The sequence below is a fragment of the Lissotriton helveticus genome, chromosome 5_1 (genome assembly GCF_964261635.1).
Source record: "Lissotriton helveticus chromosome 5_1, aLisHel1.1, whole genome shotgun sequence".
Lineage (NCBI taxonomy): Eukaryota > Metazoa > Chordata > Amphibia > Caudata > Salamandridae > Lissotriton > Lissotriton helveticus.
The window spans coordinates 1,572,575,804-1,572,647,892 of record NC_136065.1 but is presented as its reverse complement, the minus strand read 5'-3'; the positions used below and the strand labels follow the sequence as shown (position 1 = coordinate 1,572,647,892).

The 72,089-nt window shown below is 44.2% G+C and overlaps 1 protein-coding gene across 1 annotated transcript; it reads right to left on the bottom strand.

The window, feature by feature from the left end:
- Positions 1–17,969: 17,969 nt before the first annotated feature.
- LOC144755598 (acidic mammalian chitinase-like) lies at positions 17,970–29,686 on the bottom strand. The gene is made up of 11 exons (XM_078644707.1): positions 29,568–29,686; positions 28,398–28,427; positions 27,150–27,351; positions 25,815–25,871; positions 25,554–25,719; positions 23,813–23,937; positions 21,844–21,967; positions 21,513–21,698; positions 20,568–20,687; positions 19,058–19,199; positions 17,970–18,323 (listed from the first exon to the last, which is right to left on the bottom strand). The coding sequence occupies exons 1-11, from the start codon at positions 29,590–29,592 to the stop codon at positions 18,070–18,072; spliced, it is 1,431 nt and encodes a 476-aa protein (XP_078500833.1). The 5' UTR covers positions 29,593–29,686; the 3' UTR covers positions 17,970–18,069.
- Positions 29,687–72,089: the final 42,403 nt, after the last annotated feature.

The following is a 72,089-nucleotide window of genomic DNA, read 5'->3' as shown; positions in this document are numbered from 1 at the left end:
TTAAATTGGGTATTACGATGGTTACAGGCAGAAAAACATTGCACTGTAACTGATTTTATATCCAAAGCAGTGCAGAGTAGCTACTTTTTGTACTTTCATTTCATCTTTATTTCACATTTAAATAAATGCATGAATTGTACGTAAAAACTTGGATAAAACAGATCCAATAAAATCATCATATCAACCATGCAAGGTTAATAAATATTGTAAAGTCCAATAGGAAGTTGATAAAAACAGCAATGCAGGTACAGTTAGATTCATCAGTGGGGACTATAGAATGCACACAAAGATACAACCTCAAACAATAAACATTACAGGCCCTTTTATATATAACTCCCTTATGGTGTAATGTTGAACTTTCTAATCTTTAAAATGGGTAATAATAAAGTTGTGGTCACAAAGCACACATATGGAGCTTCCAGTGATTGAAGAGTTTCACAGGCCTGCTTGTGCGAGTGTAGGCACCTTCCCCCTTCTTATAGATGGGATGGCAAGGGGACAGTTTTACCTATAACATTAAAGGCTGTGGTCAGGAAGGGGACCCACAGGAGTTTGTTGGGTATAAAAACGTCCAGTGGTACCCCATCGGGTCCAGGTACCTTCAACTCAGGTGTTGTGACAGCACCCTGTCTACTTAATCAATAGAGAACTCCAATACTGAGTATGCATAAGAGTATGGCACCGCTGTCTCCACAGGTATATCGGGCTGAGCCTGGAATATATTTAGAAAATGAGTTAGGCAGGTGTCCTCGCCTATGTGGAGGCCCAGCGAATGCTCGCTGTCCTCCTGGAAGAAAGGGCTGTTGACCACTTTCCAGAAAGATTAACTGTCTTTGGATAGTGAATGTAATCTCAGGTTCTCCCAGCCTTCCATGGAGATCACCCTTTTTCTCTCCAGCCTGGTGGTTTTATGAGCGGCCCTAAGGTTTCTAATATGTTTTTGATCTCTGGGTCGTAGTTTGAGGGTGTTACATAGGCTCACTGAGGGTTGTGAGCATTCTGTTTCAAACCACTGGGGGGGGGGGGGGGTGAGGGGGGGAGGGTGCGGGGAGGAGAAGTAGTTTTAGAGGATTGGCAAGTTAGCAAATCTATTATGAAAATTAAGATACTACTGAAGGCTTCCATAATTTGACTAACATTAGACAATAGATCTAAGCATACACAGATCACCTGGTATGAGCAGGACACAATTTTGGACATCAATAAAGTGGGCTCTGTGTTCTCCCATTTTAGAGTATAGCCGTTATTTCTAGATGAAATTGGTTTGGGTACGCATTTCACTCCCACTTTTTAGGGAGGCACCATTTAAGCATACAATATAGCAAGGCATAATCGCTAAATTCAGTCAGCGCCACCTCAGAAATCTTAAGACTTCTACTCGAGACCGTAGAAAACAATGTGAAATCAATACATGAATTGGACCCTGACCGGTAAATGGTTGCTGCCATTTGGCCTGTACTGGTGTATCCTAGGTTAGCGATTTCCAGGTCACATGCCATCATCAGATTGTTTAGGGCATTACCATAGGAGTGTTGGTTGAAATGGTCGGTCAGGTAGCCCTTTACATCAGTTACCCCAAATATGCTTGGGTCGGTATTCTTACAGATATGGGTATTGAAATTGCCAACCCAAACAATGAATACCGATATAGCATGGTGAAAAAGCAATTCCTCCATAGTGAGCCCCAGTTCTTCGACCGCTGCTGCTGAATTTGTAAAGTTATTGTTATAGAAGTTTATTAGCAGTAAGTCTGGGGACTTCCGTCCTCTGGCTACTACTATATGGAAATAAACTGAGCTGTTCACAAAGTCTACCTTGTCAATTTGGATAGTATTAGCAATAAATGTTATTAAGCTCCCTTTTGCACTGCCTGGATTAGAAAGAACTGCAGAGGTAAAGAAGGAGCAGTAGCCATTTAGGAAACAAGGGTTCTGTCCCATGTTTCCTGTAAGCAGATAATACGGATATTCCTCAACTCAGATTCCCAAGCCATTTTGCCTTTTTTTTTTAATACTGAGGGCGGCTATATTCATTGAAAGTAGTGTAAGCCCATCTAAGTCGGGCTGGGGCTAGGGCTCCCCCCTTTGGGCTATGGATAACATGCTGGAGGGATTGTGTGCGTTAAAATTTATAGTAACCGGGTCTTCTGTCCCATCAGCCCCCCTCGCCCTAGGTTGTGCTCTATGATCTCCGGACTCTAGTGACCACGAGCTGCTGCTCCACCGATTTTTTCCCCTCTTGGACAACGCTCGGCTCTCAGGGTATAATGCAGCTACAATGTACTGTAGAGGCCAGGTGGCACTCAACATCCCTTTCAACTTTAATTCATTGAAAACCAATCCTCTCATTTACATCATTCACACATAGTCTCAAAGCATTTAACTCAGTGCGGGAATAGGGCAGAGACCATACCTCTGGCCTCCATCATCTCCCGCACCAGTCAATGGGGTGACCGAGTTGGTTGACCCAGTGCTGGTGCCAGGGTACTGAGAATGCTGTCTGGGAGCAGGCCCACCAGCCACTGGCATGCCCCAGGATAGAAGGGGCAGCCTCGGCAACCACCATCTTGGGGACTCGGTGTCAGTTTCTCCAGACAACCCCTCGTCCAGCTCCTCCTGGTCATCACCCTGCCCTTCTTGAAGTAGTTGCCCATTTGAACCAGGATACATTTCGGGCTTGTGTGGCCTGGCCTGTCTGGACGGTGACCATAGTGTCCTGAATGTCCACAACATTCCAAATTTCCTTTTCAAAAGACATATGGAACTACCACCCAGGGTGGCGGTCATGCATGACTACCTGATCACCCACAGATCGCGCGGCAGTACCGGCTTGCAGGACCTGTCTGGCATTGTCGTTCATGTGCCTCCTTTTCTCCTGAGCTGCTTGTATGTCAAGGGTCTCGTACTGCCAGGTACACCCTGCTTGGATGCTGTCTCTGGTAGGCCTCCGAAGCAGCAGATCCATGGGTGTACAGGTCATTGTGCTATGTGGAGTTTGCCAATATCCCAGCGGGATTGGTGGAGGCAACACTCAGAATCTTCACCCTACTTAACCCCTATGCGAAGCACTAGGTTCAACGTGCGCATAAAGCTCTCTACCTCCCCATTGGCTTGACGCCAATGTGGCGTCACTTTTCTGTCTGTGATGTTGATCAGCGATAGGTACTCCTGGAAGTCCTGCCCTTTGAATGGGGGCCTATTGTCAGTTTTTACCTCTTCCAGGGAGCTCTAGGAGTGCAGAAAAAAATTCTTGAATTGACTTCACTTTAGAAAAAGCATTGGACTTTACCAGCTAAACTACCGGATACTATGTGTGCCTGTCCACAATCACCACTGTAATCCGGACATTCTGAAAAGCTCCCAAAGTCCATGCTGGCTCGGGTACAAGGTCTTAAGGTCTACATACATACTACAAATTAATATACATGTAAATCCTGTATTTACATAGTATAGATTTTTTCATAACATAATACTTTGAACTTTGTTTGACATTAACAGTGTATAAAAATCCAACTCTTTGAAAAAAATCTGTCGAAGTATGCGATGGCTTCTTGACTGGCCCGATGCATTTCGGGACATAAGGACCCTTCTTCGGGGGCCTCTGTTAATAAAGAACATAATCAGAACCACCTGAATTCTAATTCAGTGCGTTCATTCCACTCCGATGTAGTGTCGGTCCTTGTCAAGGCTCTCAGGGGTTCAGACAGGGTGTCCAAGTTTGGATGAACTGGCCACAGTAAGTTGCCACCCCAAGGAAGCTCCTCACCTCTTAGGCAGTTTAGAGAATCGATATTTTCCGTATGGCTTCCAACTTACTTGGGTCCACCCTCAGCCCCTCTCACAAGAACACATACCCAAAGAATTCAATCAAGTCTACATAGAAAGAGCATTTTTCCTTGTGCAGTTTCAGTCCACAGTCCGCAAAACGCTTAAGCTTTGCCCTGAGCCATACATGATGTTCATCGATAGTGTCTGAGAAGATCAGGAAATCGTCACAGATATTTAAAACTCCTACAAGGCGAGAGAGGGTTTCACGGATGGTGTTTTGAAAAACACCTCTGTCACAGAGGATTTGCCAAAGTTTAACCTCCGGTACCTCCTAAGGCCCACAGAATAAGTTATATATAGGGCTCCCCGGTTTTATGGTAAAAAATTATTTTACTTTTCCGCATATCTACTGGTGTTTAAGCCTCTTTACTTTGTATCCCCTTACCTATCAATCCGCAGAGCTATTAGCAAGCTTTTAAGGTAGAGAGTATTTAGTATCACTCAAAAAGCAATTTCCATTTTTATCCACATTTAAAAATAAATACAGACAAGGAAACAAAAGGATTCCTGACTGTATGTATTTGTAAAAATCAGTAAAAATGGAAAACAGGGAGTCCGAGTTATATAGCAGCTAGCTGGTTCCAACTCTAGCAGGTGGTAACCGACATTGAGGTCAAGTTTAGAAAACCACTGTGGGCCTTTCTTATCTGCCACAATGTCATCCATAGTTGGGGTAATATGCCGTTCATGTCAAATGCCCTTATTTGGAAGTCACATGTTCACAAAGAGCCGAATGGCCTGCAGGTTGCTTTCGTTTGGGTGTGATTACCAGGTCTGAGACTCAGGGTGTGGGGCCAGTGACAATCCCTTGTTGTTCTAGATTCCACAGCTCCTCTTCCAACAGTGGCCGGAGGTGGAAGGGTACCCTCCGGTGGTGGAGCACTGTGGGCCTCACTGTCATCAATGTGCAGCCGCACCTTGGTGTTCTTAAGCTGATTGCAGCAACTTGCGACTCCTGGATTTGCCTTGTGAAAAAGACGAGCCCCATGGGGCAGCCCAAGAGGGTGCCAGTGTCACCTTTTGTGACGTGGAAACAAGCCTGTGTTGACCTTCCTTCACTCAACACTACCATTTTCACTACTCCTACCAGTGGCAGTGGTTCTGTGCCTCGGTAAGTGGATAATCTCCCTCTGGTGGGAGCCAGGTTAGGCATGGAGATATCCTGCTGAGCTGGGGGAGTGTCCATGATGCTGACCAAGGCTCCAATGTCGATTAGGGCCCTCACAAATGCGCCTCCAAACTCCACAGTGCACATGGACGGCGGATGCTTTCGGTTGCCTTCTTTGCTCGCAAAGGAGACACTATCATTGTCGTCACCAGGATTGAATCTCTGTTTGCCCCCTGATGAATAGTTCTCTGGCTTCTTCTCTACAATTGACAACTTTCACAGGGCCACTTCCAGCTTGCCTTTGTCTGCCGTTTTTGGCCCCATCCCTTTGCTCCGGCACACTTTGGCAAAGTACCCCTTGAATGGGCCAGACATCTAGCGTTTGATGCTCAAGGCACAGTTGCCACATCTGTTCTCCAGTTGTTGTGGACTGTTCGTGGTACGTTGCACGTGGGATATCTCTGGATAGCATGCGCTTGCTCTTCCTTTACCTTCAAAATACGAGCTGCACCAGGTGGGGTTGTGCCTCTCGCCAGAGCCACCTCCATGTCATTGGATTGGCTGTTCACCAGCTCATGTGACTGGTCCAGGACCAGAATGGCATCCAGGGTGATTCCCAGCAGACATAGAATTAGCCGTCTCAGGACTGCAGCCCTGCAACCCAGTATCAGCTGCACCCTAATCTGTTTGGTTTGGTCAGGGTTGACACATGTACTCGCTATTTCCTGAGGTCTTGAGCCCAAAATGTCCACGGACTCGGTAATTCTCGCTTCGGTGCCTACTCAAATCACAGGTTCACATTCTGCAACTCTGGGCAATAGCTTGCTTAATCTCCACTACGGCCCCCCGCGGCGGGATGCCTGGCTTTCACCTTGAGGAACCCAGTAGGGGCTATCTCACAGGGAAAAACCAGGACGGGTTCCCAATGCAAAGCGCTTTGAGACCTGGCGGTGATATTGCGCTATATAAAAACCCATCCATACTTAGAACACGTCCACTGACTCATCCTCCATTTGTCAAGCTTGTTGCAGCTTAAACCGCTCATAGTCTGGGTTAAGCTGAGAGTCAAAATTCCAGTTCAAAGCCGCAATGGCATCATCAAAGTCTGTGTCATTACCCATGTTGGACAGTTTTTAGGTCGAGCATTCGAAACCTCTTGTATATACTTTAGTATATACTTATTATATACTTATATGTGTATGTAGTTTGTGGGCTCTGGAGATCAGCCCTAGGAATTGTCTGCTTCCGCTTAGGGACTTTTTTTCTGTTCAACTGCCTCTATTTAACTTACTTGATAGAAAACAATCAGTAGAGGTCAGTAAAATACCAGAATCACTTTAGCACTCTCTAGATTCCAGTCCAAAGAAATTGTCTTTCACGAGCACCCGTAAACACAAATATTTTTATCAAATCTTGTATTTTTAGTAATATGACCACCGAAGGCTCTGGAGATCAGCCCTAGGATTTGTCTGCTTCTGCTTAGGGACTTTTTTTCTGTTCAACTGCCTCTATTTAACTTTCTTGATAGAAAACGACCAGCAGAGGTCAGTAAAATACCAGAATTGCTTTCTGCTGAAAGATTTTCTTTTTTTTCCTGGCAACTGCCTCTATTTACCTTAATTGATAGAAAAAGACCAGCAGTTTTCAGTAAAATACCAGAATCACTTTAAGATTTTCTAGATTACAGTCGATAGAAATTGTATTTAAGTGATATGACCACCGTAGGCCCTGATTTTATATTAAAAACAGAGCTTTGGACTATACTGTTTCTCGCTGAAAGGCAATATTTCTCTCCATGTGTTCCCATACCTGGCTTGTCATGCAGTTTGGTGCTTACTTTCCCTCCATGTTAAGGAACAGTAGATGTTTCAGCACCCAGGCTAATGTGCTGCATAGTTAAATACATATAAGGTCCCAAAGGCGCGACCGATTGCATTGCAAATGCTTGTTCAAACTGGTCGTATATATTTCCGCTCCTCTAAAGTGAAGGAACAGGGACCTCTTTACTGCCCTTTCTGTTTCATGAGTGAGGCAGAAGTAAAGTTGCAGCTTTCCAACCCAGAAGCACCACCATGGTGCGGTTGTCTCCAGTACCCTGAACTGCGGTAATGCCAGGCTGCCCCGGGCCACCGAAGGGGGCCACCTACGAGGGCGGCCACCCTTAGTGCCACACGATGGCACAGACTCAACTGCAGTCTAGTGTTGGGGACCTGTAGGGTCCCTGGGTGACAACACTTCCGTGGGGGAAGGCGGGGTGTGGGGGAAGGGTATAATTACCTTTGCCGCCATTGGAGCGCCCTCTTTGTTCCCGGACGTACCTTGGAACAGTCGCCCTCCTCCTGCCTCCTGCCTGGCCGTGTAATCAGACAAGCTTACTCAAATTCCGAAACACTCGGGGGACACCAGCTCAAAGCTCCCCGAGCAACTCCAACCATGCACAGCCTCCGACCATCAAAAAACCCCACATACGCTTGGTCAGCAATGCAAAACCAACACAGCTGCATGCACCATACTCAACTTATGCCCTCCAAACAGCAGCAGCACGCGGGGGGTCGAGCCCCCCCCTCGCCACTATTCATCCTATGGCCCGGTGCTTCTCCTGGGTATAAACCGGATCACCATGCCTGACACGACCGGAGCTGAGCCAAAGTGGCCGCCACTCTCCCCGCCGACTTCAGGTCCACACATCCGACATCGCGCCTGCAGTGGAAAACAAAAGAAAACATATTACTGGCTGCTGGTGGCCCGGTTTTCAGAATAGGTGTGTTAATGAAGGTGCGGGCATGGGGTTGGGCGTCTGCGACTCCTTCTCTTCGGGCGCCCCAGGCAACTTTCTGTGGGTGTGTGCCTCAGTGTGGTGAAGCGAGTCTCGGGCTCCCACCGCGGGATTTCTTGGTAGGCTAAGGCCTTTGCGTTCCGTAACTTAGCTGTTGTCATAGGGGATTTATATTTTGTGTACACGTTTGCGAATATGGCGCCCGCGTGCCCGAGCACCCTCCCCTCGGGGCCACAAGCTTTGGACAAAATAGCGCCCACGTGTATGAGGAGCGCCCCCCCCCTTTCCCCCAAGTGCCATGAGCGGTTTATTTGGCGCCCAATTTATTGGGAGTGCCCGTATTAGACACCGTGCATGTGGAGGCAGCATGTTAGAAGAGATTTTGTAGATATTAACCGCTAGATTGTAGTATTGACCGCGCCGCCAGGGTTTTAATGGCGGATTTTCTCCAATGCTGTGGGTGCAGAATAATAGGTTTGCGTTTGTTCTCGCATGACGATTCTGGAAGGAGAATGCAACTTTTGCGATGACATAGATTAAATCATTTAACCCATTCAAGGTCCGCAAGTAGCGCGCTCACCGCGACCGCCCGCTGGGTCCCTGGGTTGGCACGTTATCCTATACCTAGGTTTTGGCCCGCTTGTAGTTCTCTGATGTGCACAAATTTCTGTTCAGATAGAGTGTTCATCGTGCCCCCGCTATGGTTTCTCGTTTGGGTTTGGAACTCGCAGGGTGGGCGATTCCCTCCTCTGCTCCCGGGGGCTGGGATCGGAGCGTCACGGCAGGCTGGTGGGTCGGACCGCGTGGTTGCTGCCAGGTATGGGGATGAGGCAGTCACGGAGGCCCGGATTTTGAATTGTGCAGCGGGAGTGGGGCCGGTCCGGTGCCAGCGGCTACAGTAGTGCTTAGTTGAAAGGGTGGCTAGTCATTAAATGTATTTCTAGCCCGCATGCTAGTGTTCAGGAGGTTACCTGGACAAGGCAGGGCAGCATTTTAGGTACACGTATGATAATGAGTACGATGGCTCCCCGTGGCTCCCTTTTCTGATACTGGGGCAGGCTCTTTAGCGAGGGGGGATTACACGCCCTGGGTACACCGCCTTAGGTTCACAGCAACTGCAGCGCTGCTTGTGGGGGGGATGCCCTTTTAGTAAAGTTGGTTTGAGGAGTTGTGAACAACTTCAGTAAGGGCAGTGCATGTGTTGGGATGGTCACCGGGCCAATTTCATTCTAATTTCAGAGGAGCTCCAGGGACCTCTGAGGCACAATGTTTAGTCACTTGCCGCCGTTTAAAAAAAAAAAAAAAAAAAAGGGGGTTTGTTTTGATTAGGTCTCGGTGTGCATAGAGCGGAGAGGATGTGGCCTTACTGCGAAAGCGGTCCAATTCGACGCGGGGGATCCGGTTTGAGTCTTTTATTGACGCTCCGCATGCCGCTGCAGTAGGACAATCTGGTGCTCACTCTTATTAATCCGTTTTAATATAGCGCGGACGTTACCCGAAGGGGTCAGAGCGCTTCACAATAGGACCAGAACTGATACATGAGAACACTAAAGTGAACACATTACAAAGCAAACGCTAAGTAACATGAGCCAAAGGGGACAAAAGTGAGCAAACAAATGCAAGAGGTGGCAAACGGTGCATTACAGGAGGAAAAAGTGACATGCGTGCAAGTTACAAAAGTGTATAAAGTACAAGTAGAGGAAAAATTTTGCAATACTTGGCAGACACTCAAACACAAGAACATACGTTACGTAGGCAAGGGTGGCAATTGTGCAAGTATTGAAAGCAAACTCTATGTAAGAGGTAGCTAACAGTGCGTAACAAAAGAATAGTGACGTGTGCATGTTACAAACGAGTACCACACACAGGTAATAGGGTAATACTGCAATAAATGGCAGACTCGCAACCACAAGAACACAATGGGAAGGCACTTCCATAGTCAAGGGGAATAGAATTTTCTATAATAAACGGTCTTCCTTCAGTTAATAGAGAGGGCGTGAATTAAAGTTGGAAGTGTCTTTGAAGGAGGAGAACTTTGGGGTCAGTTTTGAGGGCCTGGAAGGAGGAGTTTGTTCTGGGTGGAAGAGTAAGGAAAAGAGTTAAGAAGTGATTCTAAATCACACACATAAAGTGCAATGGTCACTACTAGACTTAGCATTTGAATAATTGACTTTGTTTCAACACACTACACTACTGCTTCAAGCGCTGGAGGTATTCAAGTATTTGCCCCACCGAACCCCTTACGAGAAGGTAATGTGGACAGCCTAGTTCTCGTAACTGACAAACAGGCTTGGCCTTGGGAGCGTGGGGGCATTGATGGCCCCTGTCCCATTGCAGAGAATTCATATTGGTATATGAGGGGTGCAGGGCTTCTAATGGATGTGTTATGTCTCAATTGCAGGAGCCACGCTGGAGAACCGCCCTACTCACATGGGGTCACATGCTAGTGTCTGGGACAACCAGGTTCTTCCTAGGTGTCATTACTGTCTCTGTCGGAGACCGCGCTATTGCTCTCCTCCCTGCCGGCCGGTGCAGGGGGGGGGGGCGCGCGAATGTTTCGTTCTTCGTGCGCCTCGCGCGGGAGAGCACAGGTTCCAACCCATTAGCAAATGTAACTGTAACAAGTAGCGATAACTCAAGGGTACGTCTCGTGCCTATGGGTGTGAAGGCTCTCACAAGACAGGGGTTCGAATCCTGCTATTGCCGTCATGGTAACCTAATGTGGTAAATTTTGAAGCTGCTTTTACGCAACGGGGGGCGCAAACTTTCCGTTCTCCTTGCCCTTCGACGGGGGATCAGGCGCAGGGCATGGATGGATGTTTTCTCTCATAAAACAACTGATTAATCTGGGCAATTTGTTGATTTACTGGGCAATAATTGGTGTGTTCCCTCGGTAAGCAATGGCAGAGTGGGCAAAGCATGCATCCCCTGTGACAAAATTGATATGCGTTTCCTTTTAAACATCTGGTGAGTCTTGGAATACCATGCATCCCATGGGCAATGATTGAATGTGTTCTTTTATCCAGCAACTGGTGCTCCAGTAAGGGGTTCTGATCCTGGCGATCGAGTTAGCAATAGGCTTACCTGTCAATGCTGGTTAAGGGCTGTTTTCATGGATTTGTTCTCACTTCCAGAAATGCACGGGTTTCGTTCTATAATGGTCAAACCACGCCTAGCAGGCTGGCCTGCCAGGGCTCGGAGCAGATACAGGGGAAGAACACACTGGGGCCAGTGTGTGGGGTTCTGGGTCAGCACGCCCGGGAATGGAGTGTAACCTTTTTTCTAATTTTAAGACAATCGGATCAAGAACACAGGCAACACTCTGAGAAGGACAGGTGGGATCGGAAGCAGGAATAGCCAGGACGTCTCCGGGCTCGGAGCCTGAATGCTGTTCCTGGTTAAGTGCTCTTGGGGGACAAGGTGACCACCCGGTTCTTACTTCTTGTAGGGAAGAGTAGAAGCAGTGTTAAGTGTGGCAGTTGTGCAAGTGCCATGACATCCTTACACCTCAGCCACAGTTGTGCGCAATTACCTCATGCAACTACTGGCCTTAGCTAATAGGTGACAGAAGGGGTAACCACAAGGGTAGATGGGCAAAAGATTTGTATGGTACTCATTGTGGGGGTGCACAGGGGTCTTTTCCTGAAGTTATCTGAAGATCAGTACTTGTGACACACTATAGGGTTTGCACACAGCAGGGGAGAGGGCCTGTCCAGGTGGTCAGGGGCAACGGTATGTCAAGTCTGGACTTCCGTAATCGCGGCTAGGGCCCGCCAAGATCATGATGGACAATTTCCTTCGGCCCAGGGCATCCTTTTAGCCGTAAGGAGGCCTGGTTTGCTTCTTTTTGACACACTGCGAGTGGGATATAAATGGGTCAGTTCTGTTGGGTCGAATGCTCCGTTGGGTAGAGCTCCTTAGGGTAAGGCGTGAGCAGCATGGACCTGGGGTAGCCAGCTCAGGCTTGCTCCTGGGTTTGTAAAGTTGATGTGATGGGCCAATGGGTGCTGCACCATGAGTAAATGATATAGTACAGCATCTAGTTTACCAGTTCTGTATGGGACCATCATTAGCAACAACAGCTGCGCACATGGATAGCAGTATAGCCTCTTTTAGTTCGCCCAGGGTTGGGGCGGGCAAGGTCATCAGCTTGGCAGCCGGAAACGGAGTACAGAAAAATAATATCCGGGACGGAGCAATGCGCACTCGGCAGTCAGGCAAGCTATGTTTCAACAGAACCCTGATATACTGTCGGGAATAAATGCAAGGGTATGGGCTACACATAAATAGGCCTTTCTGTGTGCAGGGGGCGCGAGTGAGCCATTCCCAGGAGGGTGCGATTGGCCTTGACAGTGCTGAAATGGAGGGGATGGAGCTCTGATAGGGACATCCCTTGAGCACAGTTTGCAGTCATAGTTGAGAGATTCAGGGACATTACTGATACAGTTCACAGGCCTGTAGAGCGGCAGAACTGATAGGGGCTTTTGGTTGCTGGGCAGCACAGCTGTCCAGAGGAGGAAAGGACATGTCCTTGCTTGATCTGAGGGAGGCCTTTGAATGAACAGGCTGTAGGTAACTAGGTCTATGGCGGTGGGGGGCCCTGGGGTGACGGTGGCCACACCCAGTGCTGTGGCGGAATTACAGGGCGATCCAGAGGCTGTAAGGTACAGTAAGGGTACCCTCTGCAGGAGCACAGTAAGGGTACGAAAGCAAAAAATCCACAGGGAGGTCATCACTTTGGACTCTGGAGGAGCAACGGGGCTTTGAGGTTGATGGGATTCACCTGCCCAAAGTAGGAATAGACCTATTTCTGCTAGAATAAGATGAAGCATTGGCAGCAGCTGGTTGTAAGTGAAGGGTCAGTATAAGGTTGGGGGGCCCTGGGGCAGCGGGGGCCACACCCAGAGGCATGGCAGAGTTACAGGGTGATCCAAAGGCTGTAAGGTACAGAAGAGTACCCTCTACAGGAGCACAGTAAGGGTGCTAAAGCCAATTATCCCCAGGGAGGTCCTCGCGGGGGATCCTGGAAGAGCGACGGCACCCCGTTAATCCTACGGGCAGTTGTGGACCTGAGCAACCGGGGGTTTCCTGCAACTCTCCGCCCCCCGTAGCGGTGAGGGGCGTGAGTAAAGGGTGGACTGGAGGTCTGCCGGTGGAAGGGGCTATCCCTTCCCCCAAATTGACAACACCCCGCGGTTAATACCACTGGGGTGTAATGGCTCATCAGGTGGGCAGGTAGCGAGCGGCTGCCTGCCCCTGGAATCGCCCGTAAGATAACCCAACTTGTTGGCATATTGTTATGCAAATAAACCTGCAACAACTTTCTCCACCAAACAATTGTGTTGTGTCTGTTATTCGGTTATTGTTGTGGGGGGGCTGGGGTATGTGCCGATGTTGGCACTATGCCTTGACCAATGAGTGGGCATAGGGAGCCGGTGGCGGTGGAGCAAGGTTCCTCCTGCTGCTGCTTTCACATAGTGCGAACTTTGCCCTGCAGGCATAATGCCTTCCCAAGGGTTGAGCTACTGCGCAGAAGGACACTACGCTGGGGTCGCAGTGGTGTCTCGTTTTACAGCACCTCCCCTCTGAATGTCTCTTAGACGGTGACAGCGGTGCCCACTGATGGGCAATTTTTGTCCAGCAATTCGGAAATCCAGGATGCTGCTTCCCAGACCGCTGAGCCGGCCCCTGTTACGTGATCGCCAACAATGCTCTCCCCGGCAGGCAAGGCATGGTGGACAACCCTATTACTATCTCGGGACACAAGCTAACCTGGATTTCAGAGGTGGTAGTGCGGTGTACGCACGCACCAACAGGGGGCGCTACTCCGTATTCTTCGGCAGTGCAGAAGCCCACACGCAGCGAAATGGAGGAGGGCCCCTTAGGTATCGCATTGACTGAAGACAGCAGGGGAGCCCTCCATGTGAGCCCAGCAGAAGCAGCAGATGGGGGCCGAGGCACAGGCCCAACTGCAGGCCTGATGAAGCCACTCAGTGTGCCGCGCTTCACTGGCAGCCCTCAACACCGCAGGTGGGGCTGCAGCAATTGCAGCTGCAGGTTGCGGCAGTCCTCCCCGCCAATGTTGTGACTACCCCCAGCCCTGGGGACAAAAGCAGGCTGCCGGCAGGTAACGTGCTAAATAATGCACGGATATCCATTGTACTGGTGTATTGCGAGTGACTTAGCGCAGCCACTTCATCCTTTATTTACCTCATCGGACCGTGCCCAGCCCTCGGGATGTAATGCCACTACAATGTATTGTAGAGGTCGGGTGCCACCCTACATCTTAGACCTCTCTCATTGTATTTTGGAGGATTTTTACTGGCCATTAAGTCCTTTGTTCATAGTACGCATTTTAGTACTTCGGTTTTGTTTTTAATACTGATATGGCTTTTGAAAACTACCACACACCCCTTTCACCGCTTTCCATTCATTCACTTCCGGAAGTGTTTGTTTTTTATCTTTTTGTTCCTTGCCTTCAGTTGGCTGGCCGCTCTGTCACTTCAGCTGCGTCCTGTGCAGTCTCCCACAGTCTTCTCCATGGCCCACTTCTATGGTTTCCGAGGCAGGCAGTGCAGTCACATTCACCGCACTGTGTGGCAGTGGTGACATCACACGTTGTATTACTGACAACACAGGAGCTCATTGGGTCTTGCTTGCACTGTCAGTTACACTGTAAGTGTGACATGGTCTCTGCAGGTGTTAAATGAAAAGAGGAAGCATCTACTGTCTCTAGTCGGAAGTTGGAGAGAGGATGAGTGCAGCCCCTAGCAGAAAAAAAACAACGGCCTCCAAGGGCATTAGCCCACGGGGGATTGCAAGGTACAAATGCATGGCCTGCATGGGGGTGCTCATAATTCCCAGTTTTCATTATTGTCCTTTACTGTCCCAGCTATGCTTCATTATTTGCCAACTAGACATTTATAAGAACTTCATTACTATCCTGTGCATGGGAGCTACGAACAATGTAAATGGACTAAGTGCTACTGATGCTATTTTGCAAGTAATGCTGGGCTCCCCCCTCACTGACTCTTCCCAACCCCCTGCTGGCCCCACCTATACCGACCTTGCCCTCTTGAGGCTCAATAGACATCTTTCTGGTTGTTTGAATTCTTTGTCTACAACTAAGCAAAGTAGAGGCTGTTTAGCTAAGTTGCTTTAGATGGGAATTCTGTACCTAAAACTCGTTCCTATTTCGTCACACACGCTGGTGTATATTTCAAGGGCCACTTGTTATAAATGGAGGTACTCTTTCTTCACTGCTCTGCTCTGCACAGGGAAGTAGCTCTGCCTATTCTTGTGTTTTGGTCACTCAGGGAGCAAGGATTACCTAGGGCTGTTTGGTCTTTAAGATACTTTAGCTGACATTGCCATGTGCGTGGGGAGGCAGGTAGATATGAATTTGCTTCTATCCTTTTCCATATGAATAAGTTCCACTGTATTTGAGGTTATCAGTGTAATCAGTCTTAGTTGTGATAAAACCTAGAATAGATGACCCGTTGGTAAATTCTTTTAGAGTAATTCCCACTATACACTGGACTTATGAAATGAAGTCCTAGATGAAGCCAGCAGTCGCTTGCATGGTCTTGTATGTAAGAACCCTTTCTGTGAGGAATGAGAGTATGTTTAGAGGGTGCACTGAAACCTTGTGCAAGGTTTCTTTGCAGTGGAATGCTATGCACCTGCAGGCACATTCCAGGCCAGCCACAGTATAGTGTGTCCAGGAAACTGAAAGGTACATTGTATCTTTTTTATCAGGAGCAATGAAGGCGGCCACTGATTACAACTGGCCTGAGTTTGTATAAGTGATTATGCCAGTATGGGTAAGTCAGAGTCTGGAGAGGAAGTGCACGGTATGTGCTCTGTGAGTATGATCTTGCATGAAAAGGTTTTCTATGGGAGGGCCCCCTTTTGTACCACTTTGTTTGCCATAGGTTGGCAGGGTATGCTCAGATGTGAGTCCCTTGCTCACTTTGCCACTGGATTCAAGCAAGCCAGGCTGAAGACGGCTGAAATGCCAGAAACCGGTCCTCGGAAGCTTGTTTCCGGTCCAGGGAAGGCATGGCTTGGCAGTTCGGGCTGGACTGTTCCCATGAGGCACAGGGTCAGACCGAGTTGCACATGGCCATGCCTGAACTGGGGTGGGAGAGTGGGCTAAAGAACGGTGAAGGATTAAACCCAGATCTGTTGACTGGGTGTGAGTGTTTGATTGGTTCAGATGCTCCGTCCATCACCACCCCCTTTTGTACCACTTTGTTCGCCATAAGTTGGCAGGGTATGCTCAGACGTGAGTCCTTGCTCACTTTGCCACTGGATTCAAGCAAGCCGGGCTGAAGACGGCTGAAATGCCAGAAACTGGTCCTCGGAAGCGTGTTTCCGGTCCAGGGAAGGCACGGCTTGGCAGTTCGGGCTGGACTGTTTCTATGAGGCACAGGGTCAGACTGAGTTGCATATAGCCATGTCTGAACTGGGGTGGGAGAGTGGGCTAAAGAACGGTGATGGATTAAACCCAGATCTGTTGACTGGGTGTGAGTGTTTGATTGGTTCAGATGCTCCGTCCATCACCACCCCCTTTTGTACCACTTTGTTTGCCATAAGTTGGCAGGGTATGCTCAGACGTGAGTCCCTTGCTCACTTTGCCACTGGATTCAAGCAAGCCGGGCTGAAGACGGCTGAAATGCCAGAAACCGGTCCTCGGAAGCTTGTTTCCGGTCCAGGGAAGGCATGGCTTGGCAGTTCGGGCTTGACTGTTCCCATGAGCCACAGGGTCACACTGATTTGCATATGGCCATGTCTGAACTGGGGTGGGAGAGTGGGCTAAAGAACGGTGATGGATTAAACCCGGATCTGTTGACTGGGTGTGAGTGTTTGATGGGTTCAGATGCTCCGTCCATCACCACCCCCTCTTAAGATCTGGATACGTGTACTTGTGATAACCACTCAGCACAGTCCACAATACACGTTGTGCTTTTTTGTAAATTTTATCTTGGTGCTCGGAAAGTTTGTCTGCTACCAATCTTGAAATCACTGAGGCTTCGGCAATGCCGAACGGCATTCCTTGTACTACAAATGCTGGACAATGTGCACAATGTTTGCAGGATTTTACCTTTTTTAAAGTGAGCCTTGAGCCAAAGGAAATGTATGTCTATTTAATCTTTCTTTGTCTGTATTTTGAAATATGATTAATTACATTATGTATAAACTTTGCTGTCATTTATGCTGACACTTTTTACTTGTGTGATATTTCAATTAATGAAATAATTGTTCTCTTTTTATGTGCTTTTATGATTTTTTTATATAGAAATCGAATAAAGATTTCTTTGATTGATTTGTGTTCAGATAATCAAATCCAAGTAGATTTTGACCACTGCCCTCCTCTGCAAAGGTCTCTCTACTGTTTTTACTATTAGTTTTCATCCAGCCATTACGCTTGTCAAATCCTTCAATTTCCCCAATGGTTTACCCACCGATGTTTAGAGCCCATAGCTCCTCTGAACTCAAGTAAAACCTGTGACTGACTTCATATCGCTGACCCCATGCACTTTGCACACTTGCACTCTCTTTTCTCACAAATTGCTGTCAGAAACCTTTTCTCATCTCTTTGGGCTCAGGAAATGAAACTTCGGTAGGCTGCTAATATTATAGGCTCCAGCAGAGCATCCTATTAAAGTGCATGGCCTCGTATGTAAATTCGGTTCATTCAAGTCCCCATCTCCTTAGTTATGTGCAAGATGTTCTGTAATGGAATGCCCTATTGTTCATTCTTTCTTGCCACTATTTAACTACAGCATAAACCCCATATTTAGGGACATTAGTGGAACAGTAGAGGGTGCAGCTTTACATAATTCTGATGCAAAGAGGAACTATTTATGAATTCCAGTACTGGACTGGCAGATGATCCTGCAGGTGAGGACTGAGGTGCATTGATTGTGAATTAGCCACACTTTCTATAATGCCAACAAAAATGCATTAGTGCTTCTTTATTTGTGATAACCAAGAATAGCAGAGATTTGACTTGTACAAGTGCATGAACGACCAGTGTTGGGGCACCAGAGCAGAAAGATGGGCTGCAGGCCAAGAACGTGAGCTAAAGGCAGATTTTCTGCTTTGAAGGCATTGATATTTTAAATAAATTATTTTTTTGATGAAATGAGTGAGTTAAATCAAAAGATCAGTTTTTAGAAAACATAGTGGTACTTAAACACCCAAAAGAAAATGTTACACTCATACACTGGCCAAAGTATTTGAGACACCTGTGTTTATGCTGCATTGTTTTTATTTTAGAATTAAATTGTTGGAACAAGCAATTTGAATTAACTAATTTGTTAATTAACATATTTGTTCCGATGCTGGATGTTTTATGGCCAGTTGCAGCAGGAGCAGCTAGGGTCAAAGACCAGGGTAGCTTGGCAGTGTTGCTGATAGGTGATTCCATTGAGGCAGTGCCAGAAGGCGTTTTTGTTTCCGGCGACTGGGTAGAGACCGCTGGCTTTGCCAGCACAGAATCCGCTTCCACCAGAACTTCCACCTCCACTGCTGCCACCGCCAGATGGAGCTGCTGTGGCAGGAGCTGGTGTGACTGGTGCCACAGGAACCGCGGGAGCTGTGCAGCCTGCAATTCAGAGGAAAACATGTTGGTTCTTACATGATTACCTTCCTTTTTCAGTGTGACTATCCATGACTAGAGTACATGGATTCTTTAAAGAAGACACCTCTTGTTAATTTGATTACAAGTTGCATATCTCCAACCAATAATCCAACATGTGCAAAGAAGGCAGTATCTGGGCAGCCATTTAGGACACATTTGAAATTCAGTGTATGTATCATTAGAAAAGTGTCTGTTTTGATTGGGTGGCCCATGCCCCACATTGACTCCCATCCTGGCTAACCCATCTAAATCCTCTGACCAATTGCATTGCTTAATGAAGAGCATTATGAGTATAAGGGGACTCTTGAGACATTCCAAAGATGAGGGATCTTGAGACATTCTGAAGCTGAAAAGCAGTCTCCGCTGTCTATAAAAAAAATTGAGTCTGCAGCCCAAACTGGAGAGATTGTGCTTGCAGCAAGTTCTTTTATAGAACAGTTTACTATCAAATGTAGATTTGTTCAGATTGAATGCATGGTCTGCATAGGATCTGGTCATAGATGGTGTATTGTATGTCAAAATTGATAGGTTTAAGGCTTGGCCATTACAAACTTGAAGGAATGGTTTACTGTAAGACTGGATCTGTGGGCACATTTGATCAGCGTGTTTACTAGTTTACGCCTAAGATAATGGTAAGAAAGATACAAGCACTAGCCACTGATGTCATATTAAAACAATTCTGCAATCATGTCTCTCACCTGAAGCCTGCACTCCGAGAGTAGTCTTCAGCGCAGTGATCAGGGGGAACTTTCCTTGGTTACAGAATGTGCCTGTGAAGTCGTCCAGATCAATGGCCCACACCATGGCACCGGCCAGGTTGTTCTTCATCAGCCACTGAGCCTATAAATAGTGGATGGAATATAGTCTTATCTTATTACTGCTATAGATAAATAACAAATGTTGAGACTAAACTGAGAAGGCAGGATAGGTGGTGGCATAGCCATCCTCTTTAAAGATACCATCAAAGCCTCCCTTATAGACAATGTTCAAGCAGACTTGGTAGAGATTTGTGTTTTTAAAATTGAAATCTCTCCAAAGGACTGCTGGATGGGTGTCCTAATATACTGCCTTCCAGAACCCCAAAAAAATAATTTAGTCTGCTGCTCACACCATTCATTACTCTCCATGTTGTTGCATCCCAACATTTTCTTTTACTGGATGATTTTAATTTCAATAGAGATGATTCCATTTATCTTGAGGTAGTTCAACTTCCCTCCGACTTAACTTCATTAGGCCTCCAACAGAAAGTGATAGGTTCCACCCATTAAGCGGGCCACAACAGATTTGATCTTTGCCAATTCTCCCGCTTTGTCTTTTGATGCCTCTCTTCCTATTCTCTGGACAATCACTCTTTAACTTGTTTTCAGATGACTAAAACCAAGGTGCCTGAACGTACATAGAAGGCTTCGAAGACAGAGTACTTGTGCCTTTTCTAATGTATTTAAAGTGACCTAATTCAGCTGACTCCGATGTCGACAAAGTTCTGACAGGTTACCTCTAAGCTGCTAATGAAGCTTTTAACAAGATAGCCCTTATAAAACCTTGCTCTAATTCCAACCATGTAATGCACGCACCCTGGTGCACCCTGGATTTGAATATTGAAAAGGCTGTTTAAAAAGCTTGCGAGACAATGGTGCCATTTCAATAACCTCATTGATAAAGAGGCATATAAACTAGCCTTAATGAAATATCACCGCAACATAAAAAAGCCTAAAAAGCACACATTTCTCTCCAAATTAATCAGACTGGGAACTCCTCTAAGGAGCTCTTTAAAGTGCTTAACCCTTTCCTTAACTGTCAAGCCTGCTCTCTAGAGATTGTACCATCACAAGCTCTTTGTGTTTACCTTGCGAATCACTACAAAGAAAAAAATTCGATATAATTTATCAGAATTTTCGCAAAATAACTCAGCAAGACAGCGAGCAGTTTATTCCTTATCACTCTCAACCAATGGTTTTACCTTAGGCAAATTTAAACCACTCTTGCCTGACTCTCTTTAGAAGGTACTGGCAATGGCTAAATCAGGATCTGTCTTAGACATCTCTCCACCTTGTATCACAGTGTCCTTGTCCTTTTCCTTTCAGCTTGCACTGGCCATCTGCTCACTATTTATTCTATCCATTGCCACTGGGAAATTCCCCCTCTGTCTGGAAAGCAGCATTGGTTTTAGCAAGGTAATTGTATAAATGGTCAATCTTCAAATCGTACCTTGAGAGTAACACTCTTGACGTTATCGTATCCAAGCCACTCGTTACCCTGGTATGCATAGGGAACCTCCTCAGCAGACGACCAGTTCTCAGTAGCTCCATTCTTCAGGAAGGTACAGATCTGTAGGGGTTAAAGTTTGAATAAAGTTTGCTTTAAAGTAAATATCACCAGTAGATGAAGAATTGCTGCTCAATTTGAAACAAAAGTGCACTTTAATGGAACACAGCGTCCTGCACCCACATCGCTCTCTGTCATGTATCCACACTCCAAGACGGCTGTATCAAGTCTCATAATTCAAATCCCAGGCAGCGGACTGATAGAACTGTACACTTTTATAACATCCCCATTCACCCCACCACGCTGTGCTCAATATTCTATTATTCTATGTCAGTGTCTAAATAAAGTGTTTTTTTTACTGGGGGATATTTATATGTCGCATACCTAAACCTGGTGGGTAGCGGAGTGCTATTACATAGATCAGATCAATTAAGTGTCACCATATGCAGCTTAAAGAAGCAAGAGTGGGGGTTTACAGAAGGATTTGATTAGGTTACCGAGGTTTAGAATCTCAATGAGTAAAGTGAAGTAAAGTTTTACTGTTGACATATGACTATCATATGAGTGTTAACAAAAGCTGGACTGCATGTACTGTTTTTATTTTAGAATTAATTGTTTGAACAAGACCTTTGAATCAGAGAATTTGTGAGGTTACATGTTTCTATCGACCTGTTGATTTATGTTGGTAAGGGAATGAACTATTTACATATTGGTTAAATTAGCAATGTTAGACATTTGAATCGTGATAGGAGCGTGGTGTGTAAATATGTCAGTTTGCATTAAAATCATATTTGTTGAACACGATGTTGTAGTTGCTCAGCATATTTTCACCCACTAAAAATCTGTCAAAATGGGTGATTCTTTATTAGGATACTCTGGCTCACATACCTCATAGTAGGCCCAGAACCCAGCCTGTCTTGTGTAAGGCCCGGCAGGTCCAGCTCCAGAGGTTGGGGCTCCAATTCCATTGCTGGATGGGTTGCTCAGAACGAAGGTGTGTCCATAGGTCGGGACTCCAACAATAAGTTTTGACGCTGGGGCACCATTGCTCAACCAGTAATTCATGACGTAATCCTACAAAGAGAATGCTTGTGTTCAGGTCAGAAAATCTGTGATGTGATATGTCAGTCAGTTCATGCATTCCGTTGGATGTATGTTACTGGGAATTCTTGAACTTGTGCTGGACTGAAGCTTCTCCAGCATGTGTAGCTATACTTACAATATTCAAGTAGGCATTTGCTCCAGTGGCTGCAGGGTTGGTGTACAGGGGGCTGTTTTCTCCAGTGTATCCCTCCCAGGATCCATGCAAATCATAGGTCATCACATGGATATAGTCAAGAGCCCTGCCAGAAAAATGCATGTTACCATTTTAAGCAATTGAAATCTTTCGAATTATTAAAATAAGTGTTTTTGCAGACACAGGGTGTTTAAATGCCAGGTATTTTGCTCAAACAAACTCTATTTTTCGTTGTCTATTTTGTGGGCATTTTAGCAAATTTGCTTTAAATAAAATATCCCTGTGAACCAAGTACACATCAAGAGGTTTAAATATGGTGTATCTTTGCCATTAGTGTGGCATTGTAAGAAATAAACTTGCCATCGAAAAACAAGAGGTGAAATGTATTTTCCAGGGATACTCCCTATATGATACAAAAGTACAATTTTTTTGAAGTAATAATCCCTTTTTACATTTAACTTTTCAATCTACATTTTTCTCCACAGCTAAGGTTTGCAGAGTATGTTATTATTGTTAATGGATTCCTTTGTACATATATGGAACTTTAACATGTTTGTATATAATTCTGCCAATGATGCCACTGGTGGTGCTAATATCAATCCACAAGGGGAGGTGGAAATGTGTCTTAAGTCATGTATATGGACATCTATGGCTTGTAATTGTAAACATACTGTCATTCTAAATATGTTTTTAATGAATGTCTTTGTTATAGATTTTGTTACAACTTTTTTTGTTGTTTTGTTATAGTTTCCCTATTTGGTTTGTTATAGCATTCATTATTATCTTGACAAATTTTGCATAGTAAGTAAAACATGTTTCACATGTCGTTCTTCAAGCTATACAAGTGAATGATAGGGTAGCTAAAGGCAGAGTTTTAGACCGCACCCATATTACCTCAGATATTACTTTCCTTATGGAATCGTATTATAGCCTTATAGCCTGAGGCAGTTAGGGCTATATGTTTATTAAACATTTCACCCACTAACGGTAGAATGCTCTAAATTTAAACGGGAGAAACATGAAGTCCAACATTGGAATGTTGGAGCGCCGAGCTTATACCAGCCACTGTAAGCCCGCAGCTACTTCCTTGTCTTCAATGGAGCTCTCAACATACCAATGAATAGAATTTGCATATATAAGTAATGGTGTTTGTTATAGCTTCTATAGCAAATTAGAACATTGTAATGTTGAGTCCTCCATTCAAGACAATGAAGCAGCAGCAGCCTATATGAACAGGTATAGGCCCGCTGCTCTCAACATTTCAATGTCCTAATATACAGCATCTGCCTTTATTTGTCCCCCGCTTCTCGGAACTATAATATTTAGGCGGAGGAACGTGAAAGGCAGAGGCTGTGCATGAGGACACATGCAGCCTGCACTCTTCCCTCCTCCTGTAGCTCAGTGTTACCTGGGCTTCAGAAGGAGAGAGGGGTGAATGCTGCTCAGCCCCTGGCTCTCCCTGGCTTGGCTGAACTACAAAAAGCAGTTTAGCCAAGCCAGGGGGAACCAGGGGCTGTCTTCAGCCCCCTTTCACAGCTCTTGCTGTGTATGTTCAATAGCTGACAGCTGTTGCCCAGCATGTGCTTTTAGATGTAGAACATTCACTGCAAGAGCTGTGAAACGAAAGTTTCTTAACCCAAGGGGCAGAATGTTTTTCAACTAGAACATTCTGCCCTCATTGAGCGGAATGTTCTAATAGCTTCATAGCCCGCTGTAGTTGGGCTGCACTGGCCTTTAAACGCCCACTCCCTTGTGAAAGGCCCGAGCCGAAGCTGGAGCAGGCCTTTAATAACCGGCTTAGCCTGCTACTGCAGGCTGTAAAGCTGTAATAGAAGCTATCGCAAGCTACATTACTTATATATGCAAAATCTATTCTCTGGCAAACCACTGCCATATGTCAGTGCCTGCAGCAGTTTTGGAACCAAGCTTTGACTAGTTTACTTGTACTTACGCCGAGAGCTGAGGGATCTGGTACCCAGCCTGGATGTTGGAGATACCTCCAGCCACTGCTGCAGTCACCATGAGGCGGGGCCTGTTGGTCTGAGTGGCCTCTTGCTGGAAGGCTGCAAGCATTTCCTGTAAAAAATTAACAGAAGAAACCATATGTTAACAAGTAAAGCAAGGCCAAATTGAAAAAGGGTGGCCTATAATTATTTATTATTTTAAAATGTCTGTCGAATCCAGTTAGTGTTAGTGTAGTTCTTACATTAATCCATCCTTTGAAACCATTATGCCTCATAGAATATTTTCTTGTCTTCAAGGAGTGGGAAGCCAGTGGTAGTTACATGTAGGATCAAGAAATCCAAATTCCAGTCTCAATTTGCCACCATTAATGCATCGTTTTATGCTGGCATATCACTTCCCTTTCCGTCTCACTTGCCTCATCTACAGAAATGTAGACCACTAGCCAGGATTTTTAAACCCTGTATGAAACACACACAAGATAACTGCAATGTCTTTTGGCACCTTATACCTCTAATTTCTAGTTTTCACACTCTTGCATTTTTTTGTCTGGAAATGTAGTTGAATCTGTTGATATTGCCCTTGAGTTATTAGTAATTGTATAGCCAATTTCTATCATAGACATGATGATTTGGTACTCTGGGTTTTTGAGCAGGTTGAAGATTAGTTTGCTGATGTTTTTATCCGGGTACCTGTGATCATTTTATTTGTATCTGGTGCGTTGTGTAGTGTAAGTGAATAAGAAAGTAACATTCGGTACTTTCAACCAGTGGTAGCAAGCTGCTGTAAGTCAGCTGCATTATTTTTAGAATCCTAGGTTGCCATTGAGAACTTTTATAGTGATGTCCCAAGAGTTACTGTAGGGCATCTAACATGATAAATGGATATTGAATAGCTTCTAGTCAATGTTGCCTCTTTGTTCCCAGTCCAATCAGAGATCTGCTTTGCCACACATCCACTGCCACACCTGCCTTTTCCAACACCATCCACTGTAAAATGACAAATTATTGTCTATTGAGAGGATCTCAGTGGCTAAGCTGAATTTTATTAGGTGTGCACCAGTGAATGCTCTCTTGGCAATGTCTTTTCAAATATTTTCTAATCCTTTAATGCTACATAGACTAATTCTCATCGAATTTGATTCCTTTCAGTCCTTTTAAAAAAAAAAAGTTTTGTGCTTTTACTACTAACAGTCATCTTTGATTATGAGTCTTCTGCTTGTGATGCCCTTTGACTTCCAAGTTAAAGTGCCATTTGTGTAATAGTTGCAAGTAAAAAATGTAATTTCCATGTATTTTATTGCAATAACTTGCTAGTATCCCCAAACACTTACAAATGTTTTAATGTATTTATTTTTTTATTGTCTGGCATCTAGGTGCTCAATATTGTGTGCTTGTCTCTACATTGTATCACTGGTAACCCACTTCTCTGTTGCCATGCAACAATAATTTAGCCAGATTGTTTGAATGCCATGGTGTTTTTCCTTTAATTTGTTGACAAGACTTAGTTCATCAATCAATCTCTACAATTGCCTGATATGTCAACCAGTACGGGTAATTTTTAAAGCAGGCATGCAGTTACTTTTTGTTAGACTCTAACTGCACGAATAATGGAGTGCTAAGGTATTAAATTACCTAGAAAACAACCTGGCCACTGTACCTTTGATGTACATATTATATGCTCCTCTTGTCACATAGTACATCCCCTCCACCATTTACACTCCATGTTACCTGGACCAGTGTGGTAAAGAGTTGCTTGTCCTGAGGGGGACTTCCTCTAGACCCAGGGTACTCCCAGTCAAAGTCCAGCCCATCAAACTCATACTGTCGCAGAAACTTGATGACCGAAGTAATGAAGGTCTGACGGTTCTGTGGGGTGGAGACCATGGCAGTGAATCTGAAGAAGAAGAAGACCATAGGGATAGAAGCGTCAACAGCTGAGGGATAGTTGTGCACAAAGCCTTAGAGTTCAACTCCATTTAAAATACTCACGGGGCTGTGCCAAAGTTCCAGCCACCGATTGCCAGCAGAGTTTTCAGATTGCCGTTCCTAGAAAAGAGAGCAGGCCATCAAGACTATGTTTCCTTGCAAAGTGTTCAATCCATCCAGCACGTGGTGATACTGGAAGTCATTAAATCCATTTCTTCCCATATTTCGTAAACATTTGTCATCTGGCAATATTTACCACTTGTATTAAAGTGTGATCTCAGATCCCACCCACTTCATTAGCTGTGATATAGTGGTTTTTCTTGGATATTCGATGCACACACCTTGATCATAGATTCAGGTTTTTATTACACTTTGTACATGTTTTATACTGTGTGTGGCACTGAATGTCAGTGTTGAGTGTTTTTTTGTCACTAGGACCTTTCCAAGCCAGTGCATGACTTTTAAGAGGGTTTAATATTGTAACTTATATTTTGTGAATTTTCTTGCACTGATATTATTTACAGAGGTTCCAGTTAATGATACGTTACAGCTTTCACTGAAAAGTAAGAATAAAAGCCAGTGCTTTTGCGAGAGAGCAGTAAGACATTAATAGATGTTTACCACACTTTAAACACTACTCCTAAAAGAATAGGATTTGAAATTATATAAGTAGTTCAGTAGAGTTTAAGCTATGTTAGGGTGGTTATTGTGCATATTGCAGTGGTAGTTGGTGGGAGAGGTGATAGTTGATATAGGAGTAAACAGTTTGCAATTTAGTCAACCCTTTACTTCTAGGTTGACTAGAGTTGAGCATAGAATGATCATGGTTTGTGTTGAACAGGATCCGGGGAGGAGGGTGAGTTGTTGGGGAATGTATTACACTGAGCTCTATCTTTACTAGGTTTCATGTATCTGCACTGGCTTTCATCCTAGCCCCTTCCCTGAACCTGCTAACAAGGGGGTTTCTATTAGGGGTTAGACAGTGTGGATCATGTAATTGCTGCTATATGATGTGTGAATAAAAACCCAATAAAAACTTGTTTAAAAAAATGGTTTGTGTTGAACATGTGCAGGTTTAGCAAGAAAAGTTGAAGAGGATCTCTGACACTGGTCTTCAGCTCTGGACAGTGGTGACGAATTCTCAAGAAAGTAAGTTCTCCACTTTATTTTAAGAAGGGGCTCTGCAAGTACCACCCAACATACCAATGCATTCCCTTAGTAGCATCTGATAGGTATTGGGAGGCATATTATTTTCAAGCCAGCACAAGAAATTGTTTGGTTATTGTGCTGCTGTCATTTGAATTTGGCTCTGCTTGATTTATTTGTTGTGAGGCATGCCTCCATGTGCTCTGTACGAATTACTGAAAGGTAATTCTATGCACTAAAAACAGGACTCACTGGTTCTTGAGGTTCTGGAAGGAGTTGTAGAGAGTCACGTCATTCCACTCAATGGTTGTGATCTGGTTGTTGGACATTCCAGCGAAGGCGTAGATCAGGTGAGTACACAGGCATGGGTCAATGTTGTCTGGCTTAAACTTCCCCAGGCCAGGCCTGTACTGTGCCCAGTTGGTGAAGTAGCATGTCAGCTCATAGGCAGAGCCTGCAGCGGGAATAAAACAGTATATAACTTTAAAACCATGAGTTATGAAGGCAGGCATTTGAAGCGTATCCATTTTTTATAATTTTGCTTAATGGGGTGGTGATTGTGAAAATGTCACCATTTTTCTTTTTTAGTGAGTTTTATGTAGTTTTTGGCTTGTTGCTGCAGTATAGAACCGACCACCACTTGTAGCACTGGTAAATAATTCTTGCTATTAGATGCTCTATCAAGATAAATCCCATCACAAAAGTGGTTTCTTTGAGAAATAAAAAAGCCTAATCGAGCCAGCTTTCTGTGCTTTGCACTCGCTGTCAGTCGCTTTATGTGGCCCTGATAACATTCTTAATACAAAATGTGATCTTTTAAGAGAAGTGTTAATTCTTGCATGCTTTTGAAACTACAAAGCAATGGAAAACTGCATAGCAAAATGCCTCTAGGCACTTCCAAAGCCAGTTCAAGTTCAGACCTCATCTCAACAAAATAGTTTGAGTAAAGTGTAAACCTTCTCAGTAATCTTGTGGCAATAGTTCATATGAGTGATTGTTCTGGGCAATAAATTGGCCTTGGTGTATATTTTAAATAAAATGTCAAACATATGCTACTTTTCATTTTCTGAAAAGCAGTTTGTTGATCATAGGGAGCCTATACTCTGTTGGCCCCTCAAACATATATTTGTGACCTAACCTTTTATTTCTGAGACATATGTTAGCTTCCCAAAACCTTTCTAGATTGAGATTTGATTCTCATGAAGAAGGACGAACTGTTTTCTTAGACTGCATTAAATAAGCTAAATTGACCAGTCTCACTTTTTTTTTCTTTAGTCACCATACAAAGTGATAGGGAAATTGTATATTCTGTAATCACAGATTGCAGTGGAACTTTTTACAAAAGTATCTGACATGCCAGGGTCGTATTATCTGAAAGTTATGTCAATGCTTATACAGCTTATACATTTTGTTTTATTTGGGTGAATACATTCTACCGTAATCTTAATGTAGGTCAGGCCTTTCCAAGAGAAATGGGCACAATTTTTAAATAAAACTTACCGAGCTGAGCATTAAGCAGTAGCGCAAAACCTACAAAAAGAAACACAGATTTTAAAGTCAATACATTTAAACAAGTAGACTTTTTAAGAAAGGTGTAGTCGTAGATGCTCCTTGGTATCAAACCTCTTTCAGATAAAATGATGCCAAAAGATGCTCTTAGACAGTATTACAGCAGTGCTAAGCTGGTTTTCAAATTATTGAAATTCTAACTGTGGACCGGAATGCTTCAGAGCGGAGAAGATATGTAATGAAATAAGACAAAGCATTGCGTTCAGAGATGCCATCACACATTCCATTACACTACTTTTGTCTTGATATTGCTCGTTTTCGGAAATCATATCGCAATGACGACTACACATGTGAAAATATCTTGATTTTCTCATCTTTAGCAATGATATACTGGATGAGTTAGTGTGGACAATTTAAGTAATTAACAAAGTATTGTTGAGGAGAAAACATTATGCTCAGACCTTGGAGAGTGCAACTTTTGCTGACAAGCCTTGCTCTTGTGAACAATAAAAAGTAAGTCTACAATGTTGTGGCTTGTTTCTGTTGCTACCAGGTGTTAGTAGACTAAATTGCTGATCTTGTTCTTTACCCTATGCATTTCACGACATAGTAATCAGATATTATTGTTTTGCTGAGACCAAAGGTACTGCAAACAACTCAACCAGATGAACAGTTGGTCTCTACTAAACCACAGGAACAGCAGGAGACTGTCAGTGCACCCAGGCTCCATCGATTAGAATATCTGTAGATCACATGTGAGCTCTGTTGTTCACAACAGTTGGGGTTAACCCATATCGAATAAAAGCTAGAGAACACTCAGTGAGAAAACCGTGACCGACCACACTGCCACCATAACTAGATCATACTGCCACCAAAAGCAAAATTTTTCAGCACGCAGATGTCCCGTTCCCAGGCCCTCAATTACCAATAAAAAAGATACTGCTAACCCACAAGCACACAATCATGAGGTCAGTTGGAGACCTAAAGGGTGCTTTAATCTAAATAGAGGAAATGCTGCAAACCACTCACCTATCCACAAGGTGTGGTGAAGGACATGAAATCTCCATTCCAAAGAAATGAGCAGCAAGCTGGAAACCACTGTCTAGTGTTCTAGAAATTATATTAAATTCTGAGAATGAGTTTGAGGAAGCCTGGACTTACCCGTAAGGAAGAGTAGCTTTGCCATCTTTGCCTCTGTACTGATCCTAAGCTGGTTGTTTCCTGCTTATATACTTCCTGCCTCCTCTGTTATCCTCTAATTTTGTGATTACTTGTTGGATTAATAGGCTGCTATCTTACTTTTAGTGTAATTAGTACCTTTAAATAACTCCTGAAATAATGGTATCAGTTTCCTGTCATATGGCCAATTTGGCAAGCAATTTTAGTCCTTTTTGGCAGTTGTTGGATCACGCTAAGGGCGTCCTTCAATCCCAGAGGTGTGCAATGTCTTTACTTTACAAACCAAGGACTGGATGCTGATTATTTTGTGGTGCCTACTGATCAAAGCATTGTTTATTCTGCCTCATATGCTGTATCATGTGATGGCATTGATAACCTCAACAGAAGGTTCCATTTCTGGTTCCATAGGTAAACATCTCCTTGACGTATCTCTAACTGATAACAGAAATAATTTGTACAATTAAACAAGTTTAACAGACACAAGGACCTAGCGAAGGTCATTAACCTGTTGTGCTTTTTAGGAGAATGTTCTATATCTTCTGCATTTTTTACTTTGAATAGAAAGAGGTTTTCTCTGAATTATTCATAACTATTCAATCTAAATGGGAAACATGCAACTAAGGTACCAGACTGACAAAGCACAGTGAAGGGCAAACTACATTGAGGCTCAAAGTATGTCCACATCTTTGTAATTCTCACTCCTCTGAAAACTTAACAAATTCCATGATATACAAGAAAGCTTAGAACATAGCTGCCATGTAATGGTGCCACCAACCAACCTGTCTAGACTGGCTGACCTGGCAATGTATCAATGTTCATTCTACCTATTTCTCCGAACCACAACAATAAGTGAAATAGGTCTTGCTTTTAAGGCTCTCCTTTAAATTTCTGATCCTCATGCTAAAGCAAACTTCATGCAGGTGATCTACATCCTAAATATACAACAATGATAGCTTACTCTCTGTCTAACTCATCACCTTGTTTAATTTTAGAAGACAAGATTAGAATATCATCTTTGATCAGCCTGTCTACATAAGCCATCACTGGTTGGTTTAATTCTTTATCTGTGTTAAACCATATGCTCAAACATAATGCTCGTTTATAAGTTTACTGAAGTTGTAATTGATGGATTAAAAATAAAATGTCTTGTATAGTAAAGTTTTAACTAGCTTATTTCTTGTAAAATGTCTTCCAAATAGTAGCTGGCTTTTCACAAGACTGTAACTCTACCAAAATGGGCCCTGAACAACGGTTGGTGCTAACCTCCATCTTCATGCCCATCTAAAGGACACTACTTTTCATGTCCAGTAATCTGCTCCACACAACTTTTATGATGACCCTGGCCAAAATGGGGTGAAGATAGAATACATTGTTTTTGTGTGACTGGTGACTTGAAATTCTTCTGCTACCTGGTTATATGATCTGTTCAAATGTTTCCACATCTGGTACACTTCTGAACATCATGCACAGTGGGCTATGATCTACTTTTGAACGAAGTCCTTGTTTCTTGATCAGACCAAGAAAAAACGTAGTGTGTTATTGCCATTGCACAAAAGGGTGAATAACAGACGAAGTAGCTCCTGCTGAGAACAGCTAGAGAAAATCATATTCTTCGTATTGATGAAGCAAGACATTTGCTGATTAGTGCTGCATATGTTCTGGTGAGATCCAGATATCCCACAGTCCACTCGTGATTATAAGTTTATTTCATGAAGACTAAAATTACAAGACTCTCACAAGTGGTTTTGAGCATTCTGTGGATGATATTGAAAACTTCACTTACCCTTGGGAATTATAACAACTTGTATTCAGTCTGATCTCATGGCAAATATATTATAGTAGGAGATTCTGAGTTCTTGGTGCAGTTGGGAAACATAGTTTGCTTGCTCTGTAAGTCATTATCAATACCACAGGCATGCATAGCCATCTGATACAATTTGACATATGGAAGTAAATGAAGAAAAAGCACAGTGCATAAAACAACAGTGTTTAAAACCAACAGGAAAGCATCTTCAACTAGTTGACTTCCAACTAGAGAAAACTAGTAATTGTGTATTTTTACACTAGGCAAAGTAATTTTGTAGTAATGAGGTCCACGCAGGAAGGATGTAGTTTATGAAGTTTTATTGAAGACAGTTACAAGTAGATATGTTCTTGTGAAGCAGCCCCACCTGGAGCAGCCTACCTGCTGCTCAGCCCATTCTCAACTGTCGGACTTCACCTCACAGGCACCCAGCATTTCAATCCACATCATCACTCCAACATTCCATGCTGCACCCAGCACATTCACACTGGCTGAGCAGATGGTGAAAATGGCAGAACATTAACATGAGCAGGATACTACATATCCCCCTTTCTTGTACAACAGACGCATAAGTCTTATACTTTAAATAAGATATAACAATAAGAACCCAGGAAAGGGTAAAATGAGAGGAACACTAATGCAACAGAATAAATGTAATAGAAATAAACAAATAAGAAAGAGCGAAGAGATAGGTGGAAGAAAACAAAGAGGAAGCAATGGGTAAATATACACAAATAGAAATGACCCACCCTGTCCAACAAAGAATCACGAAAGAGAAGAAAATAGTAATAAGGCTTGAGAAAAAACAAGTAGAAGATAGACATAGATGCACCAATGACCACCCACAAACACACCCACTGGCCACACAGGCATGCAAGGAAGGAAGAAGTAGCACAACACAAACTGAACAAGCTATACACCCAGACACACAAAGTAAAGGTGGGAGGATCTCCTCCTAAACATAGAAGAAAAAGAAAGACCCTACAGTGGGGAAAGACTATAGACAAGGAAGAACGACAACCAAAAGTGGTCCGGAATCCAAGGATGAAAAGAAGATAGGATATTACAAGGAGAACTGAACAAGGAAAACATAGAGAAGATGAGAAGAAAATACAGGAAGTATTACTCATCCTTCACCATTTTCAAATTGTGAATGTAATAAAATGTAAGATTATGTTGCGAGTACATAACAGCAAAGTCCATAAACGTAACATTGCGTAATCAAAGTTGTCAATGTAATATGATATAAGCATAAAGAAGGGTCTGCATAAAAGCAAAGTCTAAGAGTGGACTAAAAATAAATTGTACCCCATCAGGGGATAATGTAGAAGATGGGAATGACACCCATAAGGGACAACCCTCGAGTACGGGAAACCACTGGCAGAAATGGGACTAACACCCCATAAGACACACCCTAGGAAAGGGTAATAATGTACCACTACAGCGTGAAGATGGGACTAAGACCCATGACCTAACCCTGACATAAGAGTGGATAAATAATGTAAAAGGGACTGAAACCCCGAACCACCCTGACATGAGGGTCGTAGATAATGTATATGGGACTGATGCCCATGACCTACCCCCAGAGATAAGGGTGGTAGCTACTGTAAATGGGACTAACACCCATGTTCTACCCCCAGCCATAGGGGAGGAAAGCTATTGTAAATGGGACTAAAACTCATGACCTACACTTGACATAAGGATGGGAAAGTAGTGAATATGGGACCGTGACCCATACAACGATGCCCTGTGTGAGGGTTGAAACCGTAATTGGCCCATGTAGGGAAATGTGCTATAAGAGAATGGGGCTGGAACCCATTTCCGACCCAAATGTAAGGGAGTGTAACATGTGACACATCGCCAAACTCATGCATGAGTGATGAAAAATACAATGCTGTAGAGTAACTTAAGGTGCAATGTTATAACTTATACTGGAAAACATACAGTAGATGCATCAACATGCTACAAAATGCGATGTATGCCCAAAATTACTGGTATTTCCCACAGTGGAACATAACGACCGAGAGATTAGGTCCAACATGCTCCGGTACTGTGCCCAAAACTACTGTAATAACAGACAAACTGGTAGTTTATAGCAACTCCAAGTGTTGTGAGTAGCTATATATTACCCAAAATACAAGTTCTATGAGGCAGAGAGTAGGAGTAAGGTAACCTATTGCAGCACTTCAAACCTTAGTGAACGCCTCACACAAGAAATGGTGAGCTGTGCAAGTTCAATAAAAATGGACAGAAGACGTTAAAGTGTATGGGCACAGACACTGTTTAAATACTGCTTTGTCCTTACATACATCAAAAAAAGTAGCGCAACAGTACCCTGGGATGCTGCAATGTGCCCGGTTGGCAAAAGTTCCAGTACTTAATTATCACACTGCTAGTGATTGGCCGAACACAACAAAACAGAAACCGCCTGCGGCAAAGATGTGACCACTGGTTTACAACCACCGGCAGTGCTTTGTAGCTTTACAGCAGATGCCACAGAAAGAAAACATGGCGGCACGTAAAATGCGCTGTGCAGGATGGCTCCCAGCGCATTAGTGCAGCAAACTGTCACTTTCTGGCTGGTGAAATGCCTGACGTCACAGAGGATCCTCGAGGAGATACAAGAATGAAGTAAAATGCATGTGCACATTTTTGTTTTTAACAGCCAAATAAAAGGTTTAACGGCCACTGTTCAGGCAGAAAGCAGCGATAGATGAGGAGAACCAAAAACATAGAGTAATTCACAAAGGGTTCGGTTATCTTAGCCTCATCCATGTGCCGGTGGCATAGTCAAATCCTCAAACTGGCTTGAAAGAAACTCAGTTGGTGTGACAGGCGCACAATAGGCATACAACAAAGCACATAACTTTCCAGCGATGTCAGACAAAGAGTTTGGAACAGTTCATACCAAGGTGACAGGGATAGTCCAGGTCAGCACGAAGGCATAATGTCGAGTGGGCACTCCTCTTTTTGACATACAGTCAAATACTTCATATGTGAGACTTCTTTTAGTATGAAACAGCTGTGCGTCTCCCCAACACCGGAGCACTGTAGTCGAAGGTTGTAGCTAGAAGCAAACACTCTATTGAGGACAGAATGGGTTGACGCTGAGACACAAGCAATTATTCCTATCCTTGAGGTTTGACCTTGCCCCGTGACGATTTTGTATGTTCTCTGTGTCATGGAATATATGGCTGAAAATGCACATACGTGACCCAGATCAATTTACAGGCTGTAAAATGATGGGCTTGAAAACACAAGCAGTACTGGTTACTCCAAAGTCCCTTTTTAGCAGTGTAGATGAGCACAGCACGCCTGGGCTAAGGCTGTCAGATGGTGATGACACTGGTGGGGCTGAGAGGAGTAGTGCTTCATCTTTGCATGTATCTTGTTGACTTCTTTACTTTTCTGTGAGGAACTTCTTTCTTTCTTGTAGATGTCTCCCATTTCATACAAGCTTTACTATTATTTTCTTATATATAGCAACTTAGGGCGTCGTATATCAAAGGATTTTAACCCATTCTGTGTCTATGGGGAAATATGTTGATACATCATGGCCTTAGTTCCCATTCATGATTTAACCCCCTTAGCTGCATAGTTGCCAAACATTTTAACCAAACTATTTCCTTAATGATAATTGTTTGCTTATGTTGCCTCCAAATGGCGTTATTGTTGTTGTGTATAGTCCCTGAAATCCTAGTTAACTGATGATCTGATCTTCTCTTTAAAATGTACCGCAACTCCTTTTGCAGGTTCTTAGGTTGCATTTGTGTTCAGTCAGTTGTGTTTTTATTTTCTTTCAGTTTTCTCAGCATGCTTCTTTACATGGGCATTTAGGTGGGCACACCCAGCAAGTGTAATCACAGGAGGTATTGGCTTTGAGTTTGATTTTTCAATGCCTGGATGATGATCTGCTGGATCTTTAATTATACTGTTTCAGGGTCCACAGTTCAAACATTGGTATGTTCCTCTGATTTTTAATTGTGTTGTGTATCTTTTTTTTATTTTGGGAGTTAATAATGCTTGAATGTTATTACTTCTGGTGTATTCAATCAAAGGGCTGTCTGTGTATAACTCTTAAATTCATCATCAAATTCCACTTATTTTCCAGTGTGCCATAATGATGATTCTGATTTATTTGTATTGTCATGAGAACTTCGCGACCATGACTGGTCAGTCCCTGTTTTCTTGCACTTGTTCCCTTGGGAGATTTGTTTTGTTTGATCCTATTTGTTCACTAGTTCTGGTGCATACACCCTCATCATGAGTTTCTAGCATATATTTTGGTTCTCCATAGCATCATACTCATGGGTGAGTACTCGCCACTTTTGCTCGAATGAGTTAAGAAAATGATTGTGTTTAAGAGACCAGATATGGAATGATTTAAAAAGAAACATGTTATTTTTGTCTGTGCTTTTGGTGTAAAGGTTGGTCTGCCATGTTTTGCCATTTTGGGAGGCCCTAGATGCAGAAACTCTATAGTTTCTTTGTTCCACCTAAATATTTTGTTTTAACCAATTGTATTGAATGTCAACAGTATGACAAATACATTATTGCATCAGAATCTGTGACAGTTACTCTTCCCATACTTCTGTTTCATTGCAATATTGCCAACAGGAGTCAAGGGTCCTTCTGTGTCTGAACATTTAAACAGAGAGTAACAACAGGTTCCATCAAATCATTAGTTTCAAATGGCAGGGTGCGGGATAGTTTAGATGAAAGGATGGGGTGGGGGTGTGAGACAAGGGCAAATGGTGGGAGGGATTGGGGGGAAGAGAAGGAGGGGAAGGGTTGTACCAATCTAGGCACCCAGATGCTAAGACCAGGTGCATGCTTGAGCATTGGCTCAGCCTTTTAGCTCCTCCTTATAAGTTTGTAAGTCCAATAACAGCACTTTGCAATCTGTTACAATGGGGATCTTGCGTAATGCATGGGCCTCCTCTCTCCTTATGCCACAGCCTCCACCCTTCCCCACTTAATTGTGGGTTTTATATAGCGCTAGGAATCGACTCCCGGAGGAGTATCTCCACGCTTCGACCGCTGGGGAACCCGTCCTGGCTCGCCCTGAGAGATGGTCCCTGATGGGTATCTCTAAGGTGCGACCAAGCATCCCCAGCAGTCTGGGGGGGCCGTTGTGAAGATGAGGCAAGCTGATGCCCAGAGTTGCCAAGTGTGGTTTCTGACTAGAGTAGGCACCGAGGCGAGAATTATCGAGTCCGCTGACCCTGGTCCACGACCCTGCCGCGTCGGGAATCGAACCCTGGTCCCGGGCCGTTCTCTGCTTATGGGTCTGCCGCCTCTAACCAGTGAGCCACACTTCTCCACAGTGGGCAATGCCTCATAATGTTTGGCCTTTCCAATGCATGGCAATAAGCCTCCGGGCCATAAGCAGTGCCAAGCCAATGAAATTCTTCATGGCATATGCAGTTTTTGAGAGCCTAAACAGCCCCAAAAATGAGCCCTCTATCGTGCATACATTTGTTCAGCCGGTCTCCTCGGTTAATGCATTTGAGACCCTCCCCATAGTGCTACAGCCTTCGGACAGCTCCAGAGCATATGCGCCATGCCTGCCCCAATTGATGACATTGAGGACAGTCTGAGGGTGATCCAACATCTAGTGGAGAGTCGTTGGCATTAGAAAGGCTCTGTGCAGGAATGTATGCTGTATGTACTGAAACTTAGCATTTTGTGACAGTTTCCTAGAGTTCATAAGCGCTCTCTCCCATTATTTCTACGATAATGCATTGCCTATGTTCCCCTCTCAGCCTCTACGGATCGCAGACAATGGATCTGTTGAGGTTGTATGCCAGGGCATGGACAAACCATGCAATAAGTCGTCCACCACCGCCCATAATGTGGAGTGCGTGTATCAGTCGGTGCTGTTCCGGCTTCGTTTCTGTGATGTGCCGTAGCTGATCTAGTTCAGCTAACAGGCAGCCATGGGCCAGAAACTGACCTGTCAGAAGTTCGTTCTTTTGCAGTCTATCAAAGGGCAGAAGTGCTCCATCGTGAAACAGGGCCACCAGTGTACCTACTCCTGCTGCTTCCCATGTCACCATACTTTCTTCCCTATTACATCGCTAAACGATGTGATGGAGCATATTGGGAATTCAGAATACTATTGCGGAATGCATGACATTAGTCACAGACTGCGATGTAAGCTACCACAGGCTACCCGCAACAAGCTATTTGAATTTGTGTAAGTCGCGCAGGTGGAAGGAAGATCTTCTGGACCTCATGCCACACTTGTGTAGGAGTGGGGAGCCCTAGTTCCTCAGTAAAGCACCCCGCCAAGCAGCTCATGGGCCACTGTATCTGTGCCGCTAAGTAATAGTGTTCAAAGTTTGGGGCTCATATGTCCCTTTTGTCCACTGGTAACTTGCGGAGTGCAACCTGGCACCTATCCTTGTTCCCAATGAACGTCCCCAGGGCTTAATGCAATGTGTGGAATGCACATATATAGGGATATGTACCAGTATTTTCTGGAAAAAGTAGACTAAAAAGGAGAGCATTACCATGTTCGACAAGGACCCTCTGCCCTGCATTGTGAGCAGCAGCATGCACCAGAATGCCATTTGGGGACAGAAAAATGCTATGGCTCAGGTGAGATTGCCATCTATAAGATTCTGCGTCTCTGGGTCAATATGTATACCAAATATTGGAATGTGCGGTGCTCCCACCATAAAGGCTGCAAATCTACTAACAGATGCTGTTGGGGACAATTTGGATGTAGGAGAAAGAGGCAGGATTTGTCCCAGTTCACTCCTAAACCTGAGGCAGATCAATTCTTGCAATATTGTCTGAATGTCTGCTATTCCCTCCAGAATGCCACAGCTATAAATTAACATGTCGTCCGCATACAGTGAGACAACGTGGATCTCCAGTCAGTGGGATGCCCCAAGTCTCTCCCCACTGCAGGAGCCTCTGCGCAAGGGGCTCCATGGCCAGGACGAAGAGGAGTGGGGACAACAGACAGCCCTGCCGCGTTCCTCTGCTCATTTGGAATGGAGGGTAGATACATTGGCCAATCGTCACCCTAGCGGTGGCCTCGATGTATGGCAGGTGAATTAGCCTGTGCAACCTACCCTTAATGCCAAAAGAGGTCTGGATCAAGAATAGATAATCCCAGCCCATTGTATTAAAGGCTTTCTCGAAGTCCCGTGCCATGCATGCTGAATAGGGCCACTGAGCTGGAGAGAGCTCCATCAATCGGATGTATGACATTACAACGCATGTTTTTACAACGCAAGTACTTTTACAACGCATGCCATTACAACGTAAGTATTGGTAAGTATATAATATATTTTTTTTAAATTAATTTTAATTAATATAATTTAATTTAATTTAATTTAATTAATTTAATTTTTTTTTACCCTGTACCCCTGTACCCCTGTACCCCAAAAACCCAAATTAACCCAGAACCCTAAAAATACCCCTGTACCCCAAAAACCCAAAACTGTCCCTGAACCCTAAAAATACCCCTGTACCCAAAAACTGAAAACTGACCCTGAACCCTAAAAATACCCCTTTACCCAAAAACTGAAAACTGACCCTGAACCCTAAAAATACCCCTTTACCCAAAAACTGAAAACTGACCCTAAACCCTAAAAATACCCCTTTACCCAAAAACTGAAAACTGACCCTGAACCCTAAAAATACCCCTTTACCCAAAAACTGAAAACTGACCCTAAACCCTAAAAATACCCCTTTACCCAAAAACTGAAAACTGACCCTGAACCCTAAAAATACCCCTTTACCCAAAAACTGAAAACTGACCCTGAACCCTAAAAATACCCCTTTACCCAAAAACTGAAAACTGACCCTGAACCCTAAAAATACCCCTTTACCCAAAAACTGAAAACTGACCCTGAACCCTAAAAATACCCCTTTACCCAAAAACTGAAAACTGACCCTAAACCCTAAAAATACCCCTTTACCCAAAAACTGAAAACTGACCCTGAACCCTAAAAATACCCCTTTACCCAAAAACTGAAAACTGACCCTGAACCCTAAAAATACCCCTTTACCCAAAAACTGAAAACTGACCCTAAACCCTAAAAATACCCCTTTACCCAAAAACTGAAAACGTAAAAAAAAAAAACATATAAAATATTAAATATAATTATATACTTACCAATACTTACGTTGTAATGGCATGCGTTGTAAAAGTACTTGCGTTGTAAAAACATGCGTTGTAATGGTATGCGTTGTAAAAGTTTTTGCGTTGTAAAAGTTTCGTTGTAATGGTAGTGCGTTGTAAAAGTTGCGTTGTAAAGGTTGTTTCCCCCATCAATCTATACAAGTGCTGGCTATTGAGAGTGATAGATCTCCCTGGTACAAACCATTCTCTTCTGGGTGCACCAACTTTGGCATATGCTCATATAGTCAGCCCGCTATAACTTTACTCAAAATTATGTAATCCGACCCGAGCATAGCTAATGGGTGGTCCGATGATTGCTCTAAGTGGTCTTTGTCAGTCTTCAGAATGAATTCCAATTAGGGCTCCCGCAGCGATGGCAGAAGTCGGCCTTCTGTTAGAGCGATTTGGTACAGCTCCAGTAGCTTGGGAGCCAGCAGGTGTTCATACACCTGTTCATACACCTTATAGTTCCAGAATCTTATTTTTGGCTGCACCCCAGATGTCTCCCAGGATTTCCTGCAGTGCGATGGGTGTGTTTTAGCTCTTTTCTATCCAAGGGTTCAATGGAAGTTAGTGTAACAGAACTAAGAAAATGCTGTGTGGCCAGTTGACGATCAATGAAGGGGAGATCATATAGGGATTGGTAGTGGGTGGTGAATCCTCTGTGTATTTCCTCTTAGTATATACATGCGTCAGGGTTAGCCTTACCATAGTGACAGGTGTAGTTGGTTTAGTAATTCTCAGGAACCATACTAATGGATGGCCTGACTTGTCCCTCTCTGCATGCATCTTTGCTTGGTACTCTCTAAAGTCTAAGCACCATACCTGCTCCATCAGCTGAGCATGCTGCTTCAGGGCCTCAATCAATTCGCCCTGCCTCACATAATCAGCATGGACCGCTGCTCCCACTGACGCTTCGATGTGCAGCAAATCCTTCCACAGGTCAGCCCTGACCCTTACGACCACATGATGCAATAACCCCTGCGTACAACTTTTTGTGCATCCCAGTCTATTCGTTTGGAGGAGTCCGTGCCCCAATTCTCCATCAGGTAATGTGATACCATCTCACTTGTTGCATCTCGGAAGTTCTAATCCTCCAACATGGTAGAGGGTAATTGCCAGGTGGGGATCGGTGACCTTGGTGCTCCCTACTCTCACTCCAATTGCAACTCCAGGGAGTTATGATCAGAGAAAGTCTTCCCCACAGCCAGCAGTCTTGTGGCCGGGTCACAGAGTATTCAGTCCAGCCTCATGTGCAGGTCATGTGAGGGCGAGGAATAGGAGTACACTCTATTGTCTGGGTACTTGGAGGCAGGCCATTGAGTCGAGGAAATTGCTTTTTATGAGGGCAACAGTTGCGTTAGTTAATTTCTGAAGGAGATTGGGAAAAAGGCCCCCAACCGAACTCATTGAGATATATAAGGCTATTTACCGGCTGCTCTTATACAAAAATTAAGCGATATATCTAGCATTGCATCAATCCCTCCACTCCAATGCATGCTGGGAACTGTAGTTCAGCCATCTACTTCATCTGATGTTCATCCGACTTCCCTTCTCGACCAGAGCCCTAATTTGTCATTTATAAATGATACAGCTATTTTTCCAGAGTCTGGTCTCGATTCAAGGGGGTCAGAGTGCACCGAGCCCCCGGATAAATTTTATTCAGCTTCGGATCATTCATCAGTTGAGGAGGATCCAGAGTTTAATGTTGAACTTGAATGGTCTGATTATGATAGCGAAGCAGGGGATTGGCGCCTTAGTGAGGCTTCCAAAGACTTGAACGATGTGAGCGCTGTTAATACAGTTCGTAAAGTCCCCCCTATTCTAAAGGATTGATAAACACTGCTGACCTCCTGAGGATATTACCCTCTCAATAATCTATCAGACCATTATCTCCCATAGAGAGGCCACAAGACAGGAGAACATCCGTACACAGGGGGCATGCTGCAGAATGCAGGATTCCCTGCGTCGAGTGGTGAAAACATGCACTGACATCGCCTCTAGAGTTGGGGAAGCTGAGGAACGGATCTCTGCGCTAGAAGATGCAGTAGTGGCCCAGAAAGAACTGACAACAGAGTTCAAGGAACAGCGCACTGATATCCTATGGAAGCTTCCGGATTTAGAAAACCGAGCTAGAAGAAACAATCTAAGAGTTTTAGGAATCGAAGAAAATTTAGAAGGCAAAGACCCTCGGCAGTTCATAGTTGAACTTTTTTCGGCGGCATTCCCAGAAGTTACACAATGGGACTGGAATTTAGAAATACAGCGAGCACACCGGTTTCCATTTCAGCAATCGCCGTATTTCAGCTTCTGGTTCTAGTAAAACCTTCCCACGTGCTATCTTGATATGTTTTAACAATTTTCTTGCATGTGAGAAGATATTTGATCCTGCCAGACCTGATAAAAAGCGGTCTGCGAAGGGATGCCAATTTTTTGTCCGGCCTGATTTCTGTCCAGCCACAGTTGAGAGACGTTGGCACCTTCGTCAGTTGATTCCCCTCTTTCAGGCTAAGGGTGCTCAGGTTTTTCTACTCTCTCCCTCTAAGCTGAAAGTGATATGTAAGGGGCAGACCAAGTACTTTACATCAGAGGTCTTGGCCAAGGAGTTTCTGGGTACCGTTTAATTTGAACTGCCTTATCAAATTTAAATTGTCACACCAAAAATTGGATTGACTCGGGATGGGATACTTGTTTATTTTCATGATTATTGACTTTAGAAGACCTGACTGATAGTTCGTTATGGGTTGTTTTTTAGCTTTTTTAACTTTTTTCTTGTCTATCTGGTGGTCAGGTCTCCTTCAGAGTTTCAACGCGGGATGGTTTCGGGCTTCGGGAGGCAGTGGGTCTCACCAACCTGACCATCAAAAGGACTATGGTTCTGTTGCTCTACACGGGGGGTGGAGGGCGAGGGGGGTTCAGAAGGTGGGGGAGGTCTTGTGGGGAGGGGGGTGGGGGGGGGCTTTGGAGGGGGGTTGGTGGTGGGGACTCAGGAGGCAGATTTTGTCTTTAGCACTTCTTTTTTTTTGTTTGGGAAACATGATTGACTCAAATGTTCTTTACTTTATGTATATTGCTGTTTAGAGGTCTGGTAATTTTTGTATACAACATCATTAGTAAACTCAGTTTTGCAGGCTATTGGCTTTCCTATTTTCTGAATGGGGGTAGGCTACGTTGCGCCACATGAAATATCTGCGGTTTAAATGATCCTAAGAAGCGTAGGATGTTTTATAAGATTCTTCAAATTCTACAGGCCAATCTAATTTGCCTACAGGAGACCCATATCCCGTGGACTAAACGTAGCTGGCTAAGATTACCTGGATATGAGCTGGCAGCTTGCTCCAGACAAACATCTACTATTAGGGGTGTAGCTATTCTCTTAAAGAATGGGGTTGGATCTATTAAAGGGGTCAAGGTCGATAATCTTGGAAGATGGGCAATTATCAAACTCCTGGTGAACAGATCTTTACTATCAGTTTGCTCAATATACGCTTCCAATCTAGATGATCCGCAGGTTCTTAGGAGCCTAAACTTGGAATTAGTGGGATAGCCCCATCCAATATTATTTACTGGAGACTTTAATATTAACCTTGCCTAGCCAAATTAACCTTCCAACATATCATAACTATGTGGGCCGAAAGCCTCAAGTATTCAAGGCTCTCCAAATTCTTGTGCTGGATCACGGTCTTATAGATCTATGGCACTTCCACCATCAAGATCTGGATGGATATACATTCTATTCTGCCCCACACAATAAAATGGTACGCCTTGATTATGCCTTTCTTTCCGATCAAAATGCCTCATCTGCACACATTGAAGTTGCCCCTAGGACCATATCTGATCATAATCCCATAATTATTGATCTTGCATGGGACCGTCCCACTAATCAGATTAGATCGTGGACTTTCGACAGAAAGCTCCTTATAGATCAGCAATATCGGGAGCGTATGGCTACTTGGATTCCAGATTTTTTTTATATTAATAGGGGTACCTCTTCTGACTCTATCGTTTGGGATACATTTAAAGCGGCCTTACGTGGCGAAACTAAAAACTTTGCCTCCTACAGTTGGAAACAAGCACAGCAACATACTAAAGATAGACTCAAAGAGCTGCAGCAAGTTTTACTTGAATTATGTAACAATATCCGCCTGGGCCATGATATATCAAACATTCAGAAGGAGGTTAATATAGCTAAGTCCAATTTGTTAGATCCTCTTTATCAAGACATAGCAGCCAAATATGTTCAATTTCGTACTTTAATGTATGAGTTCAGGGAAAGTTCAGGCAAGGTACTTGCACAGAGACTACAGCAGAGGGCTATTGCAAACCGAATTGTCCGAATCACAGATCAACAGGGCTGCTTGCAAGAGACCCCGGCGGGTGTCCTTGACGCCTTTGTGAGCTTCTATACTAAACTATATACAGAAGACCCTTGCATGGTTCAGAATCAAGTTGGCTTAGATGATTTCTTTTACTCCTTAAATACCATGCGGGTAACAATGGAACAGAACAAAGCTCTCTCAGCACCTATCAGTTGGGAGGAGGTAACAACTGCCATTAAATCTCTCTCCAATGGTAAGGCCGCTGGCCCCGCCCTTATCCATCTCGAGTTTTACAAGACTTTCTTATCACTGTTTAGACAAGAAATGTTAGCGGTTTTTAGGGCCGCCCAACTTGGGGTTATTCCTGACTCGTGGCCCCGGGCCATCATTGTGCTGTTCAAAAAAAAGGGCAAAGATGAGTTAAGCCCTGCCTCATATCATCCGATTGAACTTATCAACACAGATAGCAAGATTTATTCCAGAACTCTAGCCTTTAGATTAGCCCAAGTTATAGTCCCCTTAGTTTCAATTCGGCAGCATGGTTTCATTCCCAGAAGGGATACAACAGATCACATCCGTCGCGTCATTGCCCTCCTTGATTGGGCTCAGGCTACTAGCTCTCCCCTCGGGGTGATCCTGTTGGACGCCGAGAAGGCGTTGGACAGGGTCTCCTGGGGGTATCTCTGGGCAGAATGCGTTGGAAGGGACTTTCTCCCGAGTTTATTCAGGCCCTTCAGGCGCTCTATCTGCCCCCAACCGCTGCAATTCGTATCTCAGGGCGAGAATCTGCCTATTTTTCTATTAGTAGGGGGACTAGACAGGGTTGTCCCTGTTCCCCCCTACTATTTGCTCTGTTCATTGATCCCTTCCTGAGTATGATTGAAAATTGTCAGGGGATTACTCCAGTCAGGGTTCGCGGGGTGGATTACAAGGCATTGGCGTATGCCGACGACATTGTTGTACTAACTGACAGTGTTGGCTCATCTTTCGCAGCATTAGAAAGGCTTGCAGCTCAATTTGGTGCTTTATCCGGGTATAAGCTTAACATTTCAAAGACTCAAATAATTCAATCCTCAGCTATGCCCCTTTCGCATGTTCCTATAATTAATGAGGCTACCTACCTCGGTATTCAAATCTCCCCCGAAGTTGAGCAGATCCTAGACCTAAATTATATCCCAGTAATTGATTCCTTACATAGGAAACTTGAGAGAATGGACCATCTGCACCTTTTGTTATATGGACGTTGTAATATCCTGAAAATGCTTGTTCTTCCAAAGTTCTTATATCTTTTCAGGTCCATTCCACTTCTTATCTATAACACAACATTAGGGAGAGCTGATAGAATATGTAAACTGTTTCTTTGGGGATACCGTAGGCTGAGAAGGGCCGCTAAATGGACATGTCTTCCTCGGGAACGGGGTGGTTGGACTGTTCCTAAGTTATATTACTATTGGTCTACTTTGATCCAGCACTTTGGTCTCCCTCTTCTTGGGGATAATGTTGAGATTCCAATTTATATGTTCCCATCCATTTATGAAATAGCACTTGGTGATGCTGCCAAAGGGGTAATAACACGTGTATTGGAACCCAGCTATTTAAAAAAAACTAAATTTAAGATCTGTTGTTCCTTATTTTCTGTATGGCAGAAAGTCCGTTCCTGCTTGACTATTTCAAAACTCAATTATTATACCCCATTAGATGCCTCTGCCTTGCTTCCTCCAATATTTTATGATGGTGTGATGGTAAAATGGAGGTCTTTAGGGTTGAAGCGAATTGGTGATTTAGTCTATTCTGACCAATTGGCCCCTTTCTCTTTTCTGAAGGAGAAGTTCCATTTACAATCTAATTATTTTTTTAAATATTTACAGATTAGAAGCTTTTTTGACAAGAACTTGTCTAGAACCCCAATTTATATGTAAAGATCAACTTGATTGAACTAATTTGGAAGGAGTCTAGAATTAGTTCTGTATACCAAAGTCTTTTGTCAGAACTGCCGGACGACCTATCTGCTCAGAATGTAAAGTGGGCTGCTAAATTTGGTGTTCCCATACTAGACCTGGAATTACCGCTTGAATTAGCTAGATCTGTTCTTGTCTCGGGCTCACTGCGATCGCAAAGTTATATGGCCATGTTTAATCTGTACCATACCCCTGCAAAAATAGCAAGTTGGGGGATCTCCAGCTCAACAACCTAGGGTTCTTGCCCTAGATGTAAAATGGGCTCTGCTGATGCCATGCACATGTTCTACTCATGTCCTAATTTAACTATTTTCTTAAGTGAGGTAGAAGCTTTTCTTAATCAATCACTTTTAATACCGGTTAAAATTTCAGCGGAATTAATAATAATTGGATATGAATATTCAACCGGTTCTCAAAGAACACGACATCTATCAGCGTTTTTGTTTATTGGAATGGCTATGATTAGACTGTGTATTACATCGCAATGGCTAAATCCTGACACTAATACCTTTATCCATAGGAAAGCTAGGATGCTTGCATGGTACAAATTAGAATCATCAGTATTATTGTTAAGGGGGAGGAGAAAGCATTTATCGGCATCTAAGAACTGGGCTCCTCTGGCGGACTGGCTCTCTCAATAACTATGTTACTTTTTATTTAACTATGTTGTGTACTTGTTGGTCATGTACATCTATGTTCTCTTTTTAGTATCAACATGTCTCCTAAATTATGTATTTTGCTTTGTCTGTCTCCTGATGCCCTGTTTTTCTTTTCTTTTGAAAATTTAAATAAAGCAAAAAAAAAAAGAGAGAGAGATATATAAGGCTAAATGTGTAGCCATCGCAACTTACGGGGCTGGCGTGTGGGGATACGGGAAGGTTGAAGCCTTACAAAAGGTTGAAAATAGTTTTTTAAGGTTTCTCCTAAGCTGTGAACATGATATGCTAGGATTATACTCTTCTCTATTTGCTGTATAGCTTAAGATATTTTAGACTGTTCTTAACTGTTTCTATCTTTGCACTTTATAAATTGTGATAGTTGTTAATGAATCTTTTACATGCGCTCTACTAGATGAACACATTTAAAAATTTTAAAACTATTCTACTTGTGTACATTTTTAAATGTACTTTTATGGTTTTTCTAACAGATGAAAGCCGAATAAAGGACTATTTGATTTGATTTGACTCAAAGTATCCAATACTTTGTCCAATGTTCAAAACCATATTTCCTTATTTTAGTTTTATTGTCAACTAGTCATTGCCTCAATTTATTCATTGAATTTCTTTTCGTAAGTCTTTAGCCATAAGGACAATCGTTCCATCATTGTGGCCAGATGTATGACTAGATTTGGATCATTAGTAAATTTATTTAGAATTTGTTTTCCTTGCTGGTCATATTTTCCTTTTTTGCGGTTCCCTAAAAAATGTTCAAAGGCATCTGGAGTTTTGTGATTTGTGGGTGGCATACATTTAAACTTTTTCTTGAACTCCAAGTATTCAGGCTGCGTTGCCTGTGAAGTCTGTTCCACAAAGTTATTTTGTCTCAGGTGTCTCCTAAATAGGAAAACACCTAATCTCCAGTTCTAGTTTTGAGGAGTTGTAGGTTTGTATAAAGATGTACTTCTGCCATACACCTGTAACTCTGCTGGAGGTAATTGATGTTTGGATATATTTATTGTGAGCCTCTCATTTGACTGCATAGTTGGCTTTTATGTGAAGCTCCTTCTGGTTTGTTTTGGACCCCTTCAATTTGTTCCAATGATTGATCTGGAAGATTGTTGTTAGACGGGAAGTGCGCAGTTTTTCCTCACCATCTGACTGTTTGCATGCTTGTTTCTAAGGTAACTTCTGTTATGTTCACTTTATGTTATGTTTGTGTTGTGATGTGCCGTGCTTTGCCGCGTTGTGCCATGTTGTGGTGTTACGTTGTATTTTATGTGGTGTAATGTTGTGTTTTGTGTGGTGTAACGTGTTTTGTGTGGTGTTGCGTCAGGATGCTGCGGTGTCGCGTTATGATGTTGGTGGTGTTGTGTCGTGATGCTGGGGTGTTGTCGTGATGCTGGGGTGTTGCGTCGTGATGCTGGGGTGTGGCGTCGTGATGCTGGGATGTTGCGTCGTGATGCTGGGGTGTTGCGTCGTGATGCTGGAGTGTTGCGTTGTGATGCTGCGGTGTTGCGTCGTGATGCTGCGGTGTTGCATCGTGATGCTGCAGTGTTCTGTCGTGATGCTTCGGTATTGCGTTGTGATGCTGCATTAGGGTATATTGTGTAATGTTTTGTTAATGTTATTACACCCAAGGGTTTCTTAGTGCTGGAGCAAACAGGAGGGTCAGGAGAGAGGGCTTAGGCTAAAAAAATAAATTGCTTAAATAGTCAGGTCTTCAAAAGCTTCCTGAGCCTAGGTACCAGCCGGACATAAGACGGGTTCAGGACAGAAGATCCTGCTCCCTGCTTTCATGGTTGGTTGGTTCTGTGACCTTTTTGAGGGGGAGAGGTCTGACTCTTTGATTTGTGCTTTTGATCTCTTGTCCAATTCAGATCCCATTGAATCCTCTTTTTAGGTTTCGACCTGGCCGTAGCACGCAGTGCTCCGCCCAGGGCGAAAACTTTTGTAAACAGTATGGATGGTCGTCCCGCCTCTGTATCCCATTGGCTAGCTCCATAAATGGACGCTAGCCATTGGCAAACAGAGGCGTCCGTCATCCTGCGAGGCGACTCGTGGGCGTTTCTGGAGAATTTTTCTCATCCGGCCCCTTTTGTCTCGTCAGTGCGGCGGTGGGCGGGGTTTATTTTTTTTGCTCGTCGAGGTTTGTTTTGGCCATTCCGCGGCCGGAGGAAGTCCAGGTGAGTGCATTTTTTAATTCGGTCTCACTTCGCACTGTCTTTCTTTTCCTTCTGCTATCTGTCTCGCCCCCTCCCCCCATCCCCTCACCCGTCTTTCTCCCTTTCATTTCTGTTTTCCCCCATATAGCACTATTTTCTCTCGCTCTGTTTTCTATGCGACTTCGCTTTTGTCATTTTCCAGCATGGTCTCTACCCGAGGCTCCTTACCCCATTGCCTCCGCCGCCCTCACTTCTCGGTTCTCTTTCCCTTCCCCGACAGGCAGGCAGTCCCAAGCAAGTGTTCCGCTGCCTCCTCTCCGAAGGCAGCGTGTGGAAACTCTGCAAAGAATGCGGTGAATGTGGCTCGGGGCTACGGCTTTCCTGAGCCGGCAGAACAGGAAACGCCACTTCTGGGAGCCCGGGCCTGCCCTCAACAGGACAGTGGCGTAGCTAGTCCTTAGGCGCCCGTCACGGCCCCTGCGTTTGTCGCCTGCGGCGGTCGAATGTAAGGGGGGAGGCTGCCGCCAAAACACCTGCCGCCTGGGGCGGACCACACACCCCCTTGCTACGCTGCTGAAACAGGATCTGCCTGCGATCCCAGCCAAGTGGCCCCTGACGGAGTACCTGTTCGGGATCTCCGTTTAGAAACAACACTTAGGCGTATTACTGCTCTCTGCTGAAATCTGAGACGACGGGTGATCCTCAAATCACGGGGCACTGAGGTCTCGATGTCCTTTCACTCCCTTTATTTATCTTCCATTACCCCACGGCACGTCCCCTTTGTCCTAGGTAGGATTTTATTTGCTTTTCCCTCATTATCCCACGCTCCCTTCCTATCTCGCACTGTTCGTGCTGCCTTTCCCCCTTGCACAGTGAGATTATCGGGGGAATCACTAGCCTTTACACTTGTTTATTGTAGTAGCACTACTGACTGTGGTATATGCCTCCTGCCCATCACACGCTTCAGTGTGTTCAACACAGATTCCATTTTCACTGATTTTGTTTAATGCTTCGAGGCAGACCTGAACCCTTCTTTAACTAAGCACCGACAGGAGGGGCTAGGCACCTTCTCTAACAGCAGTCTCGATGGGCCTGGCCAGGGCTTTAAGTGGGATGAAAAAACTGGGGGGGGGGTCTCTCAAAGGGGCGTGGTCAATGTAATTAAGGGCGTGGCTTAAAACCACATAGGTGAAAAAATCTGTGCTTAGCATAGTGTGCCGCCAGACTTGTATTTTGCTGTTTCTGTCATTGCATCCAGATATATGGTACAAGTAACATTACACCTACAACAAGTCTATTGCTGTCTGGTGAGCTCATCCGTAGGGTACCATAAGTCTCAGATTTGCAAGAGATTAAGCTAATGGCAATGTAAATGACAATGCCATCTATTTTGCTATTCTCAATAAACACATAAATTCAAAGTTTGACATTTACAATGCCAATAACTCCAACTTTTCCAAAGTCGAACCCATTGCATTGAAAATGCTTGTTAGGTCGAGCCTTGGCAGAGCATGCACTGCTCTGAGAGGCATGCTGTGTTGGAGTATGCACTTGAAGCCCTGCCCACTCTCCACCCATATTTTTCATTGGCTTGTGTCAGTGCCCTTCATAAATGCTGGCTTCTGATTCATAAATAGACTTGTTAGTCTCTCCTTAGTACTGCCTTGTCTTCATTTGTTGCCTCCCAGGAGGACTGGCCTTTTTACTTTGGTTGTTACACGGTACGTCTTATTGAGTCTGTAAGCACTATTTTGTCTGCATTCCGGAGAAGGGCATCGGCTGGCTTCCTAAAATGAGAAGAGATATCCAGTGCCTCTCCATGAAACGGCAGTTTGCTTTGGTTTCCACAGCTCGTTTACACCTTTGTCTCAGTTTACGGCCCGCATCGGCTGCACTACACAGTGTGCTAAACTGACTTTTCAATTTTTATTATTTACTTTTTTGTTTTGTTTACAAAAACACTCTTATTTTTTCTCGTTTCTCTTTCATCTCCCTTCTATTCTGTAAAGAGGCTGCCTTCTTAAAGCTGTCTGCCGCACCCTCACGTTAGAAGTCACAAGGCATCTTTACAAAATCCTTCTGCCAGTTCCACACACATAACGAGGGGGCAGGGGATTGAAACATAGCTGACATATTCATCATAAGAGTTGCATTTTGTTTGGAAAACTGTTTTTCTACATTATGCTGAAAATGTTTTTGTGTTCTCTGATGAGCGTATAGATATCTTTCTGAAAAGAACGTTCTGCATTTTAAAGGTCTGAGATATGTTAGATTTCAATATATAAGCGGGTGGTAGCTACAAAGTAATGCCACAGATTCTTCCACAACAGAGCATGGGCTTGCATAACATGTTACATAATTAGCTTCCTAAGGCCGCTGAATTCAACCAGCTCTGCAGCATGATTTGATTCAGCACGCCCTGCACCAGCTCATGACGTAGAAATGCACGCGCCTGCATGAAAGATGTCTGTCAGTAAAGTTCTTCCACACATACAAACTCACTGCTGCCCTCTGTCTCCCAATCCTCAGCTCCACATCTCTCACTAAGTTGCTTCCTCTCCTGTCTCTCCTTGCCTTATCTCCCTCCTCTCACACACATGCTCTCTCTTTCTTTCCCACCCTGCCCCTCCTTTCATTCCCTTTATTCCCCCTTCATCTCTTTCAACAAGCAGTGGGGACCACAGGAGTCTCTTCCTGTACTGGGCAGATGATTCGAAATTGTTAAACAAATTCAGTTCAAAAACCTTGTGTATAGCTTTCAAGTCCCTGCACGGCCAGGGTCCTACTGAGTTAACTCACTACTTCAAACCCTATACCTCTCGAGCACTGTGGACTGCTGCCTGCAGAAACCTTGCTGTCTGCTCATTCAACAAGCATTTGCAATGCAATAGGTCTCACATTACTCCAAGTTTGAGCTATTGCCATTGCATTATTATTTGCAGTAATACGAGACCTATTGCATTCCAAATGCTTGTTTGATTCTGCCTGTGGACATTTTCATCAGCCCGCATATATACTCCTTTATAATTGTTGACCTATTTATCAAATTTGATTAGAATTATCTTATTATATATATTTTCTATAAGTGTGAGCATGGAGTGTTATGACTGAGCACAAGCCACATTCTTCAATCTATCCATTAAGTTGTATAGATGGTTACAATATTAGTTTTTAACAATTGACCACATGGTATTTGTGTTCATAGTCTGTTATGATTTATGACCAAAAGAACTATGTAATTAATGAAATATGTATTTTGTAATAAACCTTAAGGCAAAGAATTAGCCGAAGTCGTGAATTGTATGTCTACAATGCAGATCTACATAAAAGAATTATAAACATTGAATGTAAATGTATGATATTTGTGCCTGAGTCAACAGTTCACCTCTGCATAGGTTAAGCCTGTTCTCAGTTTTCCCTAAGCGCTATGACTAGTGGCATAAAGCTGGATGGACACACTGAACACAAATGGAACAGTGATAAAACACTCAAACTTCCCAGGTAGAAGTGGGTTTGCTCCAAGTGCCAGGGCTGAAAGCACACAGGCAAGCCCCAGTACATTCTTGTCTCTGACAACCACCAGTAATGCTGGAAATCGTATGTCATGTATAACAGTTTACCAACACATTTCAACACATCAAATGTCTTAGTGTGTTGAAGCGACACTCTTCCTCCAGTTTTGAATGCAAATGAACTGCAAGGTTTTTAAGTGATTTATGTGTAGACCTTTCATGTCTGTTTGCCCCTTCTGGGCATCCCATTCTAGGCTCACACATAACTTCATATCAATCTGTCGTACAGCTGAAAAACATTTCTGTCGATGAGATAACATCTCGTCCCTATTTTCATTCAGAAGTTCTCAGAATCCTAGATTTAATTATTAAGGGAAATTGTCCAATCTGAATTCTGAGAGGTGTGGTAATTCTACATTTGTTACCGCTGCACCCTTTGGGTTTGATGGTATATATTTGCAAGGTAAAATCATGCACACTGCTGTCATTATGTATACATTGCATGTGGAGATAGCTGTGGAAACAGATTTCCCAGGGTAATTGCTAATGTGACAATTTAGAAATGATCACATCTCACAAACTCATGATTTCCAGGTGTAATATTACCACCTTTGGAGTCCGCTGAATTTGGAATGAGAACATAGCTTCCAAAATTGTAGACAACAAGTAGTAAACTATATCTATTTGATGCTGTCATGTGTAGGTGTTTTTGTAGCCCATTCAAAGTCAATGCAGACCAATGCATCCTTAGCTTTGTGAAACCAATGAGAGTAAGCAACGGAGCAAGGTATCTTTAAATGTTAAAACTTAGTGCTCCCGGTTGAATTCAGGGTTTGACACTAATGGTCTTCTGTTCTTAAACCACGTCTGCACATCCATTTTACAACAGTGTTGCTATAGTATGCTTACCTTGGAAATCCTTTGTATTTTTTGTTCCTTTTTTATCTTGAGTATGTATCATGGCTGCCTTTCAGGAAGAAGTCCTTTTTCAGACTTGAAAGCTTCGGTATACGCCTTATGCAATTTGTAGGAAATGGTTTGCTTGGTATCTGCCAGCCATACTTTATTTCTGGCTTATAACACCTCTTTCCTTGTTATAACCTGTGCCTTGTCAAGAGAGCCACATTTTTTACCAATATGTTGACATGCATGGCTCCAAAAGGAGGCTCGTGGGTTCCTATCCCTATCTTATTTTAAGTCACTGTTTACTCTGGTGAGCAAGCAAAGAGAAAATGTCATTTATTTTTGAAGTTGTCTAGTTGCAGAAGCATATTCACACAAAAGCGGACAGTTGGGTATAGAACACTGATGCAGCATCAGTTTAGAAAATGATACCAGTATATTTAAACCAAATCTATATATCTGTGTGCAGGTCCCGAAAGCACCCCCTACCCAAGGGCACTACCTTAAAACCGGAAACAGTCAAAACAACAATAAATCAGAACTGCACCACCTTTCTTGACATATATGCAAGAAATCTTAAATGTCCATATTAATCCAGTCGAAATAATTAGTGCGCGAGACGTCAATTGTCCCAACAGATGATTTATAACTTCTTTTATTTTCAATTAAAAGCCATCAGCCAACGCATTTCGTCCTAATCTACAAGGACTTCTTCAGGGCTGAAAGTTACAGAAAAAAGAACACATAAAAAGCTGACATGTTACATTACTTACAATACATACAACATCTAATCACAACATTTTAAAGTTACAAAACATGTTCACATGTACTTGTTAGATTAATTAAAAGAAAAACGTCCACCTATAACCATAATTCCTATATATAACATATTATTTAATTTGTGAACAATTTATTTATTTTTTATTTATTTTATTTTGTACGTTTTGTATAGCACGAACATGACCCAAGTGGGTATCAGAGCGCTTTACATAAGGATGACTGAGAGAAAGGCATATAGTTCAAAGATACACACCAAGTTACAAGTGGGTCAATGTGTCACAAGAGTAACAATTACGTAGTTGAGAGCAATAGGTAGCAGGTTATTGCAGCATATACATCAAGCGCAAAAGGGACATTAAGGCAGGGAACAATAGGTCGCCACATATGACATGTTATAGCAAGGATAACCAAAAAGTCTTGATGTTTGAGTAGCAAGTTTTCTAGATCAGCTCCTTGTTCATTAGTAGTTTTTTCATTTCTCTTTTGAAAGCAAAGGTGGATGGAATAAGCCTTGTCTCCACTGGAAGGGCGTTCCAGATTCTTGGGGCAATGCCTGAGAATGTACGGTTGTAGGTTTTAAGCTTTTTGAATTTCTTTGGCTTGAGCCGTAAGCTGCCGGTGCTCCTCATGGGCCGGGAGCCCCCAGAGAGTTCCAGTTTGTTTGCCAGGTATTGAGGGGTATTGAAGTGAAGAGCTCTATGGGTCATACAGGCAATCTTTAATTGGATCCTTGCCTCAAAGGGAAGCCAGTTGAGTGATTTCAGGTCGGGTGAAATGTGGTTGGTTTTCTTAGAACCCGTGATGAGTCTTGTAGCCGCATTTAGCGAAGCTCTGATAGGGGCTAAACTGAGTTTTGGTAGTCCGCATAAAGTAGCACTGCCATATTCTAGTCTGGAGATGACCAGTGCCTGCACTGCAGATTTGAAGTCCTCATGGGGTAGGTAGGGTTTGAGTTTTCTTAGGATGCACAGCTGGAAATTCGCTCCTTTGGTAGATGCTCTGATATGCTCTTGCATGTGTAGGTTTTTATCAAGCAGAATTCCAAGTGATTTTGTGGAGTCAATGAGGTGAGGTGTGCAGCTGAGCGCGATGAGATTAGAGAGATATTTCACAACAGTGGGGGTTTGCCTAGCTGGTTCAATAAGGAGGAATTCCGTCTGAGGGCGTTTAGTTTGAGGTGGTTGGAGGTAAGCCATTTTAGGGTTTTGAGCAGGGTTCCGTTGAGAGCATTGATGTCTTCGGGGGAGGATATTTTCATGTATAGTTGGGTGTCATCGGCGTACATGTGATATTGGATGTTGGAGGCATTTAAGAATTACTGTCAGTGGTTCGAGGAAGAGATTAAAAAGCGTGGGGGAGAGTGTGGACCCTTGTGGAACACCCAGCATGCAGGGACTGGGGTTGGATAGAGACTGATTGGATTTGATTCTTTGAGTTCTATTATTGAGGAAAGAGGCAAACCATTTAAGGACCGTGCCAGATAGGCCCATTATGCATTCAAGGAGGTGGAGAAGATTGTCGTGCTTGACAGTGTCGAATGCAGATGAGAGATCAAGACGAATTAGTAGGCAGGCTTCATTCTGGTCCAGTAAGGTGAGAGCGTCATCCACAATGTGAGTAATGGCTGTTTCGGTGCTGTGGCCAGTGCGGAAACCCGATTGGAATTGGTTGAGGAGCTGGAATTGTTCAATGTGTTTACGTAGTTGCTCGTGAACACATTTCTCCAGTAGTGTAGCCAGGGTAGGAATGTTTATGATTGGTCTGTAATTATTCAGGTCTTCAGGGTCAGCCGAGGGTTTTTTTAGGATGGGGAGCACTAGGCCCTCCTTCAGGCAGTCCGGGATCTCGCCTTGACGGACAGAGGCGTTGATAATCTTGGCACAGAGCGGTGCTAATGAGCCTATCATTTCTTTAAAGAAGTAGGGAGAGAGGAGGTCATTGAAGTGGTTTGAAGGTTTAATGGTCGAGAGAGTATTAAGGATGGTAATGTCATCGATGGGTGTGAATAGGCTCCAAGAAGCATTTTTTTGAGAGAGATAACAGACTGGCTGGGCGCTGGCGTGGAGTGGGAGGAGGCAGGAAGGGGAGAAAGTAAGAGTGCAGCCAACCTTAGATCAGATTCGATCTTATTAGACTTTTCTAGGAAGAAGTCAGCAACCGCTTCGCAATTTGGCTGTGAGCGAGCAGCTTGTTGAGATTGGGTGGGTGCATTGTTGGATTGTGTTTTAATCAGCTCAAATTGTCGTTTCGGGCGATTTCTTGCATTGTCAAGTTGGGCTTTGTAGAAGGAGAGTTTCGTGGTTCTAATAAGTTTGTTGTATCTACTTCATTTGAGTCTAAGGATTTTTAGTAGTTCTGTGGAGGGAGTGGATCTCCAAGAGGGTTCAGCAAGTCTGAGACTACATCTGTCTGCGTTTATGTTGTCATTGAACCAAGGTTTGGAGTCCTTGGCTGGTATTCTATTTAGTTGTAGATGGGCCGCAGCATTCAGCGCTTTGAGCATGGCATTGTTATAGTGCACAGTGAGGTCGTGCACGTCGGTCATATTTGCAGGTGGTGGTAGGGAGTCATTGCAGTGCGCTATGAGCTCATTAGCGCTAGTGTTGAGAAGCAATCTTTTCCAATGTTTTAATTTTAGTGGTTGCGAACTGTTGAGAATCCAGCATTCAAGCATACGGAAGCTGATATAATTATGGTCTGACCAGTCACAGGGAAGAATAGAGTCGAGATGAATGGTGTTGGCGTTGGAGATGATTAGATCCAATGTTGAGCCTAAGTTATGAGTTGGGTAGTCGCAGAATTGAGTGAGGGAGAGGTCTGTTAGGAAGTTTTTAACCGCCTGTTCATGAGGGTCATTCCAGTGAAGGTTGAAGTCACCAAGGAAGATCTGTGGGCAGTGCCTGCCCAGGTTGGCGGAGATGGTTTCCATAGTTTGTTCAATTAGAGGGAGGTTATCACCAGGGGCTTGGTAGAAGATGTGAAGGGAGCATAAGGGTCTGTGTGCATTAGGTGATGTCAATTCCTAAGTATTCACAGAAAGAGAGATTAACTGAGGAGGATTGTTTGAATGTGAGAGAGTTACGGAAGATGCAGGCAATGCCCCCACCAGTTTTCTTGACACGGTCTAGTCTGATAATATTGTGACTGGGAGGGACTAGCATGTCAAGGATAGCCCAGATGAGTCATTGAGCCAGATTTCGGTGAGGACCAGGAGATCCAGTTCATGTGCAAGGATGAGATCAGCAAGGTCTGCAGCATGTTTAACCGCAGACCTGCAGTTAAGTAACATGCAGTTCAGGTGAGGTTTGTGCAGGTTGTCAGTGAGCTGTGGGAGTGTGAAGGCTATCTGCTTGAGATTTTTAGTGTTTAGAGCATTAGTGTTGATTCTGGGAGCTCTGTAAGGGTTGGATGTGATGCTTTGGATGGGTTCTGTGAAAGATTCCTTAGGCCGGGTCGCGCTGGGGGTAGGAAGGGGAGCTGCTTGTGCTGTACTAGAGGGGACTGAGGTGTGTGAGAGTGGCGAGGTGTAAGAACTGAGGAGGGCGAAGATATCTGGCTCAGAGAAACGATTCATGGATCTGGAGGGTCTCGATGGGGCGTTCGGGTAGGGGGTGGTGTTCCAGTTCAGTCCAGAGGGAATATCTGGAGCTGAGAGAGGGTTCATGATACTGGAGGTTCTAGCAGAGGGTGAGGATAGGGGTTGGTATTCCAGTTCTGGGCTTGGGGTTTCATAAGAATCCTATGCCGAGTCTCTTGATAGCTCTTGTTGGAGGAGAGATCACGTGCCAGCTCTACGGTTGACTGAGTGAGTTTTTGAATGGTAGTTTTGAGAGAAAGAAGTACTTGATTTATTTCCTTGAGTTTTGCAGCAGGCTCTGAGTGAGGAATATGTATCGCGTGGAGGGTAGGCGGAGAATTGGTCAGTGGGAGGGGGGAGGCCCGGGCTGGATGAGGGGTGAGGTCAGCAAGCAGGGAGGTCTCTTTGTGATGAGCGGGAGAGCAAGGAAAGCGTGCAGTGGGATGGAATTTGGGAGAAGGGGGGGTTGAGAGAATTGCCATTGTGTAGTGGGGAAGAGTCAGAAGAGAGGGCAAAGGGATTGAGGTTGAGAAGAGGGGGGTTGGGAGATTTCCCAGTGACCTGACAGAGATTGCCCGGAGAGTGGGCCATGGGAGTGCGGTTCGGGGAAAGTGGGTTAGTGGCCAGGAGGTTAGGGGAGGGAAAGTTAGGGGACGGGAGGTTAGACGCGTTTTTGTTGAAGTGTGGAGACATCGGCTGTTGAGTGTGGGAGTGAAGAAGGGTGAAAAAGATGGGTGATGAGGAGGTGTCGGAGAGGAGAGCGTCCGCGCAGGGAATATGCCGTGCTCCTGAATTGGGGTCAGGTGAATAGATTGGACGGTGCAAGTTGGATGTAATTGGGGCGCCTCGGGTAGGTGGAGGTAAGGTCATGTGTGTGTTGGAAAAGGTGTGAAGGGCAGTCCTCAGGATGAGATCCCTAGAGGAGGGATCACTAAGGAAGGAATCAGTATCGTCTGGAGAAGGGGTAAGTGGACGCCCGCTTCTAGGTTGGGTAAGGGAAACATTAGTGACCAGAGAGCCTTTAGCAGGGCGAATCTGTCATCAAAGATGTCAAGGTTGAGGTCAGAGGCCTGAATTAGAATTGTCCAATTGTTGTAGATGGATATAGTAGCATCTGCTCTAAATTTGGGAGACGACGTAGCCAATAGTCGAAGGCCATGAGGGAATTTTTGGGTCGCGGAGATTTTGAGTGAGGTTTGGAAGATCGACCTCCACTGTGCTCTTCTTTTAGTGTAGAATATCAGGTCGCTAGTGATAGTACCTTTTTTTGGACATATGTAGGGGTCAGAAATAAGGGTTTTGGGATTTGCTTTAAGAAGTCTGTGTTTCAAAGCTTTTGTTGCATTTTTGGAGAGGCTGGTTGGATAGTTAATTGTGGAGGTATTGGTGCCAAAATGTTCTAGGCTGGAGTCCATTTTGGATTAAGGTAGGGGGGTCGTGAAAGACTAGTTGTCAGTAATCCGGCGTCTGAAAGAGCAGGCCTCTACCAGTTATAGAGAGGAACAGATACAGTAATCAAGCAAGGGGCGGGCTTTAGGCTTCCCATGTGTCCAGGAGCCACCTGTTGGAGAATTCAGTGAGTCTGCTGAATAATTGTCAGATGATAGGACCAGTTATGGAATTCCTGATAGTGTGGGACTGGAATAAAGATCTCAGCCCTGAAATAGTACTGATGATCAGTCATGTGCTAAGTTATGTGCTCAGGTCAGGATGCATTGTAATGAGGTCGTGAGAGTATGATCAGCTATCTCACAACTGCACTGGGAAAGTCCAATTTACTTGTCCAAGGACTAGCACTCCTGAGTAGGGAGCAGCCATTTTAGAGGGGAGCCATAGTAGAGAAGGCGGTGTCCTGCAATAGGCCCAGTTAGTGTTCCAAAGCATTCAGACTTGCTGGGGAATAACTGTAGTCTATCAAAAGTCAGATAGGCGTGTAACTAAGGGCACTTACCGGTGTATCCATGAGCGTGGTAAGTTAGGCACAGCAGCCAACAGGATTCAGCATAGACAGATTCATTCATCTGAATGTGAAGCTCCGTGAACAGCCAGCTGCAGGGGCAATCAGGGGCATCAGAGACTTCAGCCGATGACCTTAAGCTCTGTAATTCCAATCAGTAGTGGTCTGCAGCAAGCCGGCAGCCTCCAATGACCAGCAGGCAGCCAGACCGCAATCCGTTAAATTTGCAAAATGGTTGAGGGCGTCAGCGTTGCAGGGGGAGGGGGCTGAACTCGGCTAACAGGATTCAGTGCAGCAAAAACAAACAAACAGCCGCAGGAGCGTCTGGATGGGGCAGTTAACAGGATTCAGCAGCCAGCAAGATTCAGACCATAAACAAAATAGCCGCCGGGGCGACCGAGGGCATCCGAAACTTCCCCCGATGTCCAAGAGCCACAAAGCTTCTTTCAGTATCTGCCAGCAGCCATCTTGCGGCCTCCGGTGACCCGCAGGGGGCCCGATCACTAAATGTGCTGCCGCTTTATTCAGTGTGGTCAGAGGGAGGGACAGCGATCAGGAGGGGCGGGGTGGCGATCAGGATCCCCAGGCGGTGCACCCGGTCGGCGCCATAGTCAGCCCCAGCAACAGTCTCTCAACGGCAGTCGCGAGGGCATCAGAGCCTGACACTGATGTCCATGAGCCACAAAGCTACGCGGCCTCCGGTGCTTCTTCGACGAGATCGGAGGGAGGGGGGCAAGGATCAGGAGGGGTAACGATCAGGAGCCTGAGGAAATACACCCGGTCGGCACCGTAGTGAGCCGCAGCAGTCTCCCGCAGGCAGCCGCGACACGGGGATGCACTGTATCCGGAGCTCCACTCACGCTACAAGGGACGGCAACCTGGCAGTGTGGCAGGCTGTGTGACTCAACTCTCGCACGACTAATGGTCCCTGGTAGTGAGGCGGAGGGGCCCAGCGACCCCAAGGTCCTCGGTGGCGCAGGTTGTCCCGGGGGATCGTAGGCGACTATTTGAGCATCTGAGATCACCCAAGCGTCTGAGATCACACACAGGCGCTGGGTGCAGCCGCTTCAGTGGTGCAGTCCCGGCAAAGCGTCAGTCCAGAGGCGTCGCGGATCCACCGGTACAGATGAAGCGGTTAAGCGAAGGTGAGGAGCTTCCAAAGTTCAGGTACGCAAAGTAACACGTTGTATGTGTTAGAAAATAGAAAGATGCTGTTGGATGGCAGGTTAAAGCGGGGATATCCGGCGATATGCGATCCCCAAACCGGGAGCTCTAAGAGAGAGCACCTACTTGGCGGTCATCTTGTCACATGAATTAACACCTCCAAGTTAATTTGTCATAAGGATCAATTAAGAATCCATTTACAGTGATTCTCAGATATTACAACATCATGTTCAATTTCAATTAAAACTTCATATATGAATACAAAACATAATGTAGCATAAGCAATATAAAAATATATATGTCATAGGATATAGAATAACCCTCACCAGTGAGAAAAAGGCACACACAACCACATGAAAGGAGAGAGACACCAAAGAAAACCAACCAATCTTGTAACACCCATAGTGTGACTAGACCTATGGAACCACACCCTGGGCTAACATCCATATGCTTAGCGAACACAAGAACAACATACCAATTGTATTTTCCTTGTAGTGTGAATGCAAAATGAAAGCAATCGTCCAATGTGAAGTAACCGATAATCTAATATAACCGATGTTTCTGTAATGTGAACCAATATGGCATAATCAGACATTTACTGGGTTATTCACACAGGGTAATACATTCAACAAAAAATCCATTAGCAGATGCCCACCTTAGCTTTTTCATGTATCAGCATAATCAGAATAATCCATAATAGTGTTGAGGGTGGCTCCTTTCCAGTCCCAAAAATACAGGCGCTCCGGTGTGATTGCCAGCGACAACAAAGACATGCAGCGTGTACCAAAACAATCCTTCAGTGCATGCGTGGGTGGGTATTCTCCACCCAAAACAAACAATCCTGCAGAGAAGAAAAGTATGTATGAAGGGCAAACTGTGTTAATGCCAGGAGCTAATACCCATATTGGGGCCAGGATTATATTATGCTCCAATAGTGCTGTATGAACAAAAAAGATGGTAATTCCCCCAAAAAAATCATGCAAACACCAAGCGGTAATTGGATACCTGCTTCCGTAGGGAGATAGACAGAGTGCCTATAGCACAAGGTCAGTGATCAATAATCTCACAGTGCCTGCCGGATGCCGGAAAAATTCATAAGCCCCAGTGGAGAAAACTCACTTAATTAGTATGAAACAGTGAGCATTGCACACATCCTCCCCAAAATATACTCATCTAAAATCAGGATTTGGCACATATTTTAGCAGTTCCCATATTAAAAGACAAACTCGTTGTAAGCAATAATTGGAAAGAAGCACACACCCCAAAGTGGCGCTCTTGACCCACATCCCATCACATCACGTATCGCAAACCCGCGTTCTAAGCGGCACAATAAATATCAACACACATTCTGGCACGATCACCCCTGTCAAATCCAGTCATGTTTGCTGCACAAAGTGGTTCAAAAGGGGGTGGTGATGGACGGAGCATCTGAACCAATCAAACACTCACACCCAGTCAACAGATCTGGGTTTAATCCACCACTGTTCTTTAGCCCACTCTGCCACCCCAGTTCAGACATGGCCATATGCAAATCAGTCTGACCCTGTGCCTCATGGGAACAGTCCAGCCCGAACTGCCAAGCCATGCCTTCCCTGGACCGGAAACAAGTTTCCGAGGACCGGTTTCTGGCATTTCAGCCATCTTCAACCCGGCTTGCTTGAATCCAGTGGCAAAGTGAGCAAGAGACTCACGTCTGAGCATACCCTGCCAACTTATGGCAAACAAAGTGGTAAAAAAGGGGGTGGTGATGGATGGAGCATCTGAACCAATCAAACACTCACACCCAGTCAACAGATCTGGGTTTAATCCATAACCGTTCTTTAGCCCACTCTGCCAACCCAGTTCAGACATGGCCATATGCAAATCAGTCTGACCCTGTGCCTCATGGGAACAGCCCAGCCCGAACTGCCAAGCCATGCCTTCTCTGGACCGGAAACAAGCTTCCGAGGACCGGTTTCTGGCATTTCAGCCGTCTTCAGCCCAGCTTGCTTGAATCCAGTGGCAAAGTGAGCAAGGGACTCACGTCTGAGCATACCCTGCCAACTTATGGCGAACAAAGTGGTACAAAAGGGGGTGGTGATGGTCGGAGCATCTGAACCAATCAAACACTCACACCCAGTCAACAGATCTGGGTTTAATCCATCACCGTTCTTTAGCCCACTCTGCCACCCCAGTTCAGACATGGCCATATGCAAATCAGTCTGACCCTGTGCCTCATGGGAACAGTCCAGCCCGAACTGCCAAGCCATGCCTTCCCTGGACTGGAACCAAGCTTCCGAGGACCGGTTTCTGGCATTTACAGCCGTCTTCAGCCCGGATTGCTTGAATCCAGTGGCAAGGAGAGCAAGGGACTCAAGTCTGAGCATACCCTGCCAACTTATGGCGAACAAAGTGGTACAAAAGGGGGTGGTGATGGACGGAGCATCTGAACCAATCAAACACTCACACCCAGTCAACAGATCTGGGTTTAATCCATCACCGTTCTTTAGCCCACTCTGCCACCCCAGTTCAGACATGGCCATATGCAAATCAGTCTGACCCTGTGCCTCATGGGAACAGTCCAGCCGAACTGCCAAGCCATGCCTTCCCTGGACCGGAAACAAGCTTCCGAGGACCGGTTTCTGGCATTTCAGCCGTCCTCAGCCCGGCTTGCTTGAATCCAGTGGCAAAGTGAGCAAGGGACTCACGTCTGAGCATACCCTGCCAACTTATGACGAACAAAGTGGTCCAAAAGGGATGGTGATGGACGGAGCATCTGAACCAATCAAACACTCACACCCAGTCAACAGATCTGGGTTTAATCCATCACCGTTCTTTATACCACTCTGCCACCCCAGTTCAGACATGGCCATATGCAAATCAGTCTGACCCTGTGCCTCATGGGAACAGTCCAGCCTGAACTGCCAAGCCATGCCTTCCCTGGACTGGAAACAAGTTTCCGAGGACCGGTTTCAATAATATCCAAGATTTTATTGCTGCCGAACCCTACTGGCCCTCTGTGTTTATTGGAGATAAAACTCCGTACCTGTAAATATTTTTAAAAACTCCTCCTGTCAATACCATAAATGGCCTGCAGTTCCGAGAACTGAACTAGTCTGCAAGGACCCATTAAGTCACCTAATTTCTGAATTCCATGTTCTTCCCAACCCACCATCACTGCATCCCTAAATATCTCCCCTGGAAGGGATACGTTCTTCAACATACAAGTATATCTGTTAAATCTACCGAGGCCAAACTTTTTTGAAAAGGCTGTCCACATCTTATAAGCTGCCTGTATTGTCTTAAACCTTGTTCTTTTATAATAGTTGAAATCTGTGCAAGTAAGAAAACAATTTCCAGCTTCTGCCCCCAGCACCGAGGCATAAACATTAGTGAATCTAGATCTACCTTCTGAATCCCTTTCTGCCCCGCCCAGTTGCCCCTGCATATACTGAAGTGTCGCTGCCCTGTAATACATTCTAAAATCGGGGGCCCCCACCCACCTCTGTCCCTGGGAAGAGTATTAAATCGATATGCTCTCCTTGTTTTACCGTGAGCCCCTATGAATCTATTCAGGATATGTTCTAGTGCCCAAAACCATTTGGCCTTGAAGAAGAGTGGAATCACACTGAACAAGTAAAGAAATATTGGCAGGATGATCATCTTGATCACATTTGTGCGACCCACTAGGGACAACTGAAGATTGTGTATCCTATTTAGATCCCCTTTCACTTTGTTGATCAGTGGCTCAATATTCTGGTCCACTGAATTGCTCAGATCTGTAACATCCTGATCCCAAGATAAACCACCGAGCTAACCACCCTCTCGTCCTCGCAGACCGTGATATCGTTTTTAATTACCTGGGTTTTAGCCCTGTTGAGCGCATACCCTGAAACTTGCCCGAATGCCCAGGCTTCTGATCCTACCTTTTCAATGGCAGTGACTGGTGCTGATGTGACAATCGCGACGTCCTCTGCGTAAGTGAAAGTTTTAAACTCCTGCTCATGCATAACTAAAGGGACAATCCTGTTGTTACATTCCAGTCTGCGTAGTAGTGGATCTAATATACAGAGCAAATAGAAGAGGTGAGGATGGGCACCCTTGCCTTGTTCCTCACTTGGTCTGTAGCAGGGCAGTGTATCCTTTGTTGATTCTCAGTCTGGCTGAGGGGTCCCTATAAAGGGCCTGTATGGCCCTTATAAAGCCTTCCCTTATACCGCTCCACCTCATGGCCATCCGAAGGTAGTCCCAGGAGACCCTATCAAATGCTTCTCTGTGTCAAGCAGCAAGACGGCCATAGGGTCTCCCGAGACTTCCGCAGCATCAAAGAAGGCGAACATTTGCCTAGTATGCTGTGTGGTCCCCTTTCCCAGTATAAAACCATGCTGTGTGGGACTAACCATGCCCTTGATCACCCTGCCTAACTTTATAGCAAAAATATTAGAAAAAATCTTTGCATCAGCGTTCATAGGTGTTATGGGCCTGTAAGATCCTGGTTCGGATTGTGGTTTACCTTTTTTCAGGATTACGAATATATTGCCTCCCCCCCCAGGAGCTTGGTATTGAGACCCCTTGTTGTGCTTGTATCATTGTAGCCTGCATATCCCTACTTAACACACCTTGAAAAACTTTACAAAACTCAGCCGGTATCTGATCCGGACCTACCGCCTTGCCCGAGGGGAGATTTTTTAATGCAGTAACCATCTCATCTAGATCTATGGGGAGATCCAAAGCTACCTTCTCCTCCACCGGGAGGACCAGATGTAGAATGACCATCAGGTATTCCTTAATAGGTGCTACCTCGCTTATCTGATCCTGATTATACAATGCCGCATAGAAGAGTCTAAAAACTGCCCCGGAGTCTGTAACTAAATTTTCTCTATCATCAAGAATCTCCTTTATGTAGCCTGCAACCATTTTCTGCCTTGTACGCACTGCCAGAATGTGCCCTACTCTCTCACTTAATTCGTAGCGCTTCTATTTTTTAACCAAAAAGCTGGCTGCCACTTTGCTCGCGATCCTCTCACTTGCCTCAGCTTTTCCAGCTGCAATTTTAGGAAGGATATGTTCCGGGGCGCCTTCTGCTAAATAGCTACAATCAGCTCCTCTTCTGCCTCTGACAGCATTTTGATTAGATTTCCCACTCGTTCCCTTTCCTGCTTGTTTTTATATAATGTGTAACTCAGAGTCTCCCCTCCCACCTCTGCTTTGAAAGCGTCCCAGGCAATACTGGAGGAGGTGCTTCCTCTATTAATCTCCCAGTATATTCTAATCCACTTCTTCATATGGTTAACATATTCCTCATCTCTTAATAGCGCCCTCTCAAAGGTCCAGTTGTTCTCCCTGCTAGCGGTCCTCCCTAGCTTAAGAATACTTTGCAGGGGGTTATGATCAGAAATTATTCGTGGTTGTATTTCTACCCGGGTTCTTGAAACTAGGGAATTAGATACTAAGAAATAATTCAATCTCACGAAGATCATGTGTGGCGATGAGTAAAATGTACTACCAGTGCCTACCGAATTAAACCGAGCACAGAGGTCTGTAAGTGAGTTCTGATTTGCCTCGTTAACTATTGCATGGCATGTCTTTTTCTTGTGACCAGTGTATATCTCCCCCGCCTCAATGCCCTGACCAGTCAGGCCATTTATATTAAAATCCCCACAGTAAATGATAGGTTCTGGCCATAGGGGCAATTCTAAATCCAAAAACTCAAATATTTCTGGTTCATCTTCAGTAGACCCGTAGATTGATACTAATGTGAATGTCTCCCCCTTAGTAGTGCATTCAATTAAGACCCACCTCCCCCACTGATCCTCCTTCTTTCTTTTGATTGTTGTGTCCCCTCCCCGAACCACACCCTGAGTTTTTGACCCTTGCTTAGTATATGCCAAGACTGAGAATCCCAGCTGCTCCAAGAGGTAGCTTTTTGTCCCTTCTACGTGTGTCTCCTGTAGACAAGCAAGATCTAAGTGCATTGATTTAAGGAGCGCTGCCACCTGGTGCCTTTTAGTTCTATCATTTAGACCACAAACGTTTACTGATGCAATCCTGATACTCATTAGAATACATCATATTGCTGTCCTGCCTTTTCCAACCGTGCCATACATTAACTAAAAACGTGAGCTGTGCTGTGCTGTGTGTGCTGTATGCTGAGTTTGGGCGTTGCTTAGCAACCATAGTATCAGCATCCTCGAGGACTGCGCTGCTTTTGCTTTTCCCTTTCCTCACGTCAGCGTCTGACAGCTCCGGCGGTTTAGGTGTAAAGGCTTCGACAACGGTAGGATGCCTCATCAAGTCTTCCTTTTGTTTGCCACTGTCCTTAGAAGGTTTTTGTATATAGGTGCATCGAGGATTAGCACTAGCCGCGGCCTCAATGGTGTTTCCACGCTGTTCCCCAGTTTTCTTCGTAATCGGAGCTCTCTGAGCTGTGCTTGTAGAGCGCTGAGCTGTGCCCGGGGCTGTTGTGTCTTTAGATGCCGCTCTCTCTCTCTCGAGTTTGAGTTCCCCAGTTCCTTTGGGTCTTTAATCTGCTTGGGAGCGCGCGGGGGCATTGTAGATGCTGTTCTTTTTTTAAATAGAGCCGCGGTAATCTTTAAGAAGCACGCCTTGAAAGTTGCAATTAATGAGGCTGAAGGGTATGCGAACCAACTTGAAATCCCGAGAACCTTTCTCTTCGCTACCGTCTGGAAATCCAAGCCTCCGAGGGTCCACAGCATCCTACTCAAATCTCCTTCCTAGGTCTGGGAGGGAGAAGGAAAAGTTACGACTGAGCTCTACGATCTAGCAGCGGCCATCTTGCCCCCGTGAGTCTGTAACATCGTCATATTCCTTGTAAGTGTTGTAAGTGAAACTCTTTATCTTGTCCTTGGCCAAGGCACATACATTACACGCATGGCACTTAAAAAATCCACCCGGAGCCGTGGGTAACCATGCACTTATGGTGGTCCCCTTGATGTAGCTGGGGCACAGCTTGTTCCTCACCGTTCTCCCCCTGCAAAAGGTAACCCTAGGGTTTATGGTCAAATGATCTCTGAGGCTAGGTATTGCATATAGGAGACCCCAATGTTTTTTTTCAGAATGGTAAAAATTCTACCACTGTTGTTTGTATACTGTGTAATAAATGCCAAATGAGCAATATGGCCCTTTTTGGATTGTATATTAGATTTCTTGGTTAACTTATTACATCTTGATGTTTTACGTATCCTGGAATCAGCCTTCAACAGGATCTTCTCATAGTAACCTCGTAGCCTAAACCTATTATTAACTTCTTCAATGTTCCTTTCAAATCCATGCTCAGTGCTACAGTTACGGCGAACCCGCACCATCTTGCCATACGGAATGTTTCTAACCACAGATTTGGGATGTGAGCTTGTCACATGCAAAGTACTATTGCATGATGTTTGTTTATGGAAGATAGTACTCTGAATGCTACCATTCTCCACATAAAACTTACATCAAGGAATTCGATCCCAATGGAACTATGCTGCGTTGTGAGGTAGACATTATATGGGTTATCATTAAGAAATGTGTGGAATTCAATTAATTGACTTGTGGATCCCTTCCATAATAGTATAATGGCATCAATATACCTCCCGCAGAGGACAATCATGTCAATCCAGGGGGAGGCAGATTTTTCCCGGGCATGCTCCCTCTCCTACCAGCCCATGAAAAGGCAGGCGTATGAGGGAGCGAACCTGGAACCCATCGCAGCACCCTGTAGTTGGTAATGCCATGAGCCATTATGCAAAAAGTAGTTATTAGAAAGAATGATATTGATCAAGTCCATTAGCATCTCATTATGTTCCATGTGGTCCACTGTTCTAGTTTTCAAAAATGATTGTATTGCCATGCTACCAAATTGTTCCTGAATCCAAGTATATAAGTATATAAGCTGGTGACATCCTTTATAACAAACATTAGGTCATCCGACCAAGTGAGACCCTCAAACTTCTGTAGGGTATCCCTAGTGTCCTGTATATAGAATGGTAAGTTGGTGTGCTGCTGAGAAAGCTTGGCGAGACATACACCACCCAGACCTGCATCTCTCCCCAGTTTTTACGCCCCGGTTCCAAGTACCACCGTTGCATAAAATCTACTGATCCGTTTCGCACATCACTGATGAAATAATGGATCAATACAAATTCAATATATTAAAAATAGAATGGTAAGTTGATTACAAATGGTTGAAGAAATGTATCTACATATTGCGATAACCGTTCTGTGGGTGAGTCAATGCCCAAGATTATGGGATGCCCAGGTGGAAGGCGCCCCGTTTATGAATCTTCGGAAGGATATTGATACATGGGGCCACAGGGTGGCTGACTGTGAGGTAGCCATATTTCTCTTTGGATAAAAGACCACTCTCGCGCCAATCATGAAGTCTTGTGTTAATATGGATTGCAAGGGAGGCAATGGGATTGGTGACTACCCTTTCATAACAGATAGAGTCCCCAAGCTGTCTATCAATCCCGGCCATATAGTCAACCAAATTCATGACCACCACATTTCCCCCCTTATCTGCCTCCCTGATTACAATGGGATCATCCTTCATTAGGTTGTTTAATGCAAGCCTTTCAATTTTGGTCAAATTCTGACTGTGATTGCCAAATTTGCCTGGCTTGTTCATCAAAGTATAAGTGTCCTCTAGTAACCCTGTCCCTGAAAAGATCTATATTTACATGCGTATTGCGGGGCATGAATCTTGATCGTGCTTTAAGACTAGTTGCAGAAACATCACTGGTAATCCACTAAATACTGTCATTGAAATCAAACTATTTACCTGCAGTATTAATCACATCTGCTTTAAGTATCAGCGAATCTTCAGCGTCCATTATATCAGAATACGTCGCATTTCCAAACACTGAGTAAACATCACCTCTAACTCATTAGTTATGAATTCTTAATCACTCCTATCTTGACTAGCACTTTGTAACATGTAGATTGAATCCTTTTTAGTGATTGAATTGAGAATACATTGAGACATAACCTATTTTCAGGGTATTGATTTGAGAATTTTATCCCGTTTCTCTTGTAGTCATTTCTGCTCTCTGTAATTCCAGTGGGTGATGCCCACATTGGACTCTGTCATTGGCTATAGTCGCTTGTCTGATGTGCTAACTGTGGGGGTGGTAGTAGCCTGTTTTCCCTACTCCTGCAGAGATACTGACACTATTCCAGTTGCTAGAGACTTTTATCAGCATTGTAACCATTGATTTGTTTTTCCACTGAGTATTATTTCGTCCTTCCCCCAGCAAATTGCGAGAGGAAATAGGTTGCTAAAATTAACTGGCCTTCATTCTCTGGCTCTCCTGATATCAGAAAGTTTCCATTTGTTACTACTGACCAATTGTTGAAGGCCTCTCAACTGGAATCCCATTCACTGTTCCTGTAGATACTGACTAGCACATTGCACACCCTTGATCCCTCACTGCCTATGGTGCTTGCCTAATGTACGAATGCTGCTCAGGTTATGAATACAGCTTCACATTAATCAGGCTGGACCTCAAACTTTGGAAGGGATTCAGGCAAAACTAGTGCGTGTGTATCCGGGCTTTATGTGGGGTGGGTGCTGAGGCACCACCAGTATTTTAAACTGGACTGTCCTACCAGGCCCTGCCTTTCAGGTGATTAAAGTGACAACCAAACAAGATGATTTATTTCTGATTAGAACAATAGAATGTTGGGAGCTCCATTGAAGACAATGGAGTACTCCATGCTTTTACGGGCCGGTAAAGGCCCGCAAAGCAACATTCCAATGTTGTTTTCAAAGGCCTCTCGGAGCCCGAGGGAATTTAAACCCCTCGAACTCGGAGAGGCCTTTGTTTTATTTGTTTGAAAATTCTGCCCTCTAGTGGCATAATGTTCAAATAGCCTTATAGCCATTCGTAGCTGGGCGATACCGGCTATTAAAGTCCCGCTCCCTTGTTAAAATCCCTCGCCTTCGGCTCGTTAACGCTGGACCGGGCCTTTAATAGTCAGTATAGCCCGCTACATAATAATGTGTGCAGGATTCCTTACGGTAATCCAAGTCAGTGGTGCATTTACTGTTACATTTCACAGGCTTTAATTCAAGCTGTAACATATATGTGTTCCTATTTCTTAACAGTATTTTCTTTTCCTAGCTGTATATGGAGTTTTCTTTTTCATATAATAGGACATGCTGTGAACTGAGTTGCTTCTTGGTGAGTTCAGGAGGGGGATTGGTGTGCATGTCGGCAGAAAGAGAGCTCTGGAGCAGAGTCTGAAGGTCAGAGCTTCTGACAGAGCCACATTTGGTGTTATAAAGCTGTTCTTACTACCTGCTCATACAATCCTTGGCCTTTCTAGAGTAGTTGCACCGAGCATTGGTCACATATGTGGCAACTGATAATATGATTCTGTAGCAGTGCCCCTCCCTAGTTTGTGTTTGCAATGGTAGGGGGGATCGCAAGAATAGGCAAGGTTTCCATTTACAATAAAAAAATGCAAATTTTAGAAAATACAAAAAGCACATTCGTAACAGAAAGGGAAAAAAAGTATTTCAACATCAAGATAAAAAACGCATTTAATATACACTAAAAAGCACATGTTGAACATAAAAAAAGCATATATTGTACAATAATAAAAACACATGCTAAATGTAAAAATAAATACTTTTACCTACCTGTCCAGGTGCTCCTTCCTGTTCTCTGCTCACGTTGCATAGGGATTGGGGCTTCGCGACGATCCTGTAAAGAAACATATTAAAAAAGGAAAACGGAATAAAAGCATACTTAAGCGTACATCAAGATAAAAACCGCATATGTTATGCATTAAAAAATTTACAATAAGAAAATGTAAATTTTAGAAAATACAAAAAGCACATTCGTAACAGAAAGGGAAAAAAAGTATTTCAACATCAAGATAAAAACGCATTTAATATACACTAAAAAGCACATGTTGAACATAAAAAAAGCATATATTGTACAATAATAAAAACACATGCTAAATGTAAAAATAAATACTTTTACCTACCTGTCCAGGTGCTCCTTCCTGTTCTCTGCTCACGTTGCATAGGGATTGGGGCTTCGCGACGATCCTGTAAAGAAACATATTAAAAAAGGAAAACGGAATAAAAGCATACTTAAGCGTACATCAAGATAAAAACCGCATATGTTATGCATTAAAAAATATGTGCTAAACATTAAAAAATAATTCTTACCTTCCTGTGGCTACACTGCGCCCTAGATTGTGATCGCTTTCGGCGAGGAACTTTGCAGAAAATACCCTAGTTTTGCAGATTCAGTAAAAAAACACGTGTATTACAAAATACAAAAAGTACAGTTGTAACAGAAGTGGAAAAAAGTATTTCAACATCAAGATAAAAACCACATTTAATAAACATTAAAAAGCACATGATAAACATTAAAAAAGTCTTACCTGCCTGTGGCTGCACCCCGCCCTGTATTGTGCTCACGTTCATCAAGGAACTTTCCAGAAAATACCCAAGGTTTGCAGACTCGATAAAAAAGCATGTGTATTATAGAATAACAAAAAAAATATCGCAATATAACAAACAGCAGTGTTTCGACATAAACATAACAAAACGCATATATTATACAATAATAAAAAC

Excerpts from the sequence above, each read along its gene's own strand:
- LOC144755598 (XM_078644707.1), bottom strand. The coding sequence starts at position 29,592 with ATGGCAAAGCTACTCTTCCTTACGG. Across the intron at positions 28,428-29,567 it reads AAAGCTACTCTTCCTTACGG|GTTTTGCGCTACTGCTTAAT; the intron begins GTAAGTCCAGGC and ends TTCTTTTTGTAG. Across the intron at positions 25,720-25,814 it reads TGGAACTTTGGCACAGCCCC|ATTCACTGCCATGGTCTCCA; the intron begins GTGAGTATTTTA and ends CTTCTTCTTCAG.